Source organism: Lemur catta, chromosome 4, assembly GCF_020740605.2.
Source record: "Lemur catta isolate mLemCat1 chromosome 4, mLemCat1.pri, whole genome shotgun sequence".
In the NCBI taxonomy this organism is placed as follows: Eukaryota; Metazoa; Chordata; class Mammalia; order Primates; family Lemuridae; genus Lemur; species Lemur catta.
Window position 1 is genome coordinate 68,404,475 of NC_059131.1, and position 70,238 is coordinate 68,474,712.

At 51.3% G+C, this 70,238-nt stretch overlaps 2 protein-coding genes across 5 annotated transcripts; both read right to left on the reverse strand.

Moving 5' to 3' along the window:
* Positions 1–1,145: 1,145 nt before the first annotated feature.
* On the reverse strand, positions 1,146–36,499 carry PSD4 (pleckstrin and Sec7 domain containing 4). 4 transcript variants are annotated; one of them, XM_045550056.1, is made up of 17 exons: positions 36,457–36,499; positions 16,068–17,026; positions 14,814–14,939; positions 14,448–14,526; positions 13,509–13,899; positions 10,833–11,156; positions 10,258–10,338; positions 10,036–10,148; positions 9,764–9,822; positions 9,455–9,544; positions 7,983–8,026; positions 7,433–7,593; positions 6,142–6,212; positions 5,848–6,011; positions 5,241–5,385; positions 4,900–5,043; positions 1,146–3,398 (listed from the first exon to the last, which is right to left on the reverse strand). In XM_045550056.1, the coding sequence occupies exons 2-17, from the start codon at positions 16,947–16,949 to the stop codon at positions 3,141–3,143; spliced, it is 3,132 nt and encodes a 1,043-aa protein (XP_045406012.1). In that variant the 5' UTR covers positions 16,950–17,026; positions 36,457–36,499; the 3' UTR covers positions 1,146–3,140. The 4 variants fall into 4 exon arrangements, with proteins under 4 accessions (XP_045406012.1, XP_045406011.1, XP_045406013.1 ...); XM_045550055.1 differs by lacking the exon at positions 36,457–36,499 and adding an exon at positions 23,316–23,606; XM_045550057.1 differs by lacking the exon at positions 36,457–36,499 and adding an exon at positions 23,316–23,605 and having other exon boundaries at positions 13,509–13,887.
* Positions 36,500–50,437: 13,938 nt separating this feature from the next.
* IL1RN (interleukin 1 receptor antagonist) lies at positions 50,438–65,726 on the reverse strand. The gene is made up of 6 exons (XM_045550064.1): positions 65,705–65,726; positions 64,902–64,976; positions 56,047–56,098; positions 54,190–54,278; positions 52,962–53,074; positions 50,438–51,808 (listed from the first exon to the last, which is right to left on the reverse strand). The coding sequence occupies exons 1-6, from the start codon at positions 65,715–65,717 to the stop codon at positions 51,593–51,595; spliced, it is 558 nt and encodes a 185-aa protein (XP_045406020.1). The 5' UTR covers positions 65,718–65,726; the 3' UTR covers positions 50,438–51,592.
* Between the last annotated feature and the right edge of the window lie 4,512 nt (positions 65,727–70,238).

A 70,238-nucleotide genomic window follows, 5' to 3' on the forward strand; every position in this document is an offset into this window, starting at 1 on the left:
GAAATTACCTGGCCAACTAAAAACATATATATAGAAAAAATTAGCCGGGCATGGTGGCGCATGCCTGTAGTCCCAGCTACTGGGGAGGCTGAGGCAGTAGGATCGCTTAAGCCAAGGAGTCTGAGGTTGCTGTGAGCTAGGCTGACGCCACGGCACTCAGTCTAGCCTGGGCAACAGAGTGAGACTTTGTCTCAAAAAAAAAAAAAAAACTGCACTGCACATTTACAGACAGGCACACTGCTTGGCTGCATTGAAGGCCCCACATAATCTGGTCTCAGCCCACCCTCACCCTGACCCTCCAGCCCAGCTCCTCAACCCCGACCAACCCTGTGTCTCCATCTGCAGGAGACACTGAGCCTCCAAAGGGAAGGATCCCAGCCTCAGCGAACAACAAACAAATGACCCTCATCAGCAGAGATGGTGAGAGAGTGGGCAGAGGTCGCCTCAGGGATGTCATCCTGGGTCCCAACAGGCCTAGATGGGAAAGCAAGGGCTGAAGCCAAACTCCAGCCACCCTCTTGGAGCCAGAGCACATCACCAAGCACCTCTGCCCACCCCCTTCTCCTGCAGAGGACTGACCGGCCACGCAGGTGGGAAAGGGGGGTGGGGTGGAGACAAGCTCAGGCGCAGGCCTGTGATGGTTTGATCTGTCCCATATCCAGGGCGGGGGCTGGGGGCTCCCCAGCTTTCACTTTCGTGGGCCACCTGCAACAACACTGTCTGGGGCTCTGGGCTGTCTCAGTGAGGCTGCAGGAAGGTGCCAGAGTCCCACCCCTTCGCTTGGGAGAGGCTTCCCAGATGGTAGGAGACCTGGCCCAGGCCACCGTGGGTTTTGGGAAGCTGAAGGCCCCAGTTCTCATGATGGCACAGGGGCACATGGAATAACTTCCTGCCCTTCCATGAGCACAGCTCCCACCGGAGCAGCAGGAGCTAGAAAGCTAAAGCCCGCCCCCTAGCGGCCGCACGTCACAACTGCAGCCCACAGCCGTCTCCACGCCCCAGCCCCACAGGCAGAGGTGCCGGGCAGCACGGACTGGGTGAGCCCAGGCAGCCACCTTCGCCTGGTCTGAAGGCTCCACCTGCCCAGGTGAAAGGGAGGTGCCGGTTCTACACGAGCATAGTAGCATCAAAGTGTCACACATACATGCAGGCGAATTGCCACCTTTTATTCCGGTATAATAAGGACACATGTCCAGAGAGGTCAAATAACCCACTCAAGGTCATTTGGCTTGTAAGCATGGATCCCGGGCCAATCCGTGTCCACGGGATGCTAGGACCCCACCTCGATCAAACAAGACAACCGGACCTGACCGTGGCTGTTAACTGCTGCCATGCGTCAGAGTTGCTCAAGGAGCTTGAAGCATGTACATCCACCCTCGACTCAGGCCCACTGAACCCGATCCCCGGGTGTGGGGCGGGAACGTGTCTTTCAGCATGCTCCCCCAGCCATATAAAATGTGTCTCCGTACTGACAGCTGGGAAACCAGTGGGCAGGACTGTCAGGGACATGTTTAACTCATTTGTGAGTCCCCCAGTGCTGGCCCATAAAAATTGTTCAGCATTATTTGTGAAATGAATGAATGAGTGGATGAATACATGATTCTGAGGTCCCCTCCAGCTTTGGTGGCTGTAACCGTGTGACTCCTGCATACACACGCAGACACACGCGGGGCCAGCAGCATGCAGCCTCCACGCTGACCCTCCCTTCCTCACACACTCACGCACACCTCCTTCTTTTTTGGCCTATATTCATCCCCGTGGCCAGAGACCCCCACGGGCCAGCCCCACTCTGTGGAGTTCCAGGCCCCAGGCCGATCACAGCATGAGGAGGGAGGAGGGTGGCGCAGCAGGAAGGCCGGAGAGGCAGTGCGTCAGCGACAGGCAGTGGCAGCGGGCGGCAGCAGAGGCCCCCTCTTGGCGCACTGCCTACTGGCACACTTGGCTGAACAGAGACAATGGTGGCTGCTCCCTCCAGCCCAGCCTCCTTCCCACAGGCAGAGCCCCACACCCCTGAGTCTCCGGAACCTCCCCCAGAGAGCAGGCCCAGCTGGGAGGCAGCCAGAGGGCAGGGCGAGGGGGTTTCGCAGGGCAGAGCAGCAGAGCCCCTGTGAGCTGGCCTGGGGTGGACGAGGGGTCCCGGCACCGCTCAGGAAGGAAGCTTTCAGGGGTGGGCAGGAAGGGGCACGTGAGGGGTCTCCCGAGCCTGGCCTAGGCCTCCCCTGGTCTCCAGCTCCCATCCCACTCCTCACAACTCTCCGCAGCTGTGCCTCCTGCCCACAGACTGCCAAGGGGGAACTGTCACCTTCTTTTACCTCTTCACACTCTCCAGCGGTCTGAACCTGGAGAACCTCCTTCCCTGCTCTGGGGAAACAAAGGCTCCTTGTTCCCAGGGCTCCAGGGTTCTCCACAGAGCTCTGAGGCCCCCACGCCTCCCGGCTCTTGCTCACGCCCTCGGCTGTGCTCTACTGATCAGCAGTTGGGCGTGTGAGGCTCTCATCTGCCCCCCGCGCATGGATGATTACAGGGGAAAGGAGCCAGGAGACAAAGGCACGGGCCCCACAGCCTCACGGGGCCCTTGAAGCCTGCAGAGGTCCCTGCCCACAAGGCAGTCCCCTTGGTGGGCAGGGCCTCAGCAGCCCTACTCCCTAGGTCACAGGAGGCTGCTTGGGATCTCCCAGGAGTCCCTGACCCGCTCTCCTGGGAACTCCCCCAGCAGGTCACCTATTTCCCAGAGCAAGACCATCCTCAGGGCTGTGGCTCCCCTGGCCGGGCTGCCCACATGCCTCTGCTGCCCCAAGCGCTCTCCCAGAAGCCAGATCCACAGCACATGAGTTCTAACTCTCAAACAAGTGCTGAGTGCCACCAGGCCCGGGAAATGAGACCACTCCAGATTCTGGGCGATGGAGGGTGACATGGGACAAACTCTGGGAGTAGAGCCAAGTTCTTGACCTCCCTCTTCCCTTGGGGGTGGATATGAGGACCACAGGCGGCCACAGGGAAATAAGGGCTGTTCTTCAGCAGGGAAGGGAGGTGGCTCACCCCTAGTCATGAACCCACTGAAATAAGTCCTTCCCCCCCCCAAGAGGTTCATCTCAAGTCTACACCAGAGCAGGGGCCAGTGTCTGTGAGGGACGCCAGCTTCACAGCTGATTGCGGTTCCGCTTGGGGATGATCTTCCGGTAGGTTCTACGCTCTGAGATGTTGCGCTTCACCTTGGCGGTGGTGGGGGCCTCATCCTGGTGCAGGGACGGGCTCGAGTGGGATTTCTTCAGGCTGAGCTTGGGCTCCCGCATGCCTCCAGCTTCCCTCCCCAGCTGCTCCTCCCACAGGTCCAGGGCATCGGAGGGGCAGCGCAGGCGGGCCACCAGCAGCTCCACGTAGGTCTCGTAGCGGGATTTCTGTAACACACGGGCCGGAAGGAGGCTGGAATCTTGAGGCACAGCTCTCAGGTGAAGGAAGCTATGGCTACACAGACCTCTGCAGAAAGAGGGCTGGACCAACAGTGAGTGTCTGTACAGTGCTTGAGCAACCAGACTTTGCAGAGCACACTTCTGTATAGCATTATAATGACACCTATCAGCCCAGTCCTGTTCTAATAATAACCAACGCCTTGGGGTGCTGTAACCAACATCTCTAAACCATGTTACATCTTCGAGGCACTAAAAGATGTGTAAGCTACTATACCTGAGATCCATGCAGCCCTGCTCACAAACAGCTCACATCTATACTGAGGCCTAGTTCAGTCCGAACAGCATTTTAAAAAGTGGCATCTGTACAGCGTGATACCAACTACCCTCGTCCGTTTAACACAGACTTCTAAGGCCTCTGTAACTGGCATCCTTAGGTTACAGTTCAGTTTACAAGGTGCTTTCCCACCATCCATCCCACTGGATCCTCATCCCAGCCTGGGAGGTTGTTTGGGGACAAATCTCTGTGGAGAGCAGGGTTGCTGGCTTGCTAAATGTCCTGGCTGGTCAGTGGCAGGGAGAGGGTGGGTCCCCACAGCCATGGAGACAACCAGCAAGCCAAGGGACGGGCAGAGACCTTGGAAAGAGGCCAGAAAGGGTGGGAGAGAGCTGCGAGAGGGCCCTGTGGGCACAGGTGGGGGTGCTGTTGACACCCCTCCCTGGTCTCTGCCTCTAGACGGTCTCTGATCCCCTCTGTTCTCACACTGCACCTTGCCTGCCCTTCCTGCCCAGCGGGCCCCCACCCTAAGCAGGACGCCCAGGACCCCTGAAGGAGTCACTCAGTGTTAGGTTCCCAGAATGAGCACTGACATGAGGCCAAAGCAGAATTGGGGTGTGTGGGTGGGTGATGGTGGGGGGAGACCAGGGGATGAAACATTTTGGCATCCATCATAGAGCTGTTAAAGGTCATTCCTTAGTTAAGATCGTAAATGAGGCATTTGAGCAGCAAGTAAATTTATCAGGTTTAGACGAGCTGTTTAATCTATCTGTGCTTCAGTTTCCTCATCTGTCAAGTGAGGATAATAGTTACCTACCCCAGAGTTGTTAGATAATTAAATGAGATAATCCATGCAAGTAATACAAGCTCCATAAATACTGCCTACTGTTATCAAGAAAGTATGAGGGGGAATAATTCAGTTAAAATGTAGTTTTTCCTCCAATTCAGGAAAAGTCATATATACTCTTAGGAGAGAGAAAACTATACAAATAACGTCCCCTACGAGTGTTTCCAGACAAGCAGTTTCTGTGTCTCCCCAGGACAAGAGAGAAGGGGCCTGCACGCACTGACACACCGTGCGCATGTTCGCAGGCAGGGCACCGGGGCGGCACGCCCCGGGAGGGACGGCGGCAGGGACCGAGGCAGCCACGAGAGGGCGAGGGCGGGCGAGGGGGCGGCGCGGGGGGCCGGGCCGGGCAGCCTCGGTCGCCTCACCTCGTACTCCAGATACTCCTTCCGCAAGCGGTAGACCTCCAGCTCGCGGCTGCGGCCCCGCCGCTCCGGTAAGTTCCTCTGCAGATCCAGCAGGTCGTCTGAGGCAGCGTCCAGGCAGTTCTCGTGGGATCGATGCTGCTCCTCCTGGGAGCGGAGGCGTTGGGGACGCCGTCCAAAGCCCCCTCCCACCCTACCTTTCCGGGCCCAGGTGTGCAGCCCTCCCCTCCAGCCCGCCCCCCGGCCGGGTGCACGGCCCCGCCCTCCCGCCTGCCCCCTTCCCCGGGGCTCGGGCTCTGGGCGCACACTCCTCTCCGCCCACCGCGCCCTCCCGCAGGCCGTACCAGGGAGCTCCGGGCCGGGCCCACGGGCAGGATGGGCCGCACGAATCTGCGCTGGGAGCCCACGGCGGCGGGGAAGGGCGGCGCCGAGTGCGTGGCGGCCGCCAGGTTGATGCGCGCGATCCAGGAACTCATCTCCTTGGCAGTGCTGCGGGCAGAGAAGGTCCTCGGTCCTGTGACACTCCCCCCAACCTCCTGTGGTCTGCACTGTCGTCCAGGGCTCAGGACTTGGCCTCCAACAGCCAGAAGCCCAGCCACTAGCAGGGTGCTTGACCTCTGCCTATGGCTTTTCTTATTTGTCAAAGAGGAGAATCTGGGAAGGCTATAGATTTTATATCAGATACCAACTATGATCAATTGTTGGTGACTTCCTGGAATCCCCTGTTCGGAACTGGAAGGCTTGATCCGATTCACAAGGAAAAGGCTGATGCACTGGCAAAGTTGGCCACATGGGCGGGACAGGGGTGGCAGGAAGCCCCCAGGCTTCATCCTGCCTCTTGCCGCTGCAGCATTCTGAGGTTTCCTGGTCACTGTGGCGTTCCCACCAGGGCCCGGGGCCAGCAGGGTCAGGGGCAAGAAAACAAGGGGCGAGCCCCCACCCCAGACTTACGGAGCCTGGAAGAGGTAGAGGCGCCAGTCGGCCGTCCGGAGTTGGAAGACGTGCGGCTTCTTGGTGTAATGGGTGGCCGGGGTGGCCAGCGAGTGGTGCACCCCCACGGGCTCATCCACCATCTGCGCCACCAAGCTTTCCCCCTCGGGGCAGTGGTCCTCTCCCTGCCACCGGGCACAGGGGCTCAGATAAGAGGGTGTCATCAGTGGCCCACCCTCCCGACAGGACAGGGGACATTTCCAGCCTCTCCCTGTCCCCCACTCTGCGGGTCAGGGCTGTCCACTCCCTTCCTACCTTCAGGAAGTAGAGAACCATCCCTCGCAGTAAGGTGTGGAACATCTTCCATCCGCGCTTGCCCCACGGCGCTGTTCCATGAGCAGAACACAAAGGGGGGCGGTGGCGCTGGCATCCGGACACACTCAGACACACACAAGTGTGCAGTCACCCCCCCACCCAACTGCCCCTCACCACCTCCAGTCCCTCACCGGGATCACAAAAACACAGAGCATAGCAACACAAGAAAACACATGCAATCACAAACACACAGAGTCTCTCCACGCGGCAATCCCGCTTGGGAGAAAACCAGACAGAACTACTCATGCACAAATGAGGATGTTCACACATCCCCTCCCCAAACACACACCCAGAACCCCATTGTGCAAACACCCAGCCACATGGTCCCACTCAGACATCTGTCTGGTCCCTGCAAGATAATCCCAGTGGGTTCAGGGGCTCAGGTCCCAGCCTTGGGGTGTCCTTCTCTGGGTACCTGACTGGGCAACCGCCCCCCTCCCCCCACCTCCCCACCCTGGTCTTGTGGGCTGAGACCTGTTCTAAGCTTCTTGGGCAGAATGCCCAACTCCCTGTGGTCATCTCCCCGGGGCCCCACCCAGGCCCCAGTGGCTTCTCACAGCCAATGCAAGTTCCTTCCTGGTGGCCCCACCCCATTCAGTCTGTGATTCCACATTAGTCTGCTGAGACTGCTGCTCTGGTCCTGTTGCTGCCCCGCTCAAAATCCACCCCTGCCTGGGGAATGAGGCCCAAATGCAGACCCTGGCAAGTCTGCCCCAGACACACCTCCCGCCACTCCCTTTCACACACCCCACGTCCCAAGCAAACTCTGCTTACTCTTTTCTCTGTGGGGGGTTCCTTCTGCCCAACTTCAAAAACCCAGACCCTCTTATCCTCAGCTCAGATTCCATCCATCATTTCCAGAAGCCTTACCTAGCCCTGTCCCCACATCCTGCCTTAAAAACCGAAACCAAAACCTTTCCCTCCTCACTTGATCCAGCCTCCCCTACACACTCAGCTCCACCTTTTAACCCAGACACTGGTGTGCTTGTGTGATCTCTGCCTTACCACAGGGGCTCAGGGGCCCAGGAATAACTGGGCCACCCCATCCCCCAGAGCCTTACACAACACCTGGCAATGCAGTCACTGTTCAGGACACATTGAGGAAGGAACATGGGCTGCCTGTCCTAGACACAGGCCATCTCTCTGCACACCCATGCATCATTCGTTGGCATGAGTCCCTGAGCAGGGCCACTCTGAGCATACCACCCTGTCCTGGGCAGCAGACACTCACTCTTCTTGCCATCTGCATCGTGATGCATCTTCCGAGCCAGGATGCCCTGCTTGTAGGTGGGCACTGTGGGGTCCTGGGCCAGCTGGAGGAAGGGGCTGCTCATCTTGCCAGCTGGCGGGGACGGCCGGGCCTTCTCGGGCCTGGCTGCATCTTCTTCATCCCTGGACATCAGAGAACCAGGCTGGGAGTGCTGACTGGGCAAAGACCACTGGGAAGTGTCTGTTGCTCCCAGGGCTTCAGTGCCCTCTCCCTTGCTCTGGAGCCACACCCAGGACCCCACAAAAGAGTCTTCCTTCAAAGCCAGCCCAGCAATTCCTGAAAACACTGCCACCACTACCACCAACCACTACCTCTAGCCCCTCCAGCATTAACTGGGCTCCTGTACCCTCTCTGAGCCTAGCCCAGTGCCCTGCCCCTGGCTCCGCCCTACTCAGGGGAGCACTGTCCAGAGCCCTGAGCTTCTTCAACACCCAGGTGGGTGACAGAGGGAGGACAGCCCAGAGACGAGGGTGAAGGGGGAGGGTGAGCAAGGGAAGAGACGCTCACTCACACAGCCCACTCGAGCTTCTCGCTGCGGATAGACCAGTAGAGGGCCTGGAACAGAAGCACACGGGAGCACGGAGCCTCTGTCAGCAGAGCTGGGACAGGGGCACATGCACAGCCTGTCTCCTCCACCCCCAGCACAGCTGCCTTCGTGCGCAGGCAAGCACCCACTCATCCATCCGTCCATCTGTGCAACCAATTGTCTGTGGAGTATTTCCCATGTGCCAGGCACCGTACTGGGTGCCAGAGACACAAAGATGATCAAGGCATCCAAGTCCCTGCCCTGCCTGAGCTTAGTGAGGCCTGAACTAGATCTCTTGAAGGGTAAATGGATCACCCACATCCCCTGCTGCCCGGAGGGATCTGGTGGAGAAGGAACCGGCTGACTGACCCCCACAATAAATGTGCGGTAAATGAATGAATGAGTGAGTGATGTGCTAGAGCTTTGAAATAATAGCAAATGGTATTAATGTAGATGTATCTTGCTTGGTTTTATAGCCCTCGCAGTGGCTAGCAAGATGTTTGGCACATAGTAAATGTTCGATAAATGTTCACTAAATACAATCATATGGTGCATAACAGCATAACGATATTTCAGTCAAGGATCAACTGCATATGCAATGGTGGGCCCATAGCTTATAGGAGCTGCCCCCAATAGGTACCATTTTTATCTTTTACACTTGTATTTTTAGTGTACCTTTTCTATGTTTAAATATATTTAGGTACACAAATCCGTACCATCATGTTACAGTTGCCTGCAGTATTCGGTGCAGTTACATGCTGTACAGGGTTGTAGCCGAGGAGCAAGGCTGTAGCATACAGCCTAGGAGTGCACAGCCTGTACCATCCAGGTTAGGGTAAGTGTACTCTGATGTCCACATAATGAAGGTTTCACAGAACATATCCCTGTTGTTAAGCAATGCGTGACTGTAGATGAAAGAGGAAATGATCTAATTGTTTCTGAAGCACATGCTGTGCACCAAGCACTGTGCTGAGCACTTGACCAATTTTATTTCATCTTGATAATGACACTGCAAGGTGGTTATAGCCCCAGGAGGAACTGGAGTTGGCTAACGGGTAAATTGCCCAAGACTTTCAAACCCAGGAGCACCAGGCTCCCAAGTCTGAGCTCCAGACTTTTGCCATGTGAAGCTTCACCCTTCATCCACTCGGAGGACCAATAAACCTGTGTTCCTCAGACTTCAAAGAGGTGAGAATCACCCGGAAACTTAATAAAACATTTTAGGGGCCCCAGCCCCAGAGAGTCTGATTTAGTAGGTCCAGGGCAGGGGCTTGCCTGCCAGGGACCACTCTTTTAGTAGCCCTTCCATGAACAAGCCCTGTCCTCTCAAGGATACTTTGGCAGAGCTGTGCCTGAGCTCAGCATTCCCCTTGGGACAAGGAACCAAGAAAGCTCCAGGCCCCAAGCAGGGAGCCCCAGGGCCCTGAGCCCATCTCGAAGGCCAGGGTACGCCATACCTTCAGCAGCTCCTTGGGGAAGTTCCCGCCGTCCTGCAGGCCGTTCAGGTTGGCTATGAATTCCTGGCAGCTCATGCTCTTCCCAATGTTCTATGGCCGTGGAGAGAAGTGGGACAGCCTGAGCATACACCCCACTCAATAGAACAATGCCCCAGTAGCCACTCCAGAACTTCCCCAGTTCCCCAGGCCCACATCCCCCAGGGCCCTTCCCTGACCCATCCCAGGCTTCTGGTCTCGTCCCCTCACCCACACCGTCCCTGACCCTGGCCCCTGCCTCAGTTCCCACGGGCACTCTCCCCACCTTCCTACCTGTCCGTGCAGGTCTGTGTTAAGGAGCATGATTGCACATGTCAAGGTGTGTACAGAATCTGTCCCAAAGAGGTGAGGGAGAGAAAGCTCATTGGAACCAGGGCTCCTCTGTTTCCTCCGCCCACACTAGGCAGGGTGACCCCACCACCTGGAATGCTTCTGTTTTCCACAGTCCCCAACACACTCCCACCGGCTGCCACCCAGTGAACCCCCCATGAGGCACAGGTACCACAGAGCTCCCCGGCCCTGCCCTCAGGGCCAGCCCCTCCTACCTGCCGAGGGGAAGACCCCAGGATTGCAGTAGTGGAAGCGCCTAGAAAACTGGTAGAGGATTCGCTCCCGCTCCTGTGTCTCCCCACTGAGCACCAGGGCCTGCAGGAAGCCCCTGCCAAGGAGGGCCAGAGTCAAGGAGAGAGCCCAGCCTCGGGCTGGTGCCACTGCCCCACAGCCATCCCTCCTCCACAGCCTCCCCAGGGAGGGCCCGAAGGCATTACCGGAGGGCTCGGTCCAGGCTCTGGCCTCCGAACTGGAAGAAGGACAAGTATTCCTCAGCCACAGCCCTGCTAAAGTCATTGCTGCAGAGGGGAAACGGGGGTCAAGCCTGTGCCAGGGGTCTGGGCTGGGGCCACAGATGCAGAGGGCCCCCAAGGCTGGCACATGTCATGGGGCCTGACGGGGTGGGAGCTGAGCAAGGGAAAGGCAGAGCCAGGCTGGACTGCGGGTCCCGAGAGGGCAAGGGGGTGGCCAGAGTCTGGTCTGCCCCTGCAGCTGCACCCAGTGCTGAGTGGGGGGCCCATGCAGTCTGGGTGGGCAAGGTGGTGGGGTCCAGGTTGCTAAGCGAGGATGGAGGGTGTGGAGAAGAGGTGATACAGTGTGACCGGGAGGAAGCAGCAGGGGTGGCGAGGGTAGGGGGAGAGTGAGGATGGGGAATGGGATGGACCAGGATGGGGATGATGGAATGAATGGTCAGACGGGACAGGAAGGCCAGGGCGGCCAGTGAGGGAGCTGGTGACAGCTTCTCCCTCGCCTGCCTCAGCCTGGAACCTTCCTCAGGCCCTGAGCCCCTTACTTCTTCTGCAGGTAGGCAGCCACTTCAGACTTCCGGAAGCCATCCAGGCGATAGAGGCGTGAGGCCAAATTCCAGGCTACCTTGTCACTCCTGATGCCATTAGCCAGCCTGTCTCCAGCTGGTGTCCTCTGGCCTTCCTCTGGGGACTGTGCTTGGGGCATGAGGCCCTCAGGAAGCCTGGAAGAGTCCAGCGGTGTCCTCAGACTCTCATTTGAGATGAACATGCAGGGGCTCTGGGTCAAGTGTCCTCGCAGGTCAGTCGTGGCAGGGGGTGCCCTGACCTCAGGGTCACAGCTGAAGCTCCGGGGCCTTGAATGGAGGGGCCTGGAGAAGCAGGGAGGAGGCAGAGTCACATTAGCTTGGCCTGGCGGGGACCTGGAGACCTGGCCTCACACAGGCCATGAGGGGCGGAGCCAAGCTGGGTGCCCTGCACCCTCAGGTAAACCACAGGAGGCGCTGAGCTTAGCTCAGGTGGCAGGTACCGCCCTTTGAGGACCACAGGGGTGTTTGTCCAGAGCAAAACAGGTGGGATTGTCTCCCTCACCTGTCCTGTGATCCTCATACACTTCCCTATCCCTGCCCTACCTCCCAGCTCCACCTCCAGCCTCCGCTCCAGATCTGGGAGATGGGTTGAGAACAGGAAGCTGGACTGGCTTTAGGAATGGCAGCAGCTGGAGGAGTCTAGGAAGTGGTCCCCAATCTCTCCCCTCCCCCCTCCGGCAGCCCCACCACAAGGAGAGCAGGTGGTGACTTATGAGTGCAGACAGGCCCAGCAACCCCCAATAGACTTGGAGAACACTCCGAGTCTGGCACTAAGACCATCAGATACCACTCAGTCCAATCTCTGCCTAACTCTTCTGTTTCCCCTGCAACACGACAGTGAGGTGTGGGGTATCCTAGTTATTATTTAAACATTCATTATCCAGGTTACCATAGTTAGGAACTTGGACAGGTAAGCAAAGGTCATCATAATATTAAAATATTCACCAATCAACTGACCACTTATAACATTAGGCTTCACTCAACCCCCCTGTCCCCCTAATGCGGGCTGGTCAAGTTGGGGTCTTTGCTGGAGACCTCCCTGCTTCCTGAGGCTCATTAACATCCCGAAATGCAGGATAAACAGAACAGAAACTAACTGAAAAATGAAATTACAACTCTGGCAAAGAAAACCAAGGATTTCATAAAGTCCGTCAAAGTGATGCTGGAAGAATCCAGGCATCATATGATAAGCCGCTGACAAATGAGGAGCTGGCACAGTTAGCCCAATGAGCAAAACAGAAAGGGAGAAAATTAAAATAATGACCCAGTTGTCACAACTAAAGAGAATTACTTGAATAATCAACTAAAGTGTTTTAAAAAATGACCAATTACCATTGTTACTAAAATAAGACAGGGAAGCACTTTGGAAAAAAATATGAAAATATAAATGGTCATGGAATTGTACACTTTAAAATGGGTGAATCGTATGGGATGTGAATCACGTCTCAATAAAGCTGTTATTTTAAAAAATGACCTTTATGATCTCACTGGGAAAGTCAAGCATGAGTGAAAGATGTCTCAGATCAGCAAACTTGTGGTGGGAAAATTAAACTTCCTACATTGTGTTAAATATAAGATTAAATAAACTTATTTATATAATGTGTAGTGTCATTTACCAAGATAAAGGCCCAGTTAAACCTTTTTCATTATTTACTGTAAAAGTATGATTCTCATTTTAGGTAGCTTTACTCACTTTTGTTTTGGGGTGGATGAAGTTAAATTTTTGGCTCCCTTTTTAGAGGCTGGGACTTCGCTGGTTGCCAGGCCTCTGAACATCTCCAGGGCAGCCTGGTTTCCAGGTGCACGAGGAAGACGGCTCTTTGGTGTCTGGCACTAACATTCTGTCGCCGTCACCCAAGGCCACTGAGCTGGGAGTGGGGTCAACCCTCCAGTTACTGTCCCATTAGGTCCATGGCCTGAACCATTGCCCGTCCCTCCAGCTCTCTTCAGTATGACCCCTGTTCAGCCAACCAGAGAACAAAACCCCTTTTCCAGTGTGGAGATCCCAGGGCTGACAGTCTTGACGCAGCATCCTGGGGCAGGCGGACATCTAGGCTGGGTTCCCCGTCCGTCGGCCTGTTCCTACCGCTGTTCACAGTCCTGCATTACACAACCCTAGGCGGGGTCCCGAGATCCATTCCCTTGGTTCCCATCAAACCTCCGCTTGGCGAGCCCTGAGCCAGCACCCTGGGCCTGGGCTTTTTGGTGAATTCCTCTCAGAAACCTCCTCAAATTCAAGCAGTCTGTAGCCTCAAATCACAAGCTCTCCCCTTCCACTCCCCTAGCCTGCCGAACACGGCTCCGGTTTTGTCCGGTCACATGGCCCTGGTCAGGTTCCCTGGACACCCCCTCCCCTTCCTCCTCCCCTGGTGTCTGGCCGTGGACACTCCTCTCGTGGCCCTGCCGCAGCACACCCACATCCTGCCCCCACATGACTGACTGCCCTTTCGTTTCTGATGCTTTTAAACCCTCCAGTCTTTCTCAGAACTCTCCTGGTGCTCAGTCCTGTAATCCTTCTTAATAAATAGTAGTATGTTAAATCCCAATGTGCATTTCTCATGCTCCATCCCGACTAGGATATTCTTGAATGCATCCGTAATTAGGAGCCAGAGAGCCAATTAGTCTGAGACTTACCCTTCTGCGGGAGTCCGGTGAACGTCGGGCTGGGCACCTCCAGCCTCTGCAGGCCTGACTGTGCCTTCACTCTTCACTCTCTGCCCTGGGCTTGGGGCCTCCCACACCTCCTCTTTCTCCACAGAACTTGGCTCTGCCCCATCTGCCTCCAAGAGTGAAAATTTTGAAGCATCTAGTGTCCACTTGGGAGAAGTGCCCAAGCTGTGGCGCTGGAGCTGCGGGCTGCCCTCCTGGGATGACGCGGGGCTGGGCCTGGGACCAGGGCCTCTGCTCTCAGACTCAGGGCTGCTGGGGTCCGGCGAAGAAGCTGGGCTCTCCCAGGGGCTGGGGGCCAAGGTGTAGGGAGCAGATTCCTGGGGGTGTCCAGCTTCCCTCTCACCTGAGGAAGAGCCTAGAGTGAGGCAGGTATAGGGCTGGAGGCAGGGCTGCCACCTCCCGGGCTCCCTCCCTGCAGCCCCTCCCTGGAGCTGGGCAGCACTCCCTGTCCCTCCCTCAGGCAGTGACCTCCCCCACACCAGGGGCAGCAGGCAGTAGGCTCCCAGGACTCCCGCCCTGAGGCAACTAAGCGTTCAGGATTTCTGCAAAATCACTAAGACCCAGGGGTCAAAAACGCTGGGTCTAGGGCACGGTGGCTCATGCCTACAGGTGGCTCCCAGCCACTTGGGGGAGACTGAGGGGAGCGAGACCCTAGTCTCTCAAAAACAAAATAAAAAGCTTAGTCTTTTGTACATTTCCTTCATTTACTCTGTATTTTAAAACCCATTTTAATGAGGAAGTCCCAGAGGCAGAGGCAGTTTTAACTCCAAGTCTGTCTGGCTCCAACACAATACAATGGGACCCCTTAATGACAACCATGGATCTAAGAATGATCTTTGTCTCCAGTCCAAATCCCAAAGCTTCTCACCTCCCAGTTTCCCAGACCCCCATATTGGGGCTCACCTCTGTCCTGGGAAATAAGAGGCCCCTGGGGCCAGGAAGGACCCTCTGTGGTCTGCCGGCCCTCAGGGCTGGGCGGGGCCTGTGGAGAGAGGCACAGGTGTTTCATGAGCCCTGGAGGTGCCAGAGGGGAGTGGGGGAGAGGCCAGGCAGGAGGGGGGGGGAGGGGAATGATCCAGGGGTGGCAGAAGCCCCTCCCTTCTTGTCATCCTCCCACCCAGACCACATGGGCACCAGAAGAGGGGTCCTGGATGTCCAGCAGAAGACCCACATCCTAGGAGTGTTGGTGCCAGGCCCTGCAAATCAATGGGCTCATGTTCCTCCTTCAAAGATGGAGAAGGTGAGGCCCAGAGAGGGAAAGTGACTTGCCCGAGGTTGCACAGGATATGTGGCAGGGCTAAGGTAAGATCCAACACATTCGGTTTCCCCGGTCAGCACTTTGTCCACACAGGGTGTTGCAGATGGGGCAGGGCCAAGCCTATCTCCCAGGGAAATCTGAGAGAGAGAGAGAGAGAGAGAGAGAGAGAGAGAGAGAGAGAGAGGTTTGCCTAGAGGAAACTTGTTCCCAGGGCCTTTCCCATAACCCATAAGGCCTCCTCCCTCCAGTCTGCACAGATGGCCCTGCCTCAGGTCCTCAGGTGGTGCCAGCCCAAGGAGGGGCTGTTACAGGCAGGGCCATAGCCCCAGGCACTGGGCTGGGTGGGCTCTGCCATCCCAGAGTGGGCGCCAACTTCCAACTTCCAGGCGCTCCGGGCTTCCCTCTGAGGACTTTAGTGCTTAGAGCAAGAAGGTCCTGGGAAGATGCGCCTGCACAGGACGGAGCCCCAGCCACCCACACTGGGCCCTGGCCGGCGGTGGCGGGGACTCTCCTCAGCACTAGGGAGCTCCTCTGATCTTGGGGCTCGGCTGAGAGAGCTGCTCTGGTTAGCGGCACTTCTCCATTGTTCTCAGGGAACGGAGAGATTAGAAAGTTACAGCCTCCTCTGCCATCTTGGGTCTCCTTATCTCTGAAGCAGAGGCCTCCCCGGGAATACTGTGCTCCCTATTGTCTCCCAGAACTTGTCCTCATCCCTAGCTGATATTGAAGAGCTCCGCCATTGTCATTCGCGCCTTATCTACTGACACTGGACAGGTGAGAAGGAAAGACGGGTGAGCTAAAGAAACAAAATGCCAAAATCTCTCATGAAAAGACAGGACAGGACTCCTAAAATAGACGTCCGTCTCTGTTAGGGGTAGAGGTTCCCCTTGCGGGCCGCCCCCTTCCCTTTTACAGTCGGGAATGTCTTGCAGGTGGGAGGGGAAGAATCTGAGAACAGCCTGGAACACGCTGCAGTTGGAGGAGCTGTTTGTTCTCTGAATGTATCTAGACATAGCCCCTTGGCGCTAGCGAGATGGAGCTATTTGTGGACTTAATTGCCATCGTGTTCAGGTGACATTATGGCATTGATAAAACTTCCTACAATTCTGAAGGCCACACCAGTCCTGATTTTCTGTTGTATTACTCCAGACCCCGAAAGGCCCAAGCATCAGAAAAGAATGCTCTGGGCCTGGTGAGCCCAGAGGAAGGCCCTCCCCTCCAGGTCCCCGGCACAGCCCTGGGCTGGTTCCCAAGAGGGGGCTTACCTCACCCTCCCACTGACCAGGAGGGGCTGCTGGAGTCCCCTCAGCGGTGGCCACCGAGGCCCAGCAGGAGGAGTGCGGTTTGTAAACAGGCACAGGGAACGGAGGGGTGCTCTGTCCACTGGCCGTGCCGTCCTCCAAGTCCAGCTCACTGCCCAGCTCCCACGGCACCGCGCCTCCTGGGAGTGGGGGCTCCAGGGTCTGCGGGCGCTCGGGTCCAGTCCTCACGTCTGCGTGGGAGTCTGAGAAACCCCAGGAAAAGCACTCGCCAGAAGCACTGGTTTCTGAGCAAGGGCTCTCCAGGAAGAGGGGGTTGTTGAAGAACATACTCTCCTCTTCAGCACCCCACTCCGGAGAAGAGCCTGGGGTTCCCTCTCTCGGCCAAGCCTGGTGCCCGTCCTCAGGCCCGCCGCTGTCTTCCCCTGAGTCCTCGTCCTCGGGTGGGCTGGGGCACAGGCCCATGTCCCCGGGGAGGTTTGCTGGGGCTGTGGGGATGCAGCATCTCAGCCCAGCCCTGAGCCCCTCTGTCTTCTCCAGCTCCTCCTCTAGGTCCAGGACGCACATCTGGGCCTGCATGATGCCCGCCCAGAAAACCACCTGCGTAGACGTGCTCTGGCTCTGCCGTGGGCTCCCCAGAGGACGGCTGTCCCCAGGTGGTGCTGCGCTCTGCCTGTGCTCCCCCTGGGAAGAGCAGCTCCCCAGGTGTGTGAGCGCCGCCCCTGAGCCCTGGGGAGGAGCATCTTGTCGGAGGGGTTCAGGAGGGTCCTGACTGCTGCATGTTTCTCTCAGGCAGGCTCCTGGGTGGGGCTGCAGGTTGTCTCCCAAATAGATGTTGAGAAAGTCCATGGGTTGGGGGTGGTCAGAGAGTCCGTAGTCGCCCATCATCCACTCCGCCTTCACAGTCCCATTGTGTGGATTAGGGGGAGCGCTGGCCCAGGGGGTAACCGGGAATCACATCTACCCTGGAAATGACCAAAGCAAACACAGGTTAGGAAGGGCTGTCAGCCCCTGGAAGCACACGTGTGGTGTGTCAGATGTGTTTGGAGTGCCTGCCACATCTATGCCCGCTGCTAAGGGACACTGCCCTCCACAGCCCTGCGGTGGGTAAAGGGTGCACCATATACACATCAGGGCAGCACCTGCCCCAAAGACACCCATCTGTTGGCTGAAGGGGGCCTACATGGCTTGGCTGAAAAGGATGGACCGGCCAAATCAGATCCCTCTCTAGGAATTTTGAATTGCAGAGTGGAGACGAGGTAGCTGGCAGCAGGAACAGAGGTGGGAATGCCTGGGGGTGTTAGAAAGCAGCACAGGCCACCAAAGCACATGGGAGCCAAAGGGACCCAGGCCAGAGGTGAGGAGGCTGGAACAGACTCTCAGAAGAAGTAGGCACCCAGGCACCCAGCAGATAAGCCCATGGCCTGCCTTATTTCCGCTTTCCAAGGCCCCTGTCTTTGGGGCCTGCACCATTCACGAGGCCAGATCACAGGCTGGTTTGGGTTCTTGCAAGCTGTTGACAGCTGTGCAATCTGGCCCAGGTGGAAAAGTGAGTTGTTGTCTACGAAGCTCAGCCCAGGCCTCACGGAGGGAGGACGCTTCAGCCCTGCTGCCCAGCACTGAGCAGACCACCTGCCCCTCGGGGAGGAGCTCCCTGCCTTCTGGGCTGTGGTGGCTGTGCCTGCCTGCGGCTGCAGCGCCAGTGCCAGAGCTGCCCAGCGCGTCAGCCACACCAGCACTCTGGGTGGGCCCTTATCAGGTGCAGCTAGGAACCTCACAGGGTGCTTTCTGGAAGCATGCGTGTCCACCCCCCGCACGTGGCCCCCAGCTTACAGGGATCCCCGAATGCCCTGCTTCCTCAAAGCAATTGGCTTGCTTTGATCCAATGGACACTGTGAGGCTGGTAACTCACAATCGGTTTCCCTCACGGCGCTGGCTCTCCAGAAGTGCAGGGTTAAGTACACAGGCCCCGGTGGCATGTCTTAAACACACCGCTGGCTTCATCACGTCTGTTCTTATCTTCCCTTCGCCTCACTTTCTTCGTTGAAGACTCCATCCCCAGGCTACAGGCCGAGGGTCTGCACGGTTTGCTCCCAAGTCTGAGAGTCAGTAGCGCTACCTATTCTGCCTGAGCAGCTGCCCATGTTCCACTCTCAGTGCTCTCTGGGTGAGGCTTGTGACAGTCCGACTTCCAAAGCTTAAGGGGTCAGTGAGGCTCAGGAACCACTGTCTATACTCAGGCAGCCCCCCGGGTCCCTGACCTCCCTCCCAGGCCTGCCTGGTGGGGAACGACCGAGTGTGAGCAAGGAGGTGAAACATCCCACCACTGCAACCCCAAGTAAGCAGCCACGGAGTACAGAGAACGACTGGGAAGATGTCTCCCGGGAGATGAGGGGAGGGCTGGGGAGAAGCACCTGGTTTACAGGGGCCCGAGCACGGGGCATCCCCAGCTCCACCTGACTGCCTCCCTTCCCAGGCCCCAAAGCCCCCTCCCTCCCTGCTAAGGCCTGGCCAGTCTAGGCCCACCTGGTGCTCCTCCTGGGCACGATCCCTTCTCCTGTCCTCATTCCCCACCCCCACACACTGTATCTGAATGGGTGACAGCCTCATGTCCCTGCGTGCACTGGAGCATTTTGCCAGGGCAGGATGACATCAACTCACCCTCTCTCAGCAGTGAGCTCACTTGACAGAAGTTCCCGTGCCAACAATGGGAATGGGAACGACATGCAGGGCCCACTGGAAAGGGCATCTTGCATTTTTTATAAGATGAGAGGGAGTCCTGCATGTGTCCTTGCAAATGTGTACTTGTAAACAAATATGCGTATTTGTACCTAAAGCAGCAGTACAGGTAAATGTTAATTAATGACCATGCCAGACATAAATGAGGGTTGGATCTACCTTCCCAGAAGGAACCCAGTGTTCCATGCTGGATTTTTTTCACAGCCTGGGGGGGGGAAAAAGTCAGAGAAGCTGCCACAGCTTTCCAGAGAGTAAAGAGGAGAGAGCAGATCTCTGGGGCCTGAGGGATCTGAATAGGCTGGGTGGGGGGTTAGTGGGAACTGGACAGAGCCCAAGGCAATGGGGGCGTGGTGGAGACAGACCAAAGTATTAGTGGGGGACACGTGAGTGCTTTGACTGGGCCATGACTCTGCAAACCAATTAGACTCAATCCAACCACATTCCATCCCACACGCTTCGCTTTCAGAGCACTTATCCAATGTGTCGTTCGTTCCTAGTGTGTTCACTCGCCGATTCTAGTTGGCCTAACAGGCAAGTGCCAAGAAGGCAGGTTCTTTGTGCTTCCTGTTCATCGCTGTGTCTCAGCATGTAAATGCTGAATGACTGAGGCACTTTACGTGACTGTGTTGTACCCACTCCCACCCACAAAGTCCTAGGGGCACAGAGTTATACTGTAGTTCAAGTGCATTAGAAAGTTAAAGGTTAGTGTTGCCTTGAGCCATTCAGGCCCTCCTGTGGCCTGAACTGGGGTGTGAACCCAGGTCTGTGTCTCTCTTAAGTGTCACTCTCCCTTCCCACCCACAAGTCAATTCCTGTGGACATTCCTGAATTCCCTTGTGAAGCAGAGGGTCACTCGAATTCCTGTTTCCCCACTGCCCGGTGCAGCGCCTGCTTCGCTGAGAGGCAGCACTTCAAAAATGTTAGTGAAAATCAGAGAAGGGGTGGCTGGATGGATAGAGGGACGGATGGACGGAGAGACAGACAGATAGGACGGATCCTCAGAACACTCCCTCCACAACAACCTGGCCAGAGGACTGGGAGACTGAGGCTTGGAGAAGGAGAATTAGCATCAGTATGACATGATGACTTCCTCATGGGGGCCAGTCTGCCCATGAACAAATTGCATCTTCCTCCAGGAAGCCCTGTACTCCGAGGGCTGCAGAGGCAGACCCCTGCCAGGTCAACAGCCAAAACGTCCCTATGAGCCTCAGCTCCTAGGCAGCAGCCTGGACAGAAAGCAGGAGGAGGACCCACCCATTCAATCACCTTGTGTGTGCTCTCCACTTGTGGAGCGGATGCTGTGTAACCATGTGTTTAAGAGATTTCTTCCTCCCTTCCTTCCTTATTTATTTGTTTAGGGACAGGGTCTCGCTCTGTCACCCAGGCTAGAGTGCGGTGGCATGATCACAACTCACTGCAGCCGCAAACTGTTGGGCTCAACCAATCTTCCTGCCTCAGCCTCCCGAGCAGCTGGGACTACAGGTGCCTATCACCATGCCCGCCTAATTTTATTTTTATTTTTATTTTTAGAGATGGGGTCTCACTATATTGCCAAGTCTGGTCTGGCACTTGCTGGCCTCAAGAGATCCTCCTGCCTCAGCCTCCTACAGTGCTGGGATTACAGGCATGAGCCACCATGCCTGGCCCCCCCCTTTTTTTAATAGTTTCGCCCTGAGTGAAGGGGTGGGGTGACCTAAAAAGGGTGAGGTTGCTTCTTAGGGCCATCAAGGCAATCCCACCAGTCCCCTGGGTGAGGGCAGTCTGACCTAGGAAGGGGCAATGATGGAGACCAGCCTTTGATTCCTGGAGGTAGGATGGCACCTCTTCGGCAGAAGCAGGCCAGGAATTGGGAAACAGAGAGCCCAGGTCTTACGCATCTAAAATTTTCTTGATTTTCCTTTTTTTCTCCCCACATCTGGTGTTTAGTAAAATCTCTTTTGAAATCTCCAGTGTGTTTCAGTTATCCTAACAGAACAAAGGCAAGAGGAAGGGAATCCACGATAAAAGATCTGCCACATGCCTCGTAAGGTGGGTCCTGTCACCTCTACAATAAAGTGGCCCTTCTTTTTTCGGAGCACTGCGATGGCTCGGGATGTTTAAGTAGGGTACAGAGCAGAGGGGGAGGGAGGAGCAGGCGGGACGAGGGAGCACTGCTCCACTGTGCCCCGCCAGCTCTCCCATCGGGAGCTTAGCTGACCACATTAGGAAATGTTCACCATGGCTGAGGGTGCGTCTCTCACGGAGAATCCTGCGGGGGCTAAGCCGTGCGTCCAGCTAGTGGGAGGTGAGGGACCCAGAAAGTGATGTCTAAGGAACCAAGAGGACAGAGTCCCTTCCACCCCACCCCACCCATGCCACCCCGGGGCTTCGAGGCAATTTCCTTTTGATCTTAGGAAGCAAGAACAAGCACAGATGACACCTGGATTGTGCTTTTGAATAGTAGGTTTGTTTTCTACCCTCAGTTTGGGGAAGGAGCCTTGTACTCTGGCCGAGGGACCAGGTGCAGAGGCTGGGGGACAAGGCTGCCCTGACCAGGAAGGGTCACAGCCTGGGGCACCCTGCACTGATGCCCTCCCTTGCCCACCTCAGGGTCACGGTGAGAAACACAGACACAGGCTCATACACCAGACTCCCATCCCACCTCGACAACTGATGAGCCACGTGACTCTGGGTGAAAAACTTCATCTGGTTCCTTATCTGTAAAACAGGGAACTGAGATGCAGGAAAGCCACTCTGCAGGTTTGTTACAAAGTCGGAGTGGGTCTGAGTGCTCATGCTGGGCCCGGCCCATGGCAGGTGCTCGAGAAATACCATGTCCCGCTCAGTTTAACTTTGCTGTTTTGCCTGTCAGTTCAGAAATGCTAAAATAAACAAAAACAAACAGCCCTCCTGGTCAGGCTCAGCCCGAACTGCACACACTGGGATCTCAGCCTCCTGGAGGCGCCAGCCCTGAGCCTCCCACCCCAAGGGTGGAGGGTGTCTGTCTCTGACTCTCTCCCTCTTTGAGCGTCCAGACGCAGCAAGCAAACATTCCTCCTTTTACCCTGGAAATTTTTTCCTTCCTGTGGAAAAGTATGAAGGCTTCTGGCCCGTCCAGGACTTAGGAGGTGACCCGTCCTGTGTCCCTGCGCAGCCCAGAAAGCGGCCGGGCTAGAGATGTCCCTGCGGGCAGGAGCCATGAGTGGAGTTCCCTGGCCTGGAGTCGCAGGGCGGCCGCCCTGTCTGAACCGGGGCCTGAAGCACCGTGAGAGAAGTGAGCAGAGGAGGCCCACATCCTGCCCACACGGAAGGAGCCTTCATGCAAATGTGCGTAGAGAGAGCTGGAGGCCTGTGGTGGGCCAGGTAGGGGAACAGAGAGGGAACAGAGAGGATGGGGGCTGCCGTGGGCAGAGAAGACGGCGGAGAGAGAAAGGGGGACACAGCACACCAGGGGGCCCCTGGGCAGCTCCTGCCCGGGAAGACCACCAGGAAGTTCAGGGCAGGGCTGGGCCTCTCCTCCCTCTGTCCTCCCACCCCACCTCCCGCACCTGCTCCCTGGATCTCTCCCCTCCCACGTGGGTTCTAATCCCTATGCTGGTGGTTCTTTCTCCGTAGAAGGAGGGGGCGATGCGATGCTCTAGGGCCCAGGAAGCTGGGGAGACAGGCCTGCCCAGGCCCACTCTTTCAAGCTGGGCTAAGGCCCAACAAACCCGAGGGGGATTTATCATCAGCTGATGACAGGCCGCCCTTCCCTGCATTTGAGCAGAGGGGTGACTACAACTATGGAATTTCTGGCCCTAGAATGGGGGCCGTGACTGGGGGGGTTCCCTCCATGAGGCTGCCTTTGCCATGACGATACAACCGTAACGAGTGGGCCTCATAGCGTCCCCGACAGGGAGGGAAATAGTTCCTGCCGCACATGAGGACTACAGGCCTAAATGAGAGCTAAACCGGCAAGGAGGGTCCCCCACCTCGACTCCCTGAAAGGCCAGGGGAGGCTGGGAGCCCCCAGTGGCCGAATGGACAGGGGACCCTGAGCTCCTGCAGAGGCCACACCCAGAGCTGCCCCAAGCCCAGCCTGCCCTGACTCCCTCCCTCCAGGGGTCTGGGGTCAAAGCTCCCTTGGGGCCTCTGGCCACGAAAGCCCCCACGGATACTGAGCCACAGCAGTCACAGGGACCCTAGGAGGCCACAAGAGGTTGAGCAAGGGGATTCCTTCACCCTTCACTGTGGCTGAAGTCCAGGGAGCCTGGGGGTGCTGGAGAAGGGAAATGGCAGGGGTTAAGGGGGCCAGGGCAGGGAATCCGAGAAGGGCCGGATGGGGAGGGGCCGGCTGAGGGACGAGGGGGACAGAGAGGAGGAAAGGGGAGGCTGGGGATCTAGCCTAGGCCAGGCTCATGGCACATGCACACGCAGGAGGTACACACTGCCCGGCACCTACTGCCCCCTTCCTGCCCTCCTGCCCCCGCCCCCTCCACATTCCCTGCTCTCCCCGGGTCCCTCCAGCCCCGCCCCAGGCAGGCCCACCGTGCTCACCTCCAGAGGGCCCAAGAAGGGAAGGTTGGCACCCCAGGAGCAAGTCCTGGCTGCACAGTCCTGCCCAGCGAATACGGCTGTGGCGGCTGGTGCTTCCGCCTTCCGCTCCCCTCCACCACGACACACACCCCTCCTGCTCCCCACTACCTCCCCAGGGCTCCGAGCTGCTCAGCCCCACACTTCCTGCCCACAAGACGAGAGCCTCCACTCCCAGGCTCTGCACCTGGGCCTTTCCCCGTGTCCCCACTCCCGGAGGCCCCCACTCTGCACACCAGGCCAGAAGGACCTGCCCTGGATCGGACTGGCTTTCTCCCAGAGGGAAGGCCCGAGAGAGAAAAGGGAGAAGTGGCCCCCGGTCTAGACTGTGAGCAGGCTCCACCTTCTTCCTCCCTGTCCCCACTCTCTGTCCCCTGCAGGGCATCCAGTGGGAGACAGGAGGGCCCCAGGCCAGACAACTTTTCTTTTGCTGTTTTTAACATTTCAAATTTCATGCGACTATGTCTCAAGTCACCCGACACAGCTGCCTTGTAGTTATGAAGTGTCCCTCAACAGCACCTCAGCCACTCTCCACACCTACTTTATGAAGTGTTACTAAACCCATTATGCATATCCGGATCCAGAGGCAGGCTCAGAGAGGTTAAGGCACTGCCCAAGGTTGCACAGCTGGGAAGTCACAAAGCTGGGGTTAGAACTCAGAGCCTCTGACTATAGGAACTGAGTGTCCTCCAACCCCATGGCTGTATTCTCTGCAAGTGTGAGACGGGGGCTGTGGGGAACCACACTCACTGTACCATTCTCTTCTCTGTCTGTACAATCTACCGCTTCAGCCTCAACCACCACAGACTTCTCTGCTGCGGGTCCAAAGACCCCGCCCTGCCCTACACTCTAGTCATCAGAAATCCAGCTGCCCAGTGGACTCCTCCACTCACATGTCCACACACGGTCCATGCTGGCCTGCAGTGGAGAGGGTCGGGCTCTAGCTCTCCCTCCCGCCGCACCCCTCCCCAAAGCACATGGAGTCCACAGGGACATGCCTACCTGGAGCCCACACACCCTGTTTCTCCACCACACCCTGGGCACCAGGATCCTGGGGGATTCTCTGCTTCTGGGGCTGAATGGCCTCCCCTTCTCATGGACACGCTGCAGCATTGCTCTGTGCAGCCCTAGACTGGGGCAGGGTAGGGGCAGGAGCCCTGATGAGGGGGTGTGTGGACTGGGCTTGGAGCTGTGGGCAGGTCACCCACCCATATGCACATGTGAGTAGGGGCATGGCAGGGGCCAGAGGCCGGGGTGGGCTGTGGCCCAGCAGCCCACACAGAGGAGGTTGAGAATATTAACCCAAACGTGGACCTCCAGGCCACGACAAAGGTGGGGGATAGGAGAACAGGACACACTCTATATGACGGTTTGTCACCTTCGGTTGTAACCTTCACACATTCGGACGTATCAGATGGGGCCTCCACCGTTCACTTCCTGGGGCTGGTAAAGTTAGGGCCAGGCTTATCTCACCAGCACCCCGAACTCAGTGTTTGTGAGGCAAACCTGGTTCCTTCTCTCCCCGTGCTGCTCTTCCTCCCGTATTTGGGTTCGTACAAAACTCTGCCCAGCTGGGTAAGCCAGAAAGTCACCCAGGCCTAAATGCAGCCCTCTGCTCAGGCCCACAGTCTCTCGGGTGGCCAAGGCTCAGCTCAGTGCCCACTCCGTGCGGTCCTTATGCTAGAAGCTGCTGACCTGCCAGGAATAAAACACACGACCCCTGTACTCAGGGGGCTTCCAATCCAGTGACAGAGGCAGAAAGTAAACAAGCGATGGATGAATCAACACCCCATCACAGACTGGATAAATGCATGCTGGGGAGGGAGGGCTAGAGAGACAGGGAGAGAGCAGCAGGGTGAGGGCACCATCACGGGGCCAGCCGGCCCCTGCAGGGCGCACCATACCCAGGGGAAGCGGGGCCACGCGGAGGGAACTGCATGCCGGGCTGCTCCTCCGAGGCGGGAAAGGTCTCCATGAATCCTGGGAACGGAGCCACTCCTGTGGGGGTTCGGGGAGAAGATGGGGCCAGAGGGGCAGGGGCAGGGCCAGATTCAAGGAGCTCCCCGGCGGTGAGCCAGGGTGCATTTTAAGTGGGGAAAGACAGGTCGGTGAGTACCTGAGTACTTATTTTGATGGTTATCTGTCTGCTATATGGACAATGGACCGAGTCCAAGGAGAGCAGTCAGGAGGCTCTGTAGGAGGCCAGGTGACGGGGACAGTGGCTTGGCGGGGCAGTAATGGCAGGGAAGGGGGGCATAGGACTGGGAGTACACACTGGGGGAGTGGTGGGCCCTGGGCTTGATTAGAATGACAGGAGAGAAGCCGAGAGCAACTTCCAGACTTGGGACTCAAGCGACTAGATGAGTGGTAATAGCGGCATTTGCTGAAACAGGAGAGAAATGGGGAGATGAGGCTCCAGGGAGAAAACCCAGCATTTGGTTTTTTTAACTATTGGGTTTGAGCTATCTGTGAGATATCCAAGCAGGCAACTGAAAAATGCTCCTGCAGCGAATGCACATCTGTGACCAGCAGAGAGGTGGTCTGAGCCCAGGGGCTGCACCCACCCAGCATGGGAGGGGACAAGTCTGCAAAGGAGACTGACAAGAGACTGTCAAGGAGGTGAGAGTGTGTTGTCACAGAAGACAAGAAAGGAGCTTGCTTCAAAAGGAGGAAGTGGTGACTTTGTTGAATGCTGCTGGGAAGTCAAATAAGGTAAGAAGTGATCTACATTGGTACAGACAAGCAGGGCTGAGAGGTGACACGGAGGCAGAAGCCAGGTGACCATTAGGCTCCCACGACTGGAGCAGTGCTGGTCAGGGGAGGCATCAGTGGTCTGTCCACTTCCCCGAGCCCAGGCCCTGCCCTCCGCTGTTCATGGGGCTCCATCCTCCCCTGGACTGGCCCATCCACTTTCTAGCAGAGAGCCTGGCCCATAACCACTCCACAGCCGTTCGATGAGTGAATAACGTCTGCTCATCTCTTCTTTAATGACTTGGGGATGATACTGTGGGAAATGGCTCTGCCTCTCCCCTTTCCATCCAGGCAGTGGGTCTTGTACGTGCACGGGGTGTGCATGGGTTGGGGGTGTGAGGTGTAGCCAGGGGGTGGTGTGAAGAACCTCCCAGACTCCTGGAGTCCCCAGCTCTGTTCTGTCTCTTCTAACTTTTACCTTCTTCCCAAAACCGCAATGAGCAAAACTCTGGCCGGAGGATCCCTCGGCACAGACTTGGGGGGGTGGGGGGGGGTCTCCAGGCCAGGAGGGTATTGTGGCTCCTGCCCCAGCCAGCTACGAGCTTCTATCTGCTGCGCCCCCTGCCCCCTCCTGGGGTTCCCTCCCTAGCCTGTCCTCCCCCCCCAGGACCCAGAGGACACAGCCCCCGGACCTGGCCCCCCGGCCCCCGGGCACACAGCACTGCCAGGCAGCCCTCCTGCCTCCCCCGAGGTGACCTGCTTCCTGTTTGCCCACAGAGGAAGCGCTCCGCACAGGTGCCAGGTGGCTTCTCACGCCCTGAGCACAGAAGGGGGAGTGGAGCCCACCTTTCCAGAGAGGAGCCCTGGGGATTTCAGCACACAGTCTGCCACTCCTGGGACACAAAGGGGACAGAGGAGGGAGATACAAAGGTGGGGAACAGCCACCTGACTTAAAACTACCCTTTCCTGGGCACCTATGTGTGCTGACACGCACAGCAGCCCTCTTCAGGCACCATCTCCAGTCCCTGGGGCCTGGGGGGAGGAGAGGGGCATCATTATCCCCACACTACAGAACAGATGAGGAATCGGGGGGTCAGAGCAGTTGCTCAGGCTCCCACAGGCACTAAGTGTAAGGCTGGGATCTTGACCCAGGACTGTGGAAGCCCAGCAAACACGCCTTCTGCTGCACCCTGTTACCACCCACACGCTGCAGATACAACCCAGGCCCAGAGCAGGCCTCCTTCCCAAGCAAGCACAGCTCCTGACAGTGTGAGCCTGACTCATGTCTCCCAGCTCGAAGCTTAGAAAAACTCTTGAGCTAATGGAGCTTAAATACTGTCCTTCTGGGACACCAGCCACTGGGCAGGGTGCGTGGGGAGGCCTGAAGCACCTCACTGGGTCCCCGTGCCCCAGAATGTATCTCCATAAATGTTTTCTCCTTTAGGGAAGCCTGGGAGTAAGGTGGCTGCACGCTCTTTTCTCCAGCAAAGACCCCACCCCCTCCCAGGTCTCCCACCTCCCAGCCTGGGCCCCTCCACGTTCCTCTGCCCGGCCCGCCACGGCTCCACTGTGGGCTCCCGGATCAGACCAAGGAGCTGGGAGGTAGGGCTGTGCCATGGCTTGCAATGACTGAGCACATGGCAGGGGCCAAAGGTGTCCCGGTCCTGATGCCTGTGGTCTTAGAACGAGAGGGAGAAGTCTCTGAGAGGCAGGGCACAAAGGGGAGAACAGTCCAGTGGTAACGTCACCAACCTCCCAACACACACCATCCATGTGTGCCGGTGCTGCCTCAGCATCAGGGAAAAGGGCAGGAAGTGATCGGCTTCTATCTCTGCACATGCCTCACCAATCCCGTGGTGGGTACAGCAACCTTACTGTCCCTACCCTGCCTGTGGCTAGTCACATGAAACACAGTGATTGTGGACAGATGTCCAGGGAGGGATGGGGACGCCCAGACCATAGCTCCCTGGCTCTTGCCCACCCCAGCATGAAAGTCCACCCTAGCCTTCCTCCCCACGGCTGCCCTCCTTGGCTCTCTCCCAATTCCATGCTTTTTAGATAAACATGTTCTCTGCAGCCACTTGTCATGGGTCTGTCCCTCTCACGTGAGCAGTGAATTGGGTTCTACATTCACCCTCTGTCCTCCAGCCCCCTTGGCACCAGGACGCACCCACAAAACTTCTGCCGAAACACATGTGCACATAGTTACTTATAATGGCAAAAATGCTCGCAACCTCCACATCCACAATACAGAATCAGATAAATCGATTACAGTACAGCCACGTAGCCATATCATGGCCCGTCAGCTATCTTGTTTTTGAAGAGTATCTAATGAAGTGGAAAGATGCTCACAGCATATTATTAAGAAAACTGTTCATATATTCAGCATGATTTCAATTTTTTAAGAACTTGTTTGAGTGTTCAGGCAATAAGACAGTAAAACATTGATTGATAGTAGCTATCTATGCCTGATAACAGTATACATGATTTTAATTTCTTTTTTTCCTTTTTTTTCTTTTTTACTCACTTTTGGTATATTTGGGTAGACTTTATGTTTGGTATGTATTTTAAAATAAATATTTACCATGTTTATTATCCACAAGAATCATAAAGGTATTAGCAAATTAAATTTGTTGGATTAAATAATGATTGAGTTTCTCTGCTCATTTTAAAGACTAGGAGATCCTCTGACAACCGCTGTTCCCCCAGTGCTGGTGGAGGCTGAGAATTATCGTGGTGCAGGCGTGAGAGGGTCTGCACAGGTGTTTATGGTTCTTGATCCTCACCAGCACCACCTCTCAAATGGTTGCCAAGTTGCCAGTGGGACTTGTCTCTCTCTTTCTCTTTTTTGTTTTAGAGACACCATCTCATTCTGTCACCCAGGCTGGAGTGCATCATAGCCCACTGCAGCCTCGAACTCCTGGACTCAAGTGATCTTCCTGCCTCAGCTTCCCAAGTAGCTGGGACCACAGGTGTGTGCCACCATGCCTGGCTAATTTTTTTAAGAATTTTTTTGTAGACACAGGGTCTCATTCTGGCCAACGTGATCTCTCTGATGCAGGTGTGGGGACCCACTTGGAACCCCAGAGTTGGTATGAAGATTATTTTAAGGTGAAGACATTTGAGATTCACAGATATAGAAAAAAACTTTCTCGGAGGAGCTTCCCTTATATGACTAAAAGCAGTAACTTTTGGGAAATAAGGCTGCCATAAATTCCTTCTTCAGGGCAGATCTACTCCCAGAAGGGAGAACAAGAATAAAACCCATCCCAAATCCCTTCTCCAGGAGAGTTTTATGGCCCTGAAGGAGACAAAAGGACTACCCATACCGGTATAGACAAACATTATCATAAATTTTATCTCTCATTTGTTCTCCTAAAATAACATCTGTTTTTCCTAAAGAAACTCATTTGTTCTTCTCATGGAAGACTTTTTCTGCCCCCTCCGTTTCCCCTACTAAGTTATGTATATAAACCTTACCTTTAACCACTTAACAAAACAGATACTCCTTTTGTTGGCTCCCACATGCATGTGAATAAACCTTTTTCTTCTATTAATCTGTCTTTTGTCAGTTTAATTCACAGGGTCCAGTTACCAAACCTAAGAGGGCAGAGGAAAAGGGCATTTTCTTCTCCTGCATAGGGTTGGTAGGAAGCACCTGCCCCAAGATTACCTTCTCCATGAACCCACAAATCTAAGGCTGTGTTTGCCCACGTGGGTATGTGGTACACATAATAAACATCTTTAATAGCTAAGCATTTATTTGAATATGCATTAGAAAAAAATATAACTGGTGCAGCAAACCTGTGATTTATAGATGTTATTGCTTAGGAACACACTAGAGTAGATGATGCCTACTTTAGGTTATTTTTTAAGTATATGTATTCAAAGAAAAACAGTAAATAAATAATATTATAGCCATAAAACTCTCATGTCAAAAATCATGACAGAGATATGTAAATGAGCAGACACTCTGTACAGCTGGATCTGACCTTTCCTGCATTACTCCTTTGGAGAGGGAACCGCAAGTCTTCCTTATAATGCTCACTGCATAGGAATTCAGGTGTGTATGATTAGCAGGAAAGCAAAGCTCTGGCACTAAACAGAGAACAGGCACACTTGGCAAGGTGAAGGAGGAAGACACACTCAGAGCAGGACATTTCCTGGGCCACCCAAAGGGTCATGTATTCTCCCGGAGGTGCCCACACTTAATCCTGCCCTTAGCAACACAGCCCTGTGCCGTCCAGTGCCCTCTGCAGCAGCAGGGGCCAATCCACGCTCTATCCATCGTCACCCTCAGAGGACGAAGGGGCAGCCTGGCTTGGCAGCTCCCAGCAGAAACAGTGCTGGGGCCTCTGAGCACATGTCTGGGAAGGAGAGCCTGCACACCTGAGCTTCCGGGGCCATGTCCCTTCTCTCTGTCGCAATTCTTCTTCTTCTTCTTCTTCTTCTTTTTAATTTCTTTTTTGAGACAGGGTCACTCTGTTCCTCAGGTTGAAGTACAGTAGCATCATCATAGCTCACGGTAACCTGGAACTCCTGGGCTCAAGTGATCCTCCTGCCTGAGCCTCCCAAGTAACTAACTAGGACTACAGGCATACTCCACCACACCTAGCTAATTTTTAAAGTTTTTGTAGAGATGGGGTCTCATTGTTGCCCAGGCTAGTCTCGAACTTCTGGCCTCAAATGATCCTCCTGCCTCAGCCTCCCAAGTGCTAGGATTACAGGCGTGAGCCACTGCACATGGGCTGTCTCAGTACTTCTATGCGTCCTCCAAGGCTACACTGAGAGCCTCCAGGAAGGCAAGGACTGCTCCTTGAGTCTTGTTGTATATAACCAACCTCCACCCCCACCCCTGCCCAGGCTGCACAGCAGCACTGAGTCCACGCTGAGAGGCTGCCTTCCTGAGGTCCTCTAGCCAGGAAAGGGCAGAGTTCAAAAATGCACCAGGTCTCTTTGGCTGGTTCGGCCTGTCTATCCACTACTCCCTGTGTCCCTGCCCTGGGCTCTGTTCTGGCCGGGCATTTCTCACCCTCACTCTCTTCCCGGGAGACCTCACCTACTCCCACATGTTCACCTCTCACCTACTCACTGAAGGTTCACAAACCCCTCTCGAGCCCAGTGTTCTAACTGCCAGCAGGAATCCTCTCGCCAGATGTGCAGCGCGACATCAGACTTCGCAGCCTGCCCATGCGTCCAAGAGCACCCTCCCCTGCCTGTGCCCGTGCCTGCCCCTCCCAGGTCCTGCCTGTTGACCAGCACCGTATCTGCCGGCTTCCCAAGTTAGCAGCCTTGGCAAGAGCCCAGGCCCCACTGCTCCACACACACACAGAGCCCCCTCCTCTCTTATCTATAGGCCTGCAGCAACCACCTGCCTCTCACGGTTCATGCTCTCAGTCCACCCTAATTCTCTGCCAAGAGATCACTCCTGCCCTGGAAAATCTTTATTGACCCGACACCCCCATGCCCAACACTGCCCCCACTGCCTCTGCCCTGTGGCTTTAGGGAAAGTCCAACCCTGGCATCTGAGACCTCTCCAGCCTCTCCTATGGCCAGATACCCTCCACGCCCTGAGCTGCGGCCCCAGCAGGCTACGGGGCCTTCCCTAAATGTTTCTGGTGTGTCCACATGTCCCCTGGTCAGCTCCATTTCCTTCCCGTCCTCCTTTCCATCTATCTAATCCTCCTCATCCTTCAAGGCTCACCTCTCAAGGGTACTTCTCCATACAACCTTTGTACACCAATCCAGTAAGAATCAACTGTTACTGTGTGTGCATGTAACAAAAATATCCGTACCCCCTTAAAATTCTCACATCTAAATAAATAATTTTTAAAAATAGGGATAAAATCATAAAAAAATTAAACTGTTATGATAATTCCATAACTCCAGCTATGGAGTAAAATGTGGCAATCAGAAGGAACAAACCAAGTAGATACATCGAAGCCTGATAGATCTTTAAAACAGCACTCGTTTAAAAAAGTAAGAAAAAGATTATATTACAAAAAGAGCATGATTTATAGCACAATGCAATTTGTGTAAGTTTAAAATACATGCATATATAAATCAACACCATATATCTTTCTAGAATACATCGAGATCCAAGGATAAACCTATCATAAATATACCAGAGCGGGTGCTGCACATGAGGTAGGGGATGGCGACAGGCCTGAGGGGCAGCTGCTGGGGCGAGGAATGAAGAATGAAGATGAAATAATAAGACCCTTTATAATTCAATGACAACAATGAAAAAAATTCTAATTTAAAACACAGGCCAAGGACATGAACAGTCCAAAGAAAGACAAATAGCTTAAAACACATGTAAGACTCACGACACCATTCACTAGGAAGAAACACCTATGAAAACTACGGTTGATGACAGTTTTTCAACTGTCAAACTGGCTACAACAAAAAGTTGATGGCATGTGGAGTTGGTGGGGCCGAGGGGAGATCAGCAGTCTCATAGCCACACAGTCACAGGTGCCTCTGGAAGGCAGCATCCATCAAAATCTCCAATACATGTAACTTTTGAGCCACATTTATGAATTTCTCCTGCTGAAACAGTCACAGAAATGAGAGATTATATAGGTACAAGTATGCTTAATGCGTTATTGTCTATCACAGCACACAAACAAAAACACAGAAAACATCCTATATGCCCACAGTGCGCTGGCTAGATCAATACGGTACACCCGTTCGACGAGACAGTATTACACATTTACCTAAAAGGAGGAAGTCCACCTATATGTCTTAAAGCAGAATAAATGTTAAGTATGTTAAGTTAAAAAAAAAACGGTATATACCTGAGTATTATTTTCTACAATTTGTGTAGAAAAAGAGGAAAAGGAACGTATACATACATCTTGTTTACAATTAGAATATGTCTCTCTGGAAGTATTCTCGAGAAACTGTCTCAAGGAGAATTGGAGATTGGAGGACCGGAGAGGGAGGGACATTTTTCACTGTGTATGCTAAGAGCTGTTTGAATTAAGATTTTTAACACATGTATTACCTATAAAAATATTTTTAACCTGTGCAAGTGCTATCTTAAGAAGGAGAGAAGTGCAATGTGCTCACACTCTGCCATCCTCTCTCTAGCCACCCCGTTGTCATGTGCCATGGAGCCCTCTCCACTGTGGACAAAGCCTACTCCACCCTAGGCCATGGCTCCTGGGGCCCCACTTCAACCCTGCAGGCCGGCTCACTTTGCTTATAGGACAGCACTGAGCTTATGCCCACTTGCCGCTCCCCCACACCCCTATCTCTTGTGTGAATTGCTCTGGACCACCGCTCCTCGCCCCTGGCTACACTGCAATGACATCCGTGATGCAGGTGGCCCAGCTTGGATTGGGGCTTCGAGGGTGGAGAGGAGAGTGATGGGAACAGGGCTGACATCCAAGAGGGGTGTATGCAAGGTGACAGCCAAGGGCTCCAACACCCCACAGGGAAACCAGGCCCTGGGCACGAGGCTGGGCCCCAGCACTGGGGCAGAGCTGACTGGACCGGACTCGCTGACCCAGTGCACCCTGCATAGTCTTCACCCCGCCCCCATGTCCTCACCACAGCTTGGGACGGGCATTTGTGGGAATCAGCCACAAGGCCTCAACTATTTTATAAAGTGATCAGTTTCATTTGCCAACTCTGTGCTTCTCCAAAAGCTGGGGCAGAAGACGGAATTCCATTTTGACAGACAGAATCTCTTCGTAGTTTGGGCCCAAGGTGGGGTCTCTGACATCACTACAGCATAGCATTAAGAGCTCTTGGCTCAAAAACAGCACCACTTGAGGGCAAATTCTGGTCTTCATTTATTAGCCATGTAACCTTGGGCAACTTTCTTACTCTCTCTAGGCCTCAGTTTTGTCATCCGTGAAGGGGGATCATAATAGTATATACCTCACAGACTGGCTGTGAGGACTGTTTGTGTTATTATTGAACATAAGGTGCCCAAAGGAGGGCCTGGCATATAGTACATGCTCAATAAATGCCAATTATTACATGCTCGCCTGTTGGGTTTTTTTTTAAGCCTGCTAATGAGATCATCTAATTAATTTAAGGATGAAAAACAGATTATTGGAATTTTCCCAGAAGGCAAGTTTTTCTCCTCATCTCCAGCTCCCAGGGTCTTTACTGATTTGAAAACCTCAGGGTCTGCCTGTCACTTTAGTTCTTTCTGTGTGGGCCCCTGATGTTTTGAGGGATGAGGGGTATGAGTACAAAAGTAAGTGATACCTCTTCTGCCAAAAGACACACTCTCCATCTCTGGTGACCTCCTCTTGCCCTGCTTGGTATAAACCACTAGGCCTGACCCGAGTTTCATTGAGAGTTTGTAACGACTTCCTGCCACAGCAGCTGGGGATACTGCTGCCTTGGATGCCTCTGGTCAACAGGCTGAGCCCCACCCCTGCAAAGGAGAGTCTCCCAGGTATCTGCTCAGCCCCTAGAGCCACCCTGGCCTCCTCCCAGTTGCTCCAGCGTGCCTAGCACACTGATGCCTTGCTCGTGCCTCAGGGCCTTTGCACTTGCTGTTCCCTCTGCCTGGAATGTTCTTCCCCCACATAGTCACATGGCTGCATCCTGTCTTCATTCAGTCTCTGCTCCAATTTCATCTCCTCAGCATACCCTATCCTGACCACTTTATGAACACAGCAGCCCCTGTAACCTTCTAACCCCTTAAGCTGCTTTGCTTTTCTTCATAGCATTGATCTTACATGACATTAACATTTTTGTTAATTATCATTCATTTCTCCCACCAGAAAATAAGCTCTGTGAAAGGAAGGACTGTCTTGTTCACTGATGTATCTATCCTGAAAAGCTGGAATAGTGCCTGGAACATAGAGGCCCTCAATAAATGTTTGTTGACTAAATATACAAATGACTGAGTGAGTCAATAGAGCATGTCTACTGGAGAATCTTAAATCCCTGCCTTAGATTTAAGCCTCCCAACAACAAATATGCTTTCAGAACTTCAGAGAGGGCTACTCATCACTAGTTCATTGCTCGCTGATCCCTTATTAGCAGTTTAAAATTACTTGTTCACAGAAACAGAGGACACCCTCTCCTATGTCCCTAGATTTTCAGGAACTGAAAATGGTACTATTTTCCCACCTCATTTAGAAAGTCTGCCTACTACACTTTCTAGCTAAAGACTGATTTCTCTTATTTGTTTTACTGTAATGTCCCTCAACACCCTGTTTGGGTTTTTAGGTTTTTGTTTTAACAGCATTTATCACTGTCTAAAATAATGTGATGCATCTGCTTCTTTGCTTATTTTCTTTCTCCAACCCGTACGTAAATGGGAGCAACTGTATTGCCTGTGCCTACGTGCCTGATTCGTAGTTGGCACTCAGTAAATATTTGCTGAATGAATGAATGACTCTTCCTCATATCCTCCACATAGAGGAAATACCACATCTAAAAGAAAGGAATGAATCACTCAGCACTACGCACTGTCTAAACTTGACCTCGGCATGTTCCTTAGGTAGAGGGGCTCCCAGATATCCAGTTAGTTACTAATTACATTCAATCAGCTCTGGGCTTGGGGAGGGGCTAAGCTAATGAAATTCAAGGGCAAGTGGGGACCCAAGTTGTCCAGGCCTTCACTTTGAAGCTGACCTCCTGACACAGACGTGCAGACCACAGACACAGAGGTCTGGTGAGTGCTTTGATCAGGGCAGCAAAATCCATCTTGCAGCCTGGAAAAATCCAGGAAAGAACTCACATCACTACCCATCATCCTACCCAAAAGACAACAAGCCAGACTCAACTCTAGGGCCAGAAAGAAACCATAGAGGGATGTGAGTTTGACAGCTGAGTAGACACTGTTTACCTCCCCAGGACTCTCTCTGGTACTTTCTCACCAGACACACCCAGGAGAGGGGCCAGCATCCAATGGGGTGAGGAAGAGCTGCCTTCTCCTCCGTCCCAGTGCACTCCTGGGAGGCAGCTCCCACCAAGCAGGGGGCCCGGGAGAAGAGTCCAGTCTGGCATGGGTACCTGGGACCACTGAGGCACAGGACCATGACGGATTAGGAGCAAAGCCTTCAGTGTCGCCTAGTTCTGATGCTGGGCAGCTTTAAGGGCTCCTTCTGCTCTTCAGCCCGGCTTGGAGCCCAGATCCAGCCGCCCAGCTGGAAGAGCCACTGCACCCCAAGCCCCGGGACTCTCCCAGTGGGGGTTGCGACCCCTTGCCGGCCCAGTCCCCGCCACCTAGTTAGGCTGCATTCTTAGGCTACACTGCTGGCTCTCAACCCTCCTGCAGCCTCTTCCCTCCTCCAGGCCCCCGTGCCCTTGGCGTCCCGGCCGGACAGCCGCTCCGCAGGTGCTCACCGGGCTCCGCGACACCGGTGCGTGGCACACAGTCGCTGTCAAGGGCGCCGGCGAGGGCGCCCCAGGCCCCGCCCTCGCCACCAGCCCTTACCCATTTCCTGCCGGGCTCCTGCTCCGGCCTCCCGCTGGCCCCGAGCCCAGGCGCCGGCCGGAGGCAGCGCGCGCTGCGGGGCGGGGACCGCGCGGGGGGCCCGGCCGGTCCGGGTCGGGGCGCTCGCCGGAGGGACTCGGTTTCCGGGAGGGCGGGCGGCGGGCGGCGGGCGGGGGCCTGGCGGGGCCGGGCCGGGGCTGAGGGGAGCGAAGCCGTCGAACCAGTTTGACCGCAGAGACGCCGGGCTGGGCGGGCGGGCGGGCAGGGCCGGCGCTGGGTGCACGCCCCGCGCAGCCTGCGCGCTCCCGAGCTGCGGGCACTCAAGAGCCCTCTGGTTTATTTTTTTCCAGCACAGAAACCGGAAACTGAGGCCAGCCCCAGATACGTGCACGCCTGGAACAGGGCAATAATCTGGAGTCTCTACAAACCCATTATTTATTTACCATGTAGTGGGCAAAAGAAAAAAATTGCATGGAGTTCAGAACGTCAGCTGTCTGGCTGTAGACTTCCAGCGAACTGTCGCGAGCAGATTTGCCGATTGGTGGCAAGGTGGCAAATAGTTATGAATTGAAACAAACTTTTTTAGCAAACATATCCTCAGGCATAGGTTGGAGTTGGTGAGAAGTGTTTATTTTTCAGTATTCCACTTGATAGCACCATCTGGTTTCTATTTCTTTTTAATTTCACATATGTAAGGCATTATATGTGAAATTTTAAGTTAAATGATTCCATATTTCTTATATATCCAGTGATGTTTTAGCTTCCCTAGGGATAGGCAAACTGGAGAAGTCCATCTCTTGATTTGATGCTGCCTAAAATGGAGTTGATCAGGCTCTCTACAAGCAGCAACAGCCGCAACATCTAATATTTAGTGCTATGTGCTAGGCAATAAGTTCTCTACCTGTCTTAACACATTTAATCCTTACAACAACCCTATGAGATAGGAAGCTTTTCACATAATGAGAAAACTGAGGCACAGAGAGGTTAAGGAACCTGACCAGGGTCACACAGTCAGACAATCAGGACCCAGGGATTATGCTCTAAATCACTGTGCAACATCGCTGCTTTGTCTTTTTAAGGTTAATAATCCTGTAACCAAGGAGTCTTCAAAAAGTTCATGGAAAATGTGTACTGTGAAAAAAAGCTATGCCTGTATTTCAAATTTTTTTCACCAAAATAAACTTGTTCTAACTTATTATAACATATATGAACAGTATCTAGTTTGAGGCACTAAAAGGAATAAGATATCAGTTTGAAAAGAGCCCCTATTAGAGCAACCTGAATTCTGCTAAAATTGAAGAAAGAACAAGCATCGAATTCATGGTGAAGCTTGGGCGGAAAAATGGTGAAATCATTGATGCTTTACAAAAAGTTTAAGGGGACAATGCCTCAAAGAAATCAGCAATTTATAAATGGATAACTCATTTTAACAAGGAATGAGATGATGTTGAAGATGAAGCCCACAGCAGCAGACCATCTACATCAGTTTGCAAGGAAAAAATTCATCTTGTTCATGCTCTAATTGAAGAGGACTGACAATTAACATCAGAAACAATTGCCAACACCATAGACATCTCAACTGGTTCAGCTGACACAATTCTGACTGAGAAATTAAAATTGAGCAAACTTTCCACTTGATGGGTGCCAAAACCATTGTGCCCAGATCAGCTGCAGAGAAGAGCAGAGTTGTCAATAGAAATTTTAAACAAGTGGGATCAAGATCCTGAAGCATTTCTCCAAAGATTTGTAACAGGAAATGAAACATGGCTTTACCGTAAGATCCTGAAGACAAGCACCATCAGAGTAATGGCTACCAAGGGGTGGAACTGGTCCAGTCAAAGCCAAAGCAGACCAGTCAAGAGCAAAGGTCACGTAAGAGTTTTTTGGGATGTTTAAGGCATTTTGCTTGTTGCGTTTCTGGAGGGCCTAAGAATGACAGCATCTGCTGACTAAGAGTGTTTTGAGAAAGTTAGTCAAAACAGTAGCAGAAAAATGCCCAGGAAAGCTTCACCAGAGAGTCCTTCTCCACCACGACAATGCTCCCACTCATTCCTCTCATCAAACAAAGGCATTTTGCAAGAGTTTCCATGAGATGTCATTAGGCACCCACCCAACAGTCTTGATTTGGCTCCTTTTGTCTTTTTCTTTTCTAATCTTAAAAAAAATCTTTAAAGAGCACCCATGTTTTCTTCTGTTAATAACGTCAAAGAGACTGCATCCGTGGTAAAATTCCCAGGACCCTCAGTTCTTTACGGATGTACAAAATGGCTGATATCATCACTTGCAAAAGTGTTTTAAACTTGATGGTGCTTATGTTGAGAAACAAAGTTTACATTTTTTTCTTTCTCTTTTAATTCCATTTTTCCACAAACTTTTTGAAGTCTCTTCATATTAGTTCATTTGTTCATTCTACAAATATTCAAATCATACACTTATTATGTGTGTGCCAAGCACTGACTAGGCACTATGGAATAGAAAGATGAACCAAACACCCCAAAAGCTCACAGCCTAGCAGGGAATGTAAGCAGTAGTGTGATGTAAACTGGTAAATTGTAAACTGGAGTGTGGGGGAACTCCCTGAAGGGGAAAACCCTGGAAAGGAAGGAGCCACAAAGGGGAGAAGCCCAATAACTGCATACAAATTCCTACAGCTACTTCAAATCCTTGCCTGACTCCTGAATAAATATGAATGGAGCAAGAATCTAAATAACCCAAAGGAAAACAATAGTGAGCAGAGACATGTGCAGTTAGTTGCCTACTTGCTGGGGAATGGTGTTCAAGTCCTGCCATCTGAGAGGGTCTTAGCAAACACCTTGGGCTTTCCATTGAAACCCTAGAATGGCCACACCTAGGGAAGAAAGGCTGCATCCCAGGATTAAGGGATGTACCCTAGAATTAGGGTCAAAACCAAAAGAAATTTATCCAAGCAAAGTACAAAATCAAATCTCCACATAAACCAAGGTGAGCTTCCAATAATTTTACTTCCTGTTAGAACAAAACTTGATTCTCTTCAGAGGAAAATAACAGAATTCAGAGTATCTACAATATATCATTCACAAATTTCACTGTATAACAAAAATTATTATGCATTCAAAGAAACAGAAAAATATGAACTGTAGTCAAGAGAAAAAAAACAATCAATTGCAACAAAACCACAGACAACACAGAAGTTAGGATTAAGGAACAAGGAATTAAAAATAAAAACTATGATAAATATGATAAAAAAAAACCTACAATAAAAAATAATAATGGATATAATGGGTAAAGAATCAGAAATTTCAGCAGAAATATGATAATCACTTTTTAAATAAAGCACCAAATGGACTATAAATAAATCTGCTTCAGTGAGGATGACATCTCTATCTTTATTACCCTGGAATGAAGAGATACTTCAATCTTTGCCCTCCAAAGGGACGGCTGGGCAGGTTTGCAACAGCCCCTACATAAGATCAGGGCCTCCTAAGAGTGGCATTACTCTCTATAATGTACTCCTCTGTGTATTCAGATGACACATGGCCTTGATCACACTCTCCTGTAGAAATTGGGGATCAGGGAGCCTTTGCAGCAATATTACTCTGATACTGCTGAGAGTAATAAACAGTCTTCTACTATCACCTATCAGAATCTGTAAAATTGTGACAGGTTAACTAGTTACCTTGCAAGCTGAATAAAAATTTAGACTGGCTGTTATCAAAAAGACAGATATTAATAATGACAAGTATTGGCAAGGATGTAGAAAATTGCAACTCTCATACACTGCTGGTAGGATTGTAAAATGGTGCAGCCGCTTTGGAAAACAGGCTGGCAGTTTCTGAAAACATTAAACATAGAGTTTCCATGCAATCCAGTAATTTTGCTCCTAGGAATATACCCAAGAGAAATGAAGATATATCTCCTCATAAAAACTTGTACACGAGTGTTCATAGCAGCATTATTCATAATAGCTGAAAGGTAAAAACAACCCAAAAGCCTATCAACTAATGGATGGATAAATAAAATGTGGTATATTAACACAATGGAATATTATTCAGCCATAAAAAGAAATGAAATACTGACACAGTCTGCAACGTGGATGAACCTTGATAACATTATGTTAATAAATGTACACAGTCCCAAAAGATCACACATTGTATGATACAATTTATATAAAATGTCTAGAATAAGCAAATCTAGAGAGAATGTATTAATAGATTAATAGTTGCTTAGGCCTAGGGAGGATGGAGGGAATGGGGCTTACTGCTAAAGAACATAGAGTTTCATTTTTGGGGGGATGAAAATGTTATCAAATTGATTATGGTTATTATTGCACAGCTCTGTGAATAGATAGTACTAAAAACCATTGAATTGCACACTTTAAATGGGTGAATTGTATTATATATTATATGTTAATAGATGTTATTTATACGTTAATATATTTGTATTTTACAATTATATGTTAATCTGTTGCAAAACAAACTTTGACTCTTTCCTCATACTATATATAAAAATTAACTGAAAATGTCTCAATGACCTAAATATCAAAATGAAAACTATAAAACAACTAGATGAAAACAGGAGAAAAATCTTTACAACTTTATGCAAGGCAAAGATTTCTTAGAAGGATAAAAAGAATTGATAAATTAGACTTTATCAAAAATTTAAAAATTCTGCTCATCAAAATACCCTGTTAAGAAAATGAATAAGCTAGGAAGAGGAAGCGGGAGGGGAAATAAAGAGAGGTTGATTAATGAGTACAAAATATAAAGGTAGGAAGAAGAAATAAGACCTAGTAATTGGTAGATCAGTAGGGTGAATATAGTTAACAATAATCTATTATATATTTCAAAATAGCTAGAAGAGAATAACTGGAATGTTCCTAGCTTAAAGAAAAGATAAATATTTAAGGTGATGGAAATCTTGATTACCCCGATTCAATCGTTACACATCGTATGAATGTATCAAATTATCATATGTACCCAGAAAATATGTTCATCTATTAGGTATCAATTTTAGAAATTTTAAAAAGAAACAAGAAAATGAATAAACAAGCCACAGATAAGTAAAAAAAAATTTATAAAAATGTATGTGACAAAAGAATCATATCTAGAGTATTTAAAACACTTATAAATAAATAATTAAAAAACAAACCATGGAATTAAAATAATGGCCAAAAGACTTAAACACTTTACAATAAAAGATAAATGGCCTATAAACATATGAAAAGATGTTTAATATCATTAGTGCAAATTCAAACACAATGAGATACTACTTCACCCCCCACAAGAATGGCTAAAATTTAAAACACTGATAATACCAAATATTGACAAGAATGTGGAGCAACTAGTACTCTCATACTTTGCTGATGCAAATGTAAAACGGTACAACTTTGGAAAACAAGTTGGCAATTTTTTGTGAAATTAAACATGCAGCTACTATTTGACCCCAGATATTCCATTCCCAGGCATTTACTCAAGAGAGTGAATGTCCACAGAACAGTTGTATAAAAGATTAGCTGCTTTATCTGTCATAGACAAAACCTGGAAGCAACCCCAAAGTCCATAGAAAAACTATTGTGATTTATTCATATTTGGAATACTACTCAGCAATAGAAAGAAACAATTTGCTGATTTCCTACAACATGGATGAATCTCAAAAACATTGTGTTGAGAGGAAGAAGCCAAATAAAAAAGAGTATGTGCTGTGTGTTTCCATTTATATGAAGTTCAAAAGAGGGCACAACTAATCTATGGGGATAGAAACCAGAACAGGGGTTCCCTCTTAGGTGGGGGAATTGATTAGAAAGAATTTTTAAGAGTTATGGAAATGTTCTACATTTTCATTGGGATGGTGGTTAAATGAATATATACATTTGTCAAAACGCATGGAACTGAACATTTAAAATTTGTACATGATGTTATATGTAAAGTGTACTTCAACAAAAGTGCTAAACATATCTGTTTACCTTTTAGCTTAAAATCCTTAAATGGCTCTTGATTGCTCAGAATCTAAACTCCCTCCCATACCTCTCGAGGGCTTGACTGGGATGATTAAATGAATTTATATTAAAGGGAAAAAAAAGAAATCTGACTTGATTTTAATGTCACAGACACCATCTGAAACCATAGTGGGAAGGTCACAGGCATAATTTTATTGCCCCTGAGTTAACTGGGGAAAGAGGGCTGAGAAGGGTGATGGGGACGTTGCTGGGAGGTAGAACTGTCCCGTAGACCTGGATTGCCAGACTCCCGGGGAAATGTCCCTTGTTACAGAGATCGCCAAGAGGAGGATACGCACACAGCTCTAAGGTAGTGGGAAGTCAGAACATGGACTGACCCTTGGTCCTAATCTTAAAAACTTGATGTGGTTGGTTGAATTGGAAAATTGTCGTTTCAAAACAGCAAGCAATTTTATCTTAAGAAAGATGGAAAGCTAGGAACACATTTGGGGCAGAATGTATCGGTTCGATTGTAACATCTGCAAAGCACATTAGAGCTGCGGTCCCCAACCTCTGTGCCCCAGACAGGTCCGTGGACTGTCAGGGACCGGGCCACAAAGCTTCGCACCCTGCCAATCCCAGTCCGTGGAAAAATTGCGTTCCATGAAACTTAGGAACTGGGGGGCCGCACAGCAGGAGATGGGGGCAAGCAGGTGAAGCTTCATTTGTATTTACAGCCGCTCCCCGTCGCTCACATTGCAGCCTGAGCTCCGCCGCACAGTCCGTGGAAAAAATTGTCTTCCATGAAACCGGTCCCTGGTGCCAAAAAGGTTGGGGACGGCTGCATTAGAGAGTTGTTCTGCAGACGAGGTGACCGGGAGAGGAGGGCTGCATGCTGCACACTGCTGACCTGGGTTTCTTTTGTAAGTAAGTCGCCTGAGACTTCATTCACTCTGCCTGCAAATGTTGCCGCTGCTTGGGAACCTGTGTCTTACTGAAACAAATGACCACAGCCCCGGTATTTTCACTGGGGACTTAGGACATCATTGAGTGCTACATGGGGACACAAGTGCCACCTAGTGGTTCAAGAGCTGGGAAATGGGCCTTCTTAGAACCTGCTTGGGCACCCTGAGAACTGGAGGTGCTGGGATTATCTGAAGAGACTGCCCTTGGCACAGACATGGACAAAGAAGGAGGAGAGGAGGGAAGTGGTGGAAGGCCTGGGGTTGTTGAGACATGAGTGAGGCCCCCTCACTGGTCATCCCAGAAATACTGGTGGTGGGGGGCGGGCATGTGAGGGTGAGCTGGGTCAGGACCAGGACATTCGGATGACCTGCCAGCTGGAGATATCTGGTGACAGTCGGGTTGTAACCTTTTTAAAGTGGTTTTTATAAGCAAGCTTTTACCCAGAGCGCGCTTGCATGTTATTTAATCATGAGATGTACTATGATCTTGATTTTCCAAATGAATAGAATGAGCCTCAAGAAGCCTCAGGAGCTTGTTCAAAATCACGCAGCTGGATGTAGCTGGACCTCATTCCTGAGCATGTGGTTTCCAGCCAGAGACTCTTGTCCCCCTCCACTTGCAAACGGCCTGTTTGGACACCAGCTCCGTCTGGGCTTCCTCCTTCCTCTCCCACACTCACTGCAGCAGGGTCTTCCTGGCTGAGTTTCTGAGAGTGTGTGTGTGTGTGTGTGTGTGTGTGTGTGTGTGTGTGTGTGCGCGCGCACGCGCGCATGTGTGTGTGTGTTGGGGGGGCGGGGCACACTTTCAACAGGTTTGCTCTGGTCTGAAAGGGGTGGAAGTTCTGCCCAAGAATTTGGTATTAAAGATAACTGTAATTTTAAAGCTCTGCCCTCCTGGTATAGATGGGCCCTGTGTTTAGCAGCGCGCTTTGGTCTGTGTTTGGAGACGCAGAGGTGAGCCCTGGACCCACTGGGGTGGGAGGAGGTCAGGAGACATGAGCTCCCTCCCAGAAGGCAGCAGCAGAACTATGGGCATGCGGGACTAACAGCTGGACAGCGGTGGGGAATGTTCCCCAGCAAGGAGAGGGGCAGGTCCCACATGACCTAGCGGTTAGGAAAAAAAAGAAAGAGAGGAGCAGAGACCAAAGCAATATGCCGGGGGAGCCTGCCCTATGGGTGGCGAGGCCGGGAAGTGTTTAGGACAGTGACATCTCATATTCAGGGTCTCTTCTGCGATCCATTATTCACTATTTCAAACCTTTTCATTCTTCCGCACCATATGAGATTTTGTTGCTGTCACAGAGAGGAGGAGTGTGGGGACTTACAAACTTTCATCACATACTACAGGGAGACAGAGAGACACCCAGTTTGTGCCCCAGGGCCTCCTTATTCCACCTAGGAGAAGGAATTGTTATTTTCTCAATTCATTCCACAACACAGAAGAAGACAAAACTGGACATACAATTGAAGTATGTAAACATGCTGCTAATTATGCTCATATATTGGAGCTGGTTTCCATTCCTGGTTAAGCCCTGAAGGGAGCACAGTGCAGATTGTCCCCAGCAGCTGGGGCTGTAGTACAGTAGATGCTTGATGAGGAAGATTGTTGAATTAATAATCAGTCACTGGAGTGGGGCCGGAAAATGTCCTTGCCTTAATGGAGCTTAAAATGTAGTAGGAAAATAGACTTAAATAAGCAAACAAACAGATACATAACATGTCAGAAGGTGATTGTTTTTAGGAAGAAAAATCAAGCAAGGTACAGAGACAATGAGTTTCAGGAGTAGAATGTAATGTTTTTTTTTTTTTTTTTTTGAGACAGGTCCCACTCTGTCATCCAGGCTGGAATGCAGTGGCATGATCATAGCTCACTGCAGCCTCCAACTCCTGGGCTCAAGCAGTCCTCCTGCCTCAGCCTCCTGAGAAGCTTAGACTGTAGGTGCACACCACCATGCCTGGCTAATTTTTCTATTTTTTGTAGAGATGGGTATTACTATTTTGCCCAGGCTGGTCTTGAACTCCTGGCCTCAAGGGATTCTCCTGCCTCAGCCTCCCAGAGTGTTGGGATTACAGGTGTGAGCCACTGTGCCAGCCCTAGTCCCTACCATAAGGTGCTCAGGAAAAGGTTAAAACATGCACACCTGGAGAGACCCCAGAGATACTATGCAAATCGGGGATCTGGGCCACAGGTCCTCATGGAGTTTAGAAGAGTGGGTTATTGAGGGCTAGCTAGCATGGATGGTCCTCAATGTCTTCATGGAACAAGTTGCCCAAGAGCCTAGCTTTAAACAGATTTTTGTAGGAATCAAGTGGTGCAGATGAGGAGAGAGAGCACTCCAAAGCAGGGCATGGTGTGGTGAAGGTAGACTTCAGAGTTCAAGGCCTGTTCCTGCCTTAGGATAAGCTAAAGTCCCTACCATTGCCTGCCAGGCCCAGCAGGATCTAGCCCGTGCCTACCTCCCCCTTGCTCCCTGTGCTCCAAAAGGCTGTGTTGGAAGGAAAGCAAACTTCTCTGACTTACAAGGAACACTGCCACGGACAGAAGGTGGCGAAGGAGCCAGTGCGGCCCCATCATGGCTCAAGGAAGATGGGCCTTGGCTCTGGGACAAGCACACATCCGTCTCTTGGCAGGGAGCCCCTCAGAGGGGAGGTGGAGGACTAAAGTGGGGCAGCTGGAGGTCACTGGCTACTAGGATCTTTCCTCTGCTTTGACTCCAAGTAAAGTTTTCTGAGCCATCTGACTCTGTGTCAACTGTCCCTGGGGAAAGGGTACAGGCATGTTTGTCACCGGGACGGACCCATTCCTCATAGCAACGAGTGTCCAGGTTTTTTGTCCATCTGTCTTTTGTGAGCTTAGTCCACCACCAGCACAAGAAAGTACACACCTCCCTCGCAGGCAGCTGCCGGTTTCCGTGGTGCGTTCTGGCAAAGTGGGTGTGTGTTTCTTGGGGTGAGTGGGGAGGGTTAACTCCACCCAGCTGTCAATCTTCCAGGTGAGAGCAGGAAACAGGACCCCAGGAGGTAGACTTGAACGCAGGCACAGAAGACCCTTGGGATTTCTTGGGCCTCACCCCTTGGAGAGTAGACATTGGCAACAGACAACATTTATTGGCTACTGGTCAGGGCTCAGGCCCCACATGTACTTCATGAGGTAAATAGACCAAATTATGGCCATACTACAGCTTCATTGACAGGTGAATGAACATAAACTTTCCTTGGGGCAGTTTATGAAAAAAACACAGATTTTTCTTGTGAAGTCCTTAAAAACTAGCCTTTCACCAATCTGAGAGCATGAACTCAGCTAATTGTCTTCTCAAGATTCTTTCCAGAGTGGAGTAAAAGCCGTGGGTGGAAAATGCTGGCCCCTGGTGGACATTTCTTGCACTACTCTTTTGTCTCCACATTCAGGAGACCCAGAGGCTGAGCTTCCCTCTTTTTAATCTTTCTCCCCACACTCTTCTGAGAGAACCGGATGGAATATCAAGCATGTTGATATTTGCCACTGTGGCTTAGGGATTTTAGAAATTTCAGGGGTCCAGATGGTCTCACAACCCTGGGATGCTCAGGTCCTTGTCCCACCCCCAGGCCAACACCGACCAAGAGAATCAGAATCTCCGGGTGGGGGGAGGCCAGGCATTTTTGTGAAAAAGCTCTGCCCTTGCAGTTCAGCCTAATGAGAATGCAGGTGCCGCCCAGTCCCCTCCTTTCATGAGTGAGAAAATCGAGGCCTAGGGAGGGGAGGTCACTTGGCCAAGGTCTCCTCACTGGTTGGTAGGGAAACTCTGGCCCATGAAAGCCTTCAACACTTGCATTCAGTTTTGAATTTTCAAACAGTTGTTCTGGGATTCCATGGTATTGTAGTCGGTCAGGCCTAGAAGTGACAGGAAAGAGCCACACTCCCCTTGGCAGGCCTGTCTCCCTGTCTGTGTTTTCCTCTCCCACCAGAGATCCTCCTGCCTCCTGGTCACCCGTGTGCTGCCTTCTGATTATACAAAGGCCTCACTTGAACATGCTCCCCAGGCCTGGCCTTCCTGAGCCGAGTGCCCGGTCCTGTGTCGTGTGAGCCAGAGACGGCCTCTGCGAGCCGGCCCCTCGCTTGCTGATGTCTCCATTGCAGGCTGAGAGCAGGCCCCTCAGCTCAGAACCCTTCCTGGTCCCAAACTCAAACATCTGCACATCTAATTGTTTTAAATGTGGCCCAAATAAGCAGAATTTTAGCCATTTAGAGCCTGCTTGCTTTGCATACCTTATGAAACTGTATCCATGTTTGCCGGCCAACGATAAGCCCCAGCTGTGAAAATCCAAAGCCACTGCTGCCCTTTGGAGCTCTTTGACCCAGAGACTCCCCTCTGTGCTGCTGGGTGACGTCACCTGGACACACAAGCCCCCCATCCAGTTCCCTTCTCCCCTGGAAGTCCCCTTGTCCTCCTCCCCTCCTGGCTAGGACCCCATCTCCACTTTGTAGCATCTGAATAGACTCCTGCGGTGAGGGACCTAGCGCAATGCAAACTGGTCAAAGCTTCACCCCTAAAGCCTGTGAGTGCCACTGCCACCTTGCGGTCATATCTTTTCCTGGCTCAGCCGCCAAATCGCTGGAAGCTTTTACACCCTGAACTTTTCCCTGTTTCCTCATTTCCAGGCTTCCTTCAAAACTTCCTGGTCTGAGTTCCCAGTCTTCTCAAATTTGCTGGCCAATCTAACAAACTAACCCCTATTGATATATCAGCAGCCAGTTCATTTATTCACCACATATTCACTGAGCACAACTCAGTATATGCCAAGCATTAGTCTCTGCACTTGGGATACATAGTAGAACAAACATGAATGTCCCTGCACGGGTTGGGCTGACATTCTAGTAGGATGATGAGGGTTTAATGCTCTTCCTCTTAGGGATATTTTACTGAACACTTTAATCCAAATAAGGAAGTGTTAAGAGGGGAGTTTTCAGTATTGTCAATGAGCTAGTAGGACGGAAAGTAAGGATGTGGGCAGGTTTTGTAATATGAGAATCCCCTTAATAAATATGCAGAGCTTACGCACTGCATGAGTGCTGCATTTTAGAGCAGGAGAAGCAGTGCTTCTTAAACTCAAACATGCATGTGATCCCCTGTAGACCTGGTTAAGACGAAGATCATAAGTCAGTAAGTCTGGGGTGAGGCCTGGGAGGTTGCATTTTAACTCCCAAATGCTGCTCATGCTGCTGATCCGCGGACCACACTTGGAGCAACAAGGCTTTAAAGCAGATTCCTTTGAACACTCATTTTTCCAGGACTAGTAATGGTAATAATAATATACCACTTATCTCTGAGGGCTGTTGCAAAGATTAAATAAGGTAACTCAGCCCTCTGCATTAGCTACTATCTGCATTCAGAGATGAGGAAACTGAATGCTCTGAGATGTTAACTAACTCATCCATGAGGGCACACTGCGAACAGGAGAGCCAGAATGTGGCTCCAGAGTCCCAGAGCTCACTGGCAACACTGTTTGCTGCCTTGGCTGTTACTAACCTATAACCTGCTGCTTGACCTAGTCTGCATGAGGGGTCTGGGCCTCGGGCTTCACCTCTGTAACATCATGGGAAGATGCACACAGAGCCCCACACCTGTTGTTCTGCCTTAAACCTCCTCCTTTTACCAGGATTGAAAATGTATCAGCCACAGGTGCTTTCATCACTCACACAGCGTTTCACCTATGTCACTGCATTCCAGCCCTGCATCATCCATGTGGGCAGGTGTGGCAACTCCTGTTTTATACACCAGGAAGACAAAGCTCAGAGGTGTCGGGTGACCTCATCATGGCCATAGGATTTGTGATCTAGAGAAAACCTTAAACATTTTCTCCAGTTCATTGCCTTTAAACCTGCCTAGTTTAGTTTGTTTTTAGCAATGAAATCTCCTCTTCAAACAAAGTCCCGTGGAAAGCCCAGGTTGTAAAGCAGAGAAAAGCAGAGGTCTCTGGTGGGAACAAGTTCAAGGGATGGAGCCTGGCCCGCTCAGCCTTCCTTCTCTTGGACTCCCCATTTCCGGGGAACTTGGAGACAAGGATCCAAGAAGTTCATGGCCCAGCTGGAGCCTGACTCTCAAACTCCAAAGGCCAAGTCCAGAACAGACCCAACAGAACCTGTGCAGGAGGAAGGAGCCCATTCCCCGCCCGCCCAACTCTGTCAGCCGAGGTGTGTTTGGTAAGGGATCGCTCTTCTGGTCATGCACTCACACCTTATGGGGCCAAATTCAACACTCCACTCATTAATCTCATAATCCCACAGAGGCCCCTTTCCTCACACCCCAGGGGGGCAACTCTTTTTATTTTTTAGGCATTTTGAAATTATGAAATAAAACATGAGCCTGCTGTTTGATTTTAGCCAAGTCACCTCCCTCCTTGGGGCTTATTCTTCATTTGTTCAAGGAGAGTGTTGGCTTGGATGGGGGTTGTCCAAACAGAGCTCCTTGGACCCCTTTCCCCAAGATCCCTGGAAATGGGGAACCCGACAGAAAACTGCCTAACCACATCCATGCCAGGAAACAGGATGTTGCCTGGACCCTAAAAGTCCCCAGGTGCTCCTGTCTGCCCTTCCACCTTCCAGGGGACAGCCCCCATCAGCTTTCAGGGGGGACATGCCCTTGCTTCTCTCGGCACCACCTGTCTCTACATCCCCCCACACAGCAGCTCACTGTTGCCTGTTTTGAACTTTATAGAAATGGAATCACCCTCTTCTACGCATGCCTTTGTGATTCTTGTATGCACACTATGTTTGTGAGATTCATCCGTTTTCTTGGGTACAAGCTGGCTGTGGTTCATTCATTTTCTTTGCTCTCAAACATTGCCTTATGTGCAGATACATAATTCATGTATTCATCCCTCTGTAAGGGGCATTTGGGTTGTTTCCAGGGGAGGTTATTGTGGGCAATGCCGCTCCACACCTTCCTGGCAGGGAGATTTGCTCCCATGTTATCCAGGGACAGTGAGTCCCAAGGAGGAAAAGGACTCTTAGAGGTGAGGCAGCTAGGCCCCGACCCCTGGGGCGAGAAAGACCTGTTGGCTTCCCCATCAGCACGGTATGCCCCAAGCCTGGCAAGGCCAAGGACACAGTCAACAAAGTAGGTGTTTTCAAGGTTTTATTGTAAAACAGAGCTGAAGTCACAGCCAGTGGGGAACTTTGCACCCAACACATACAACACACATTCACTGAGTACCTGCTAGGGGCCAGGCCAGGTGCTGGGCCCTGCAGGGACCTGAGACACATACACGCCAGGCTCCCCGTTCTCTGGGCCCACAGCCCGGTCAGGAGACAGACAGAGGCACAGCCATCTCTCATACAAGTCTCAGAGGGTCAGCAGTGCCACAGTGGTCAGGAAGCAATTCGTCCCTCCCGGCAGAGGAGGAAAGAACTCCTGGGAGCCATGTTTGCATAGTCCCTTGGGAGCTCCGGAACTTTCCACGGGAGGCAAAGTGCTGCAGGCAGCTGTAGATCTGGAGTGGAGATGGAGCTCAGAGTGGGGTAGAGGGGTCTGGGCAGAGGGGCCCACAGTACTGGACTGTCTCAAAAAGGGAAAGTTAGGGGGCCAATATAGTACACTAACTTTTAATTTGTACATGTTGGGATACTACAAAAAGAAGGGGGAAAAAGGAAAAGCTACCATCTACTTTTACCATCATTTCAAAATGAAGTAACATTTTAAATCCCCCATCCCCTTCTAGAAAGGTCATAGTCTCCAAATTAAGAACTCTCCTTCACATTGAATACAGTTGGCTTAATTTTAAAAATCATGAAATCCTCAATTTCCATTTTCCATAAACCCTTAAGAAGTTCCCCATGGACTGGCATCAGTTTGTAAATCAGGGTGTGGGAGCCAGTTGGTGGAGGGTCAAGCGAGTGGCCTAACAGATCTGGGGCACAGACATGTGGGGCAGGGGAGGAGGAGGAGGCAGGGAGAGGAGAGCAGAGGGAGTCCAGGCTAAGCGGGTAGCCTGGATTTTATTCTGAATGCAGAGGTGACATGGAAGTGCTTTGAGCGGGGGCTGCTGTGGTCCGATTTGCACGTTAGAAAGACCATTCTGGAGGCAGCATGGAGGTTGGGTCAGTTGAGAGGCTGGAGACAGAGTCCTGTTACCAGGGCTCTTATGCCTCCTTCTGAGGGTTCCCCCTGCCAAGGCCGCTCCTCAGTGCCCCTATGGCCAGGAGCCCCAGGGCAGGGAGGAGAGGCAGTCCCTGGAGTCATGATGTGCAAGGAATGGGGAAGGGCAGGCCTGGTCAGTACTACTGGTCCTGCTGGAAGTAGAACTTGGTAACCGTGATGGGCTCTTCAGGAGTGTTGGTGAGGCTGACAGGCTGGTCGGCTTCCAGTGCTGTGCAGAGGAACCAGCCCGGGCAGGCAGCCGACTCGAAGGTGGTGGTGGGGCCGCTGTCTGAGCGGATGAAGGTGAAGCGCTTGTCCTGCTGTCTGTTTGCACTCAGGTCAGTGATGTTAACTGCCTGGAAGTCAAGAGATGGGCAGGTGAGAACGGAGGCCTGGGAAGTCCTGCGCTGCCTACCTCTCCACCCTCCCCCGTGCAGAGTAAGTGCTGGGGAAATGCGGGACTGGAGACCACTGGCAGGAGAGCCCAGGTCCCAGGTTTCATAGGACAGCACTGACACAAAGTGGTGTCCTATTGTCACACCTTGATTTTGGGAAATCCAAACACTTTGGCCACAAAGCAGTAAGTCTGGTAAACACATGGCACCATCAGCAGAGGGCAAGGCTTGTGGAGGCTGGTGCTTTGTCAGGTCTGAGCCTCCAAGGAGAGGGAGGGGTGGACAGTCTTGCAGCTCATTCAACGTGTTACACACAATATCTTGGTCACCCCTACTCCACACAGAATAGGCAGTCGCCCTCCAGAACAGTGTCTCTGTACAATGGTGGAGGGACATGACAGCGTCACGGTCATGGCCATGAACACTGGGGTTAAGAGCATGTCCAACAAGCCCTTGAGACAAAGCCATTTTCCGCAGGGCTGCACAGCCCATCAATACTGCATGGGCTCATGGAGCGCAGGGCCCTGGAAGGGACACTGACTAGTCAATGTGAGTAGATGAGGAGTGGAAGACAGGTCCTGAGGGTTGGCTTTGCTAGAAGAGGGCAGGTCCAAGGGGGCTGGGGACCCTTGAGCACGAGAGTAGCACACAGAGATTCAGGCCCCACGGTAGACTGCCATGGGAGTGGTGCCCAATGACCACACTGCCCAGCGTTCACACCCCCGGGAAGTCCCTTCCATTTGAGTCTGGACCTGACCACATGACTGACGTGATGCAAGCAGAAGTTTAATAAGTGCCTGCACATTGAGGCTTGTCTTTTCGGAAAAGTGCCTCTTGGAAGCCAGCCACCATGCTGTAAGGAAGCTCAAGCCGACTACTGAACCTGAGAGCCCAAGTGGAAAGAAAGCCTGGAGGGTGAGAAATCATCTCGGCTGCCCCAGCACCAGCCAAGGGCCCTGCTGAATGCAGCCGCAGGAGTAACCCAGCACGTTCCTCCATCTGGACCAGAACTGCCCAGTCGATCCTGGCTAATCCACAGAACGGTAAGAACAAATCATGGTCGTTTTAAGCCACTGGGTTTGGAGGTGGTTTGATATCCAAAACAGGTCCTTACCTCCAACTGGAGTCTGATCTCGTCGCCAGACCTGATGCAGGACAGGCACAGCTTGCCTCCGTGGATCCCCAGGAACATAGCATGAGGCCTGATGGGCACCACGTCTATCTTTTCTGGGGAAGAGCAGAGGAGAGGGTCAGGTTAACAGGGAGAAGGAAAGGTAGAGATGGTGAAGAGACCCTGGGTATTTTTCTGTCTCTCCCCAACTAAAACCCCAAGGTCAGAAGGACAGAGAGGTCCCATCTTTCTGGTCTGCATCCAAACAGAAGATCAAACCAAGCACACAGTCTAGTTACTCCTAAAGGAATGCTGTTCTAGATTCTGCTCCACATGGTCTCTTCTCTCCCTCGCTTTCCCCAGGATACCTGTGCTCCAGGGCAACAGGTGTGCTGCTGAGGGGCAGGAAAATAGCACACGAGGTCATAAGTGGGGCTCCACGGAAGCCCGGGGGACTTTGAGCCACTTCTCCCCCTTTGGGTCTCTGCCCTCATGCAGCAGCAAAATTGTCAGCCTCTCTGTGCTCCTGAACAGTCACGATGAGAACCACCAGCAAGGCAGGAAATGTAGGTCTTGTGCTCTTTCAGAGCAAGGAGAGGGGAGAGAGAAAGGGAGCAGGGTGGATGGGGAGATCGACATAATGTCATCCCACTGTACCGAACAGGGAAGTGAAAATACCCAAAAGGTCAGTGCAGAAAGAATCACACACCCTGTCACCCAACAGCCCTCATCTTACTGAAGAGAAAACTGAGGAACAGAGTGGGTGGAGCTTGTCCAAGTTCATCCAGCTTGTTTAGAGCATGGGCCAGAATATGACTGAGTATGGGGTCCAGGAATAAGTGACATAGCCCAGCCTTATATGTGGTGTATTAATTTGGGGTGGTCTTAGGGTTTGAAGAACACAGGAGCATGAGAGGCTTAATAGGCATGGGGGAAAGAAGGGTCAATTTTGCCTTCTGGACCCCGTCCCTCCTGGCCGTGGCCCTGGACACTGTGCCTGTAGGTGGTGGCTCCTGACCTAGACACTGCCCTCCCTGCCCTCTTGAGGCTGCCCTCATATGTGCCCTTTGGTGGTCAGGCCTCCTCAGCTTCCAACTCAGGTACAAAGACCCAACAGGGATTAGAACCTCACACCTAAGATTTGTGGGGGCAGACTGTGATGCTGCACACCCCAGGGGCAGAGGGACCCGATGATGCTCACACAACGTTGGCTTTCCTGGCAACCACTCACCTTCTAATTTAGTATTTGGTCCTTGCAAATATCCAGCAACTAGTTGGTTGTTCCTCAGGTAGAAGGTCTTCTGGTTTACATCCCAGATCCTGAAAAGCAAAAGGACCCAGCTGGAGTGGACAGCCACTGTGTGCCTGGCCCTGTGCTCAGCACCTTCTCACGTCCCCCAGAGCTCACGGAATCTGCATCCAATGCTGCTGGGGCTGTGGTATTGTAGTATACCCATGCCACAGGTGAGAAGACTGAGGCTGGCAGTGGTTAGGAGATGGGCCCGACTCACACAGCTGGTGAGTGGTGAGCCCACATTCTGTTCCTCTCCTCAGCTTGCTATTCACCTCAGATTCCCAGGGCAGGCACCCTCTGTTTCAGCAAAGCATGCTCAGAGTAGCACCCTCCAATAGAACTTTCTGGAATTCAGAAATGTTCCATATCTGCACTGTCCAATATGGTAGCCACTAGCCACATGTGGCTATTGAGCTCTTGAAATGTGGGTGGTGAGACCAAGGATCCAAATGTTTAATTTTCTTATATGTTCATTCATTTAAATAGTCACCTGAGACTGGTGGCTACCACAGCACAGAGTCAGAAGTTTCAAGGGACAGAGCACCTTGCAGCTAACTCACTCCCAGCCTTGCACTGGGAGGATCTGTCCCCAGAGCCTTCCCTCCGTCAGCCAGCGACCTGCTCTGGGCCGCACAGGAGCAGCTGCCTCCAGGAACAAGTCGGCCTCCTCTCCTCGCTCATCCAGTGACCTGTTTGTGGCTCCCAATCCTTTCTTCTTGGTAAAGGACCTCCCTGGTTGACAGCAGGGCTCAGAGCTGTGAGATGTGGCAGACAGAGCTCTGGCCAGGTGACCTGGGAGCTGTGCCGCATCTCCTCACCTGCAAAGTGCGCTAACTACACAACTTCATCAGGTAACCTCCATGAGGTCAGTGAGGATGGCGGGCAAACCAAGGAGCTTTACATGTGGGAGCATTGGCCCTTTTGTGATTATCCTGGCTTCTAGATGAAACTAGACTAGTTTCTCAGTCTGTACATTGCCTGCTGGAGGCCTCCGAGGGCTTCTCCTAGAGCTCCTAGCTGATCAGAGGAGGCCCAGGCAAACCGCGTGAAGCAATCTGAGAAGGAAGGGACTTGTCACTCACACACTTAGAGTCCCAATCTGCAGCAGACCTTTCAGGCCAGAAAATCACAGCAGTCGGGGAGTCACTCCAACAAGGCTTCACTGCCGGGGTGTCACAGGGCAGAGGGCGTGCATAGATGCCACTCTCATTTCCACCAGCATCACGGACTGCCATTTTTACAACAGTGATTGTGACGTCTCACAAAGCCCCAGATTTGACTTTAAACATCACAATAGTTTCCGAGCACTTTACAGTTCACAGAACATGGTTGCACTATTATCTGCACATTTAATCTTCATGACCGCCCTGTGAGGCACACTGGGAGTTAGGATGGACCTCATGTCACAGACGGGGAAAACCAAGCCCTGGGAGAGTGGGATCCCCAACGTGACAACACAGACAGGCGTTGCTAACAGCCAGCCTGGGCCTTTGGGCTGCATCCTGCCCACGGTGCCCCTCTCGGCTTGTCTGCCAGCACTCTCTGCCAGGCCCGAGTCCAAGACTCACTCCTTGGCTTGCGTCTGTCACCCACTGAGCTGCCAGGCACATCTAGGATATTTTGAAACACAAGCCCTAAGGCCTGTGCAGGTAGCAGCCTCTTTCTTGAATAATGGACCTCCCTCTTCAGCCCAAATCCAGTTCTTAGGCCCCGCAGGGCCTGGCAGCCCCAGAAGGCTGTGATGTGACCCCCCTTCTCCAGCTGGTCCACCCCACCTCCTCTGGGCAGCCTTACCTGAAGGCTTGCATCTTGCAGGATCTTCTCCCAGGGGGGCGGCAGGCTGTCTCTGAATAGAACAGGAAGAGGAGGAGAGAGAGTAAGTGACCGCAGAGACCCCTGCAGATATCCATCCTGTGGCCGCCCCAAGGCACTGGACTGCCATTGTGGGCTCAGACTTGCTGCTTATAAAGAAATAGTCACTCACTGAAGCCAGGCTGCTGCCACCCAGTCCCACTCGGAAAAACGGAAATACCCTCCTCACATTTCCAAAAACAGAAACCCTTGCTGTTGTCACTTTCAACCCTGCCGAATGTCGCAATGGGGTGTCGAAACTGATTTCCTCCCCTTTTTCCCCTGTGCAATTTCCCCAAAATTGAGATTTCTGTTTCCCCTTCATTGCGTTCCTGGGAAGAAGAGCACAATGAAACCCAAACTCCCTCATTTGCCGGACAGATACTGTTTGTTGACTTTTTATAAAAACAGATTTGAGCAGAGAAATACACCCCTGCCATAATACATTAAGCCAAGTAATAGCGCTCTCAGCACACGGGAGAGTCTCATGTCACTTGGTGCACATTGAAGGAGAGACAGCCTTGGACTCCGGACTATGGATTGCAAACATTCTGTAGAGGACCAGATAGCAAATATTTTATGCTTTGTGGGCCACGCAGTCTCTGTCATGATTACTCAACTCAGCTGTCATTTCACAAAGCAGTCGTAGACACTCTGTAAATCAGTATGCCTAACTGTTCCAATACAACTTTATTTACAAAATCAGGGGGTAGCCTGGATTTGAAGTCAGCTGACCCCTGCTTGAGGGAAAAGTGAGTCCCTCCTGAGAACTGCTTTTAAAGCAACTCTCTTCCCACGATCCCATGTCTTTATAGTTATGGTCTCAGGAAAGTGAGGTGAACTCAGCACTTGGACAAAAACGGGTCCAAATACAAACTCTGCCACTCACCATATGCCACCTGTGTGACCTTGAATAAGTCACTTCACTTATTGAGCCTCTGCCCCCTCATTCTCAGAAAGAGGATGATCTTATTTTCCTCATAGGTGGCAAAAAGGAAGGAAGGAAGGAAAAGAGGGAGGGAGGGAGGAAGAGGGGAGGGAGGAAGAAGAAAGCTTCTGACCCTTAGTAGACACTAATAAACATTAACTTCCTTCCTAACAGTATTCTAGACAGTTAGGAAAAAGGTAAACATGCTCCTGTTCCATGGATAGAAAAAGCTGAAGATGTTTTCTACGTGATCTACATGATGGGTAATGCTAGCACAGGACACAGATTGTAGTGTCTTGGAACTGGGTGGGGGCTTAGCTATCATTGTTTCCCACCCTAGCATTGTTCTACAGAAGACTCAGAAAGACCCAGAAAAAGGAAGGGCTACGGGCAAGGTCACCCAGCTTGTTAACAGCAAGGGTGTGCCTGGAAATCCAGGTCTCCTGGCTCCCAGCCTCAGGTCGTCCTACTACAGCAGTGGATCTTGATGAATCTGACTTTGTTTCCAACCAACGAATCAGAGTGTGTGTCCAAATGAGGGTTACATTCTTCAAACAAGGAAGGCTACAAATAAATTTCCCAAATCTTTCAAGAGCTCCTCTTTCAGAGCAAGTGGAACATTTCTGCAAAAATTGGATCATCTCCCTGGGTGAAGGCTTTGACCAGCAAATGGCATGTCCATATTCCTGCACTGTCCTCACAAGCTGTGTGACCTTGAGTGAGTCACTCACCCTCTTTGAAACATACTCAAGAAATAGTATCTCCCTTTGGATCGGGAAATGGCCTATCCAAGGGGACATTTTGTTTGTTCATCTATTTGTTTGTTTTAGTGAGGGCTGGAGGAAGGAGATGATGTATACAAACCAGCCTGGTTATTTGCTACTTTCAAAATTTGTTCCATTAGGGCTTAAATTTTCTGGAACATTTATTAGTCATCAGGTGCATAACTTTGTCATTACACCTGCTGAAAGAGAAGGCAGCTAGTGCCCAACTGTGATAGGTTCTCTCCTCCTTGTCTTTCTTATGCTACTTCTAAAGCCCTCCTGAATTTTTAAACCAGCATTCTCTCAAAATATGTCCTTGAAGATTGAGGAAGAGAAGTGGCTTACTAAGGTGGGATGGAGGGGTTCCACCCTGGCCACCGTCCTCACATGGAATTCCAAGTCAATGTCCCACCTACATTGAGGCTCCTGGGTAAATGTTTCTTCAATCCGAATCCAGAGAGAGAGAGAGAGAGAGCGCTTTCTCCTGGAGAACAGACACTCTGGGCTCCCGGAACGTCCCTGGTCAGTGTCCTTTTCCCACGTGCCCTGAGAAGTGGCCCAGCAAGGCCTTTCCTGATATGTGGGGGCGGCGGGGGGGTCCTTGGCTGTGGAGTCAGCCCGACCTGGATCTGAATCCTCCCATGTCACTTAGGAGCTGGGCCACCCCACACAGTGTGCGGAGCTGTCTCGGTCTCAGTTTCATTATCTGTTAGATGGGCTAATAATAGAAGCCACGTCATGGGTTGCTATAAGGGTCAAATGAGACGCTGCATGTGATGTGTCGTGCTGTGACCCTGGCACATGGGAAGTACTCAAATGGCAGCTATTGCATATGCTTCTTTACCCCAGGTAAAGTGGGGTGCTCAGTCATGGCACCCCAAACCCCATCACCCTCTCTCTGTACCCGACCTCCCTGCCCTGTGTGCTGGCCCACACCCTTCCGCCCGCCCAGAGCAGGGGGCTCGGGCTCACTCTGGGGTGGAGGACAGAGAAAAAGGGAGAAGGGAAGCGCTCTTCCCCTCCTCAGGCCTCTGTCTGCAATTCCACTCTTGGTTCCGTCTTACCTCACCAAAACAGTTGGCGTCCCTGGGATTTCTGCCCACAGGAAATCTCTGACTAAACTTATTCTCAGTTCTGGGTACTCAGCCCCCTACTCTGCTTCCCGAATGAAGCTCAGGGACCACAGCACACAGTGGACTCTACCTTTGCAATCGGCACCTGTGACTTCCCTCCAGGCTTCCTGTCATCACAGATGTAAACAGTGCCTCCTACATGCTGAGCCTGTGCCCACCACTGGACACTCGTGACGACAGAAGTGTCCAAGACCCTGTTAAAGGGGCCTTGGCGAGGCAGGGAGATAGAGCAACCAGGCTGTCTGTGTCTTAGGAGCGATACTACACGGCTGCAGAGAGACACGTTTTGTGTCGGTGCCTGTAAGTTACGGAGCACGTGCTGACCATGAAGTGTTCAATAAATGTTGGCTGTTTCTCAATTTCAGTTAATTGCATCTTTCAGTTCTAGGATTTACACTTGGTTCCTTTTCTGTACAGTTTCCAGTTCTCTGCCAAACTTTCCAACCTTGTTTTTTAAATCTTTGGGCATATTCTTCCTGGTTCTTTTAAAGGCTGCACCTGACTTTTAAAGGCTGCATGATTCGAACCCCTGCTGGCTCTCCTTCTGTTGTCTGCTTTCCCTAGTGCACAGGTCATCTTGCATACAGCTGATTACTCTTTACTGACTGCTGGACACAGTGCACCAAAAACTGTAGAGATCGTTCAAGGCTCTGGGTGATGTTATCTTTGTCCCAAGACAATGCACTTTTGCTCCTGCTGGGCAGGTGGGCCGGGAGCACCGCAGCCCAAGGTAATCTCCACCCAAACAAGACTCGAGAGCATTTGGAGGTGGGCTACAGTACCTGTGAGGGCAGCTCCATGTTTCCAAACTGGTGGGGTTTACCAGGGCCCCTCTTTCTAGCAAGCATGTAAAGTACAATTTTTTTTTTTTTGAAGCAAAGTCTAACTCTGACTCCCAGGCTAGAGTTCTGTGGAGTCTGCCTAGCTCACAGCAACCTCAAACTCCTAGGCTCAAGTGATCCTGCTGCCTCAGCCTTCCGAGTAGCTGGGACTATAGGCACGCACCACCATGTCCGGCTACTTTCTTCTGTTTTTAGTAGAGAATGGGTCTTGCTCTTGCTCAGGCTGGTCTCAAACTCCTGACCTCAAGTGCTCCTCCTGCCTCGGCCTCCCAGAGTGCTAGGATTACAGGCATGAGCCACCATGCCCAGTTGTAAAGTACAAATTTTATCTCTCTCACCAAGTCCTATGAGTCCTCCAAATCTAAGCTATAGTGTTTGAAACCAGCAAATGGCCCCAGGGGTAAAGGGTCTCACTGCTGGGCTCCACTTCTCTGGGCCTCAGCAGTCACTTACAGCCTTGGCCATTCTCTCATGCCTTCAAACAGATCTTTTAGAAATACATTTTATCTAGCTTTTCTAGTTATTCGCAGCAGTAGGGTTGGTCCTAAACTACCTAGGCCAGAGGTGGAAGCTGATATTATCTACTTTTTAAAAGTCTTATTGTTCAGGATGGCTGGAGTTTGAGTGGCATTTGGGTGTAAGGGCAGAAATGATTGAAAAGTTGGGTGGGGCTGGGCACGGTGGTTCATGCCTGTAATCCCAGGACTTAGGAAGGCTTAGACAGGAGGATTACTTGAGGCCAGGAGTTCAAGACCAGCCTGGGCAACATAGTAATACCCATCTCTACAAAAAAATTTAAAAATTAGCTGGGTGTCTGTAGTGCCAGCTACTTGGGAGGCTGAGGCAGGAGGATTGCTTGAGCCCAGGAGTTCAAGGCTACAATGAGCTATGATCTTGCCACTACACTCCAGCCTGGACAACAGAGAGAAAACCTTTCTCTTAAATGAATAAATAAGAAAAGTTGTATGGCAGCCAGAGGAGGAATGTTCTTTAATGCCACTCTAAGGAGCTGGGGGTGTATCTTAATGAAAATTGAGTCAGAGGGCAATGTTGCCAGATCTGTTTTGTTAAGATCACATTGGGGACAGTGGACAGATGGATTAGACTTGGACGGGGTAATTGAGCCTGAAGGAAAGGCAGTGGTGTGCTGGTAAGTGTTTAACAACTGGTTCTCCAAAAACAGAAATTCAGTTTGTAGGGTTTGCTAATTTCTGTGGTGTAAATACTCTACCATGGATGATCTCAAGCTACCAACACAAGATCACTGAATGGGGAGTTGGGAGAGACGGGCACAGTCAGATCTTGCTGGCTTCAGCACCCACAAAGGCAGGAAGATTTGGTTGTTCTTCTGTCTTTCTAGAGACAAATCATCCCCACATTTTTCAGTTCCAACTTCCCTCCCACTCAGCCCAGATGGTTCACCCCACAAGTCCCATTCCCCTTGTAGAAAACAATCCTACTGATCAACCCAGTTGATCAGGAAAACTTGATGAATCTCAGTGCAAACATTTTCAGCTGTGTCTCCTAGAGCTGCACTTGTGTCACCCAAGCACCACGTGTAAAATTCAGACATCCAGCTTTGGGGGGACAGATGTGCACCCTGCATTTGTAATGGCTTAATCGCATAGTTAGAGTCTTCTGCCAACTCTTGAATCCTTAGTGTCACACCACACAGTACAGGCAGTACTGTTGTCCAAATCTTAGTTTTTCCTAAGATAATGGTACAAATACTTCAGTTGCTCTTTCTGAGTCACAGCTAAATATATTAGAACAAAGAGGAGGAAAAAGGACAAGAAATATTAATATTAAATACAACCCCCCATAGTATAAGCCAGTGTCTTGTTTTTGTCAGTCTCCATATACTCAGCCCTGCCAGGTAGCCAAGTTAGTTTTAACCAAATCCTGCAGTTTCTTGGAAGCTCCCTATGACGGTAGGTCAGGTTGGAAGGCAGCTGTCCTTCTGGGCATCCCTGGGCATCTCAGCAGCCCTTTGGCCTTGCTGCCATCAGAGTGGCCACGTCCACTGGTCCACTGTCCTGACTAGTGCAGGGCAGTCAGGAGGTAGTGTATAGGCCAACTGTTATCTATCCCTGCTTTACAAGAAGCTTGCTCTGCTCCCAGATCTAAATGGTAAACAACTGCAAGTCCTTTCTGTGGTTCAGAGTCTTTCAAGATGGGTTTTGCTCCAGCTGTTTATGGGTTTGCTATGGATCTCTATGGATCCATTCCTCATTCCTTTCCTAGTTATCTTGTGCTTTCAGAGGTGCATGTTTGCTCTTGCCTTCCTGGCTTCGATGATTAGCTTTATAATGCCCCTGCAGGCAGGAGGAGAGGGAGAGGGACAGGAGCTCTGAGGAGGGGACACGTACGTTGCTTACCTGTTACATTTTAGGCTGGTGTTACACTCTCATACAGGTCTCCTTTGGTCCTCATAACAGCTGTGCAAGGTGCACATATGGACACCCACTTTCAAGTTGGTACATACTCATGATCACTTCATAGAGGAACTCAACGCTCAGAAAGATTAAATCACTTGTCTCGGGCCCTGGTTGAGCCAGGATTTAAACCCAGTTTTGTTGTTCCTTCCCATACTTCAGTCCTGCTAAAGAGACAGCTGACTTTTTCCCTCTCTGCTTCATTGCATGATTAACAGAAGCAAGAATTATGTTTGTTCTTATGATGTTTATTTTGGTTTGAACTCACATCTCATAGAGCAACTATTTAGTCTGTAATTACTTGAAAATTCTGGGAGGTTTTTAGTAATAAAGAAGGAATGATTCCCAAACCTTACATAGCTTACAGGGAAAGCTCTTTACCTGGTTATGGACTGGGGTGACCGATTGCCCTGGTTTGCCCAGGACTTTCCTGGCTTTATTACTGAAAATTCCACATCCCTGCAAACCCCTGAGTCCCTGAAAAACTGGGATAGTTGGTTATTCATATAAACCCTTAAAAGGCACTGACATCTCTAGTGGCTGGTACCGCAAATTGAGGGCACAGTTAACGGCTAATCTTTGTACCCTGCTAGTTTAACCTGCTTTTACTGGAAGATATATGATGCATTTTAGATGGATAGATAGATAAACAGATCATACAAGAGTATCTAAAAACCTTAGTGAGTTTGCCACTCAGGAAAAGAGACCACAGCAGACACAATAGTAACCAATCACCTTCATTCTGATCAAGTTAATTTTTAATTAAGACATTCATCTTTAATTTCCTCCAACTACAAAATCAAGATATTGCCAGCACTTAGTAGTAGAAGACTGTTTACAAATTTGGGTCCTAAAAAGGATTTACACTTTCCGTCATCATTGCCTTTACCTTCTCCTCCTCTTCCTCCTCCTCCTCCCTCCCTCCGCACACGTCAGCTGTAAGCGGTGGGACCCATTGCCTAGAGAGGATGCTCTCTGCAGAGGTGAACGACTGCTCCACGGTAACACAGAGTGTGTGCAGGTGGCCCCATGTCCGTCCTTGACCCTCTGTTCTTACTCTCCTAAGTCCCCAGTCAAACCATCCATCCCTTTAACTTCTCTGTGCGTGACAACCCTTGATACATCCGTACTCCTGGCCTCAGATGAAGAATGTGGTACTTCCTCCCAGGGAGCGTGGTGTCTTCACTGGGCTTACTTATACTTGTTCCCTGAATTCAATCTGATTCAAGTACACACACATTAATTTACCACCTAATGTGAGCCAGTTCAAAACATTTTGGAATGAACTAAATTTAAGCATAGTGATTTCTTCACAATATATCACCGTCTGGTTCTGGGAGTGGTTCCAGCATCCTACTTTTCACATTGGAAAAATACATAAGACCAGGGGCTAACGTTTTAACACATAGTGACCACCGTACCCACTAGGGGAAAGGGGAGGATCAGCTGCCCCCTGAATAACTGCTTGTGGTTTACAGAACAATTCCCTCCTCATGAGCTCATGCAGCCTCTGTGCCCCCTTAGCACAGTGTGGGGCTCTGGAGGCAGACTGTCTGCAGTCAACCCCAGCTCCGGCCCTGATGCTGGTTGTCTGGCCATGGGCAAGTTACTTAATCTCTCTATGCCCATTTCCTCTTCTGAAAATGTGAGCAATAATGGTCCTTCCTCACAGGGCTGAGAGGATTAAACGTGAGAAACCATGTAAAGCGCTTAGCAGAGTGCCTGGCTTGTAGTAAGCACTGTGGAAGTATCAGCTATTAGTGTGTCTGCGAACTCTTCAGAGTTTGCCAGCATCCTCTTGACACCAAGGCAAGTGGGACCCAAAAAGGAGAAACGGTCTTCTCATTAGGGGCCAACTTCAAGTTAGAAATGGGGTCTTCAGACCAGTGATGCTATGATTTTCTTTCTTTGCCCCACTCATATACTATCCAGAGGTTGCAAAGCAGTAGCCACAGATGCCATAGATTAATTTTTTTTTTTTTTTTTGAGACAGGGTCTTGTTCTGTTGCCCAGGCTGCAGTGCCTTGGTGTGATTGTAACTCACTGTAACCTTGAACTCCTGGCCTCAAGCTATCTTCCTGCCTTGGTCTCTCAAAGTCCTGTGACTACAGGCATGAGCCACCATGCCTGGCAGATTGAATATTTTATTTGCTTAGTTTAGTGTTTTATTTAATCAGAATATTACATATAATGAAATCAAAATATTTGGCTCTTCTTGAAAAATGAGTTTTGCTGGGCCTCTGTTCTCTTGTGACAACTATCTGCTGGAACTGACTATGGCAAGCCCTTACTTCTCTATAGTCCCCACCCTGCCCTATCACCCCTCAGACTTTGTGGCTCAGTGCCAGATTCTATCAGTACTTCTCCTTGAGCTCACACTGCTCTTTCTCTTATCTTACAGAGGTGTGTCTCCAATTTCCCTGTTTCCACTGACAGTGGAAAATGACCAGTAGACTCCAAGAACTCCATGACTTTTCACAGCAGGTGCACCCCTCTGCTCACCTGCTGGCCCTGCAGGCACTGGGCTTGCAGCCCCCGCCTCAGAGTGTCTGCATGGCCTCTCAGACAGGCCTGCAGCTCCATGTGACATTTCCCTGGGAGCTGCTCAGCAGAGTTTGAGAGTATTTGGTGAGCTAGTGGTAGACATTTTCCTCCCCCATTTTTCAAATGGAATAATAAGAGTGGAAGGGGCTTACCTAAAGCCATGGGGAGGGCCTGACAGGATACGAGGTCTTCCGAGGTCTTCCAGCCTCTGGCTCCAGACTGAGCTACTGCATATAAAGAAACATCCAGGCAGCACCTGGGCCACAGCCCCTCCCAGGGTGGAGCTACCCCTCCTTCCTGAGCACCTAGGAGAGTAGCAGGAAGAGCCCAGCCTCCCTTTCCACACACCCACACAGGGCCGGGCAGCCCCAGGAGGTGGGAGGGCTGACAACTGACATGACACCAAGCCAGGCCCAGCTTCCAGAAGGGTGACTCAGGCTAGCAGAAACCAAACTGGTTCTTACCTGCATAAAACTGAAGGTCACATGTGGGGAACTGAGTTGTACCTTTGTGCCCACCCCAACCCTGATTGCCATCATCTCATGCATGCATGTACGTATTCATCCAAAATAAATGTTTGCCGGGCACCCCTCCAGGCATTGGGAACAAGCCAGGCAAGGTCCCCTCCCCCAGTGGAGGAAGGCAGACAAGAGACGAGTTAACAAATAAACTAACATCATGGGGTGGTAAGCGCTATAGGGGAGATCAGAAGCATGATGTGCTTTTGAGGGACCTAGAGGTAAGTGGCTATTTTAGAAAAAGTGGCCATGGAAGGCCTCTCTGAGAAGGTGATACTGGAGCAGAGACCTGGATGATTTCAGGAAGGGGGAGCATATTCTAGGTGGAGGGAACACAAGGGCAAAGGCCCTTGGATGGGGATCCTCATGGTTTGTTTGAGCACCATGTGGAGGCGGTGGCTTAGGGAGCAGGGGGTGTCTGTACCGCTTCTAGTTACCTTCAGGCTCCATACGCGGCCGCTGCTGTGGCGCTGTCCACCAGGCCCGATGCTCTCTCCCCACTTTCTCTGGAAGCAGCTGATGCTCTGAACACTTCTCCTCTGTGCCATTTGCCCGCTCTAGCTCCATGCCTCTGCACCCTGCCATCAGAGAGCAGACGACTCACCAGTGCTTGCAACCACCTGGGCCTAATGCTCCCTGCCCTACCTCAGTTAGACTTGGGGCTTGCTGGAAGGAGTGACACACAGACTATGAAATGCTTTATAAATTGCATGCATTTAAACTGGGCCTTGCTGCAGGCAATGCTTTAATACGCAAGCGAAGGAGAGAGTAAGGGGCAGACCAGCCTACTGTAGCCTCTGATCCTGTGACCTTCAACCTGTCACTTCTGATGGGAAGGAGAATCTACCCTTGCTTGCAGAAGGGCTCATAATTCACAAACTTCTCCAAAGAGGTGTGATCAGGGCCCTTCACTTTCTCCTAAATCCATAGAGGCCTGGACTCATTCCCAGGGTCTCTTCATCCAACGCACTGGGCCCGAATGGGGCTGGGAGGTGCAGGAGCCCCTGACAAGACAGGCTTCCCCCCTGGGTGCTCCTGAATGCAGGGACTTCCCGCGGGGCCCTCACTTCCTTCTCTCTTCCGCCTTGGCTCACCAAGCTAGAATGCCAAGGCTTAGCTGGGAATTTTTGAAGTAGCTTTTGTAGAGAAATGTCTGTCGGCTAAAGAATCAGGAACTAAATTTGTAAACCTGGAAACTTTTGTAAATGTCAACGTTGTAAACCTACAAAGCTGGGTTTTGGGGCAGCCTGGGAACCTGCTGGGGAAGCCCATCATGTCATCACGGTGCTATGCTTGTTGGTTATGACAGCAAGAGGACAACTTGGTGAGGTGAGCTCCAGTGGACGGAGGTTCGAAATCTGGCCTCATGAGCTACAGCTGTGTGCTCTTGGCAACATCTGTAAAATGAAGGTATTGCCTCATGGGCTTGTAGTGAGGACTGAGCTAAAAAAGGTAAGGTTGCTGGAACATAGTATTATTTAAGTATTAGCCATTATTGTCATAGAGTATGGGTTTGATTTCTTCCCTGTGGACATAGGGGCCTGGCTAGTCTGGGGTCAGTCTTGAGAGAGCAAAGTAGAGACTAGGCTTGTAGTGAGGGCCAGAGGATTATAAGTTGATCAGTGCTCATGGCTGGGGGTTCCCTGGTGGCCCCTACACTAGGCATGTCCAGGATAAAAGGACCATTTATGGGCATCTCTAGCCCCCTAGCGACTGGCCCCACCTAGAACTCTGGTCTCCAGGCCTGCCCACCTCTCCTCGCAGGCTGCAAGGCTGTGAAGGGACCAGTGGCTTGGCCTGGGCCGCTCAGAGCTCCTGAGAAGCCTGATGCCCAGTGTCCCAGAGATGCAGACTGCAAATAGGAGGGAAAGCTGTCCTTGGGGGCTTGGGAATTCCAGGTGGCTGGGGACCATTGGCCATGGGGAGGAGGTCCTCAAGAACCCTGAGGAGCCCGAACTCCAGTGATGGTGACTGACCACTCACTGACCTGCCAGCCCAAGACATGGGGAAGAAGGAGAGGAAGGAAGGGGAGAAGGAAGGGTGGGGGCATCAGGAAAGGAGGAGCAAGGTTCCGAGGTTGAATGCTATTAGAACCCCTATCTTGGGCTGAGACAGTCCCAGGTAATGTCCCCTGGCAGGAGAGACCCCCTCCCAAGGGTCCCAAAGGGAAGTCCGGACCATAGGACCATAGCTGGGCTCAATGTCGGAGCCCCTGCGTGCTGTGGGGAGACCAACAGCCAGGGGGAGAGGCACATCCTGCTTCCTGCTGGTTTAGGTGCATGAGGCCAAAGTAATGAATCTGAGGTTTGAAAAGAAATGGGATCGGTTTTATAGTTCCGATGATTGTAAACCCTTGAGTTGTTTGCCATGGTCATAGATAAACCTAAAATCCTTACAGAGTCCATAAGAGCCTGCTGGGCCTGGCTCCAGACTCAGTTTGTAAAACAACCCCTTTTGTTCTCTGAATTCCAGCCACACCATCCTTCTTTTGGTTCCTCAAATTCACCTCTTCCTCCTGCCTCAGGACCTTGGCATAGGCTCGCCCTCTGCATGGAACACCCTTTCCTCCCCTGCCCCACTGACTGGTCAGCTATTGCTACCCTTCAGACCTCGGCTCAGACACTTCATCTGCGTGGTCCTTCTGTGCAATATCTGCCTCCTTGGGCAGGTCACAGCAAGGACTGTGTCTGTTTTGTTCCCCGTTATATCCCCCGCTCACAGCACAGGACTAGGCCCATAGAGAAATGAATGGGAAACCATCCCCCACATGCTCTCTCTCTCTCTCTCTCTCTCACATGTGCTCGTACATTCAATATAGATGCATGAGGCTCCTGAGCATAACTTCCTAAGTGGCTGCACATTGATACACACAAGTTCACATCAGCTGAGGTCAAGAGAGGCAGACTCTGCTTAATCCCTGATCTGCTCACCTGAGAACCACCCCTGTCACCAGCACCGCCACTCACAGGGCCAGTCAGGTACACAGGTGCCTGACCTTGTCCCTGGGCCATGGCTGGTTGAGCCTGTGGTGGGCAGCTGCTTCAAACGAATCCACTGCCAGGAATAAGGAACTGAAACTTACAAAGGCCAGGCGGTGTGTAACTGCTCTCAAACTGAGGACTCCTAAATCCATAAGCTTTAGGGTGGCCACCTACCACAGGTGCGCAGAGGAGCAGAGAGCCATTCTGCAGAGAGAGAAGAACAAAACAGATAGATGCAGAAATGAGAACGCTGTGGCTTTGGATGGAGAGACAATTACGGCTGCCTGAATTTCTCATGACTTTCCCGTTCCCAGTGCGCTTCTCTCACAAGGCCCAGCTGCACTTCCTATCGCTGTGTCATGCCTCGCAAGCTCCCGTTACCGCCGACGCTCGCTCAAGCACGTCTGTCCCCTGCAACCAAAGCCTTACTTAAGTAATTCTACAAAAGCCAACAGGCAACACATAGGGAACTGAGGAGTCAATAAAAATGAAAGCACGGAAGGCAAGAACCCAGTAAGGCACAGGCTGACAAGAGTGAGGGATCCTTTGCCGCCTTGGTGTAGTTCCTTTGCAGTCAAAAGGCTCATTGACAGGACTCTGTTCAGTGGCACATGTCTGAAGTTTTGTCTGCCCAGCACCCGGCCTCACGTTGGCGAGCAGCTTCTCCTTTTTCCCTTCTGAACATTCTTTAAACTCCTTTATTGAGGAATAAAAGACTGTAAGACTGTACATATTTAATGAATACATCTCGATTAGTTTGGGTATAAGAACACACCTATGAAGTCATCAACGCCATTGAGGCCATAAATGTATCTGTCACCACCCAAAAAGTCCTCTTACCCTTTTATTATCACTATTATTATTATTATTGATAAGTACACTTAACATAAGACCTACACTCCTAGAAATTTTATTATACAATACAGTATTGTTAGTAATAGACACCATGCTATAGAGTAGATCTCCAGAACTCATCCATCTTGCATAACTGAAACATTGTACCTTTAACCATACTCCTCCATTTCCTTTTTTCCCTAGCCCCTGGAAACCACCATTCTATTTTTTTCTTCTATGAGTTTGACTATTTTAGACTCCATATATGAGTGAGATCATTCACTATATGTCTTTTTATGTCTGTCTTATTTCACTTAGCACAATGTCCTCTGTGTCCATTCATGTTGTCCCAAATAGCACAATTTCCTTCTTTTATTTATTTATTTTGAGACATGGTCTCACTCTGTCACCCCAGCTGGGAGTGCAGTGGCATCATCATAGCTCACTGTAACCTCAAACTCCTGGCCCCATGCAATCCTCCTGCCTCAGGCTCCTGAGTAGCTGGGACTACAGGCACGTACCACCATGCCTGGCTAATTTTTCTGTTTTTTGTAGAAATGGGAATCTCACTATGTTTCCCAGGCTGGTCTTGAACTCCTGGCCTCAAGCAATCCTCCTGCCTCAGCCTCCCACAATGTTGGGTTTACATGTGTGAGCCATCCCCCTTGGCTTCCTTCTTTTTTAAGGCTGAATAATATTCCACTGTGTGCATATACCACAATTTCTTTATCCATCAATCTGTCGATGGACATTTACATTGATTTCATATCTTGGCTATTGCTGCAAGCACCAACAACCTTACCCCGTCCTCAGCCACAGGACCTTGGGCATGTGACCCAAGTCAGATCAATTCGAATCTTCCTGATATTGTTCAAGCTGAAACTGAAGGAAGAGGAGCAGTTCCTCTTCCTTTCACAGTGGCAAAACTGCAGAACATGAGATGGTAGAGCTGTCAGCTAGTTCAAGGTGGGATTTTGTCACTTGCAACAACCAGTAACCCTAACAAAAGAGTCTTTCCTAATGTGCATTTGCTCATGAATGCTTCCTCCCCACTGCATGCCAGGTCCAGTGTTAGATCCTGAGGACACAGAGGTAGATGTGTATTTGTCCTCACAGGAGTCATAGTCTTCACACCTCCAGAAAACATTACAGCATA

Coding starts and splice junctions, on each gene's coding strand:
- PSD4 (XM_045550056.1), bottom strand. CDS start 16,949: ATGATGGGCGACTACGGACTCTCTGACCACCCCCAACCCATGGACTTT. Junction 13,900..14,447: donor TCTTATTTCCCAGGACAGAG/GTGAGCCCCAAT, acceptor GCCTCACTCTAG/GCTCTTCCTCAGGTGAGAGG. Junction 6,213..7,432: donor CGATGCAGATGGCAAGAAGA/GTGAGTGTCTGC, acceptor CTCATGGAACAG/CGCCGTGGGGCAAGCGCGGA.
- IL1RN (XM_045550064.1), bottom strand. Junction 53,075..54,189: donor ACCAAATACTAAATTAGAAG/GTGAGTGGTTGC, acceptor GCTCTTCCCCAG/AAAAGATAGACGTGGTGCCC. Junction 51,809..52,961: donor AGATCAGACTCCAGTTGGAG/GTAAGGACCTGT, acceptor CTTGACTTCCAG/GCAGTTAACATCACTGACCT.